Genomic DNA, 72089 nt, shown 5'->3' with positions numbered 1-72089 from the left:
GATCGACCTTCATAGCGCAAGCCACATACAATAAATCAAATATTAATGTTTGATGAAAGTGTTGTCGACACTTACGTTTCTTTCATCTTGAGGAGAAAGGTTGCGTTTAATCAAGAAAAATGTGCATATATTTACATTTTTTCTTTCAAAATAGTACATGTATAAAACATACAAATTAGCTATTGCTTAAGAGACTGTGTAATTTGATACGATGTTTATACAAGGGTCATGCGTTCGAATCCCAGCCATGACGTTATTACCTTTAGCAAGCAAATTCATCCAAATTGTGCTGTAATCAATCCATCTGAGGTGAATGGGTACCAAGCATGGCCCTGGGAAGCGGGGGTGCTAGAGCGCCCCCAAGATTTGCATGGGGGTGCTGCGTGTGCTGTAAACCATAAGCAACACCCCCTGGAAAATAATGCGATAGGTATGCTAAAAAGTAGAAATTTAAGTAAAATTCCCTTCATTTTGTATTGAAACCTCCTTTCTTTTGCTCAAATTTGTTTTTTCCTGACGAAAATCATCTTTATTTTGTATTGAAAACCTTTTTGTTTTGCCTGTCAATTTTTTTTCTTCCAAACCAGCACCCCTTGAACAAATCGATCCCAGGGCCCTGGTAACCAGCAGGATTAATTCCTTAAATGTAAAGTGATATAAACGGGAGCTTGAGCTAAAACCTGGCCAATAGTGATAGTGCACCTCGCTTTATATAAGTCTATTATCATTAATATTCAATTCAATTTTATTCAACCATAAAAATATGTATATACAAATCATACAGTGTACATAATTATGTAATAAATTTAATTTTGTTATTACTATTATTATTATTATTATTATTATTACTATTATCATTATTATTAAGATTATTATTGTTATCATTATTATTATTATTATCATCATCATCATCAAAACCACCATTTTATACTGTTATCAAAACCATGCGTTTGTACATGACATCTGATTCTGAGTAAAATCGGAAATTAGGTCATTTGTATTCAGCAAATACTTAAATGAATCTTACTTGTATTGCCTAGGAACAGAAAAATGAATGCAAACAAACCACAAGCAGGCAATTGGCGCCACCTTAGGAGTCACGTTGGTTGGTCAGTGTTCAAGCGTGGTGAGAGATTCAGCGGTCACCCGTTCGGTCGGTCAGTCAGGCAATTTAGGTATGGTGTTTGAGTACAAAAATATGAACGAGGGTGTGTTGCAGATTGAGGTCATAATATTTACCATGGCAGGTTATGAAAATGACTTTTTTTTACATATCAAAATATATGAGAAGATTTTTTTAAATATTTTTTATATGGAACAGCGATATGAACTAACGAATTGTTGCTATTCCATTGCAGGAAATAAGAGTGGCAATCAGGGTTGATTTATGCATGCATGTTAGTCCAAACAGTGCCATGCACTGTTCAACACGGTCCTAGCTGTCACACATTAATACTAGAGATTAAAAAAAACCATACAAATTAAGAATAATACATATAGTTGAAGGAACTGAATTTTTAATTAAAACTTAAGGTGGGTGTAAATTGGCCTATACATGTCATAAAATAAAACCTGGTCACACCGCCCGAACTTTGCTGGAGAGTTCCTTGAACGGTAGGGAGGGGGGGGGGGGGCAAATTTCGACAACACTCGTCACCGCGCACAAATTGGGGGGGGGGGGGGGGAGGATCGAAAAAACGGCGTTGCCTTAACGATTCACTGTTGGTTTAACGGGAGAGAGCGGTGGCAGGCGTTGGTTTAGCGGTGATGTGAGCGTTGATAGAGCGGCGCTCTGCGCATGCGGCCGTTGGTTCGGCGGGGGTTTAAAGTTGGTTTAGCGGCATACTGCTTTTGACTGCGGAGCTGAACGGATCGCTTTGATAAAAGTTTTCATAGATTTTTTGATAGAAGTCGATAGTTGAAGTTCATCAAATTCTGGTCCCGCTCCAACACCTCTATACCAATGCCAAACCAAAGTTCACCACCGCAATGGATCGGTGCTTCAACGCCCGACACCTTTCCAGCAATCCCATGTCCGCTCGTAAAACGCTTACAACCGCTTTACCAAAGTTTTTGCAACGTTTAATCACCACCCGGGTAAAGCTGGCGAAGCACCGGTGGTCCAGCGTTCACAATTTCTGCGTTGGCCTATATAGCGGACCCAAGCATCCACGAACTTGCGTCTAGCGGTGCCAAACTTTGACTGGGAGCTGTTGGAGCGGTGGTGAACTTTGCCGGAGCGGAAAATTGCCTGCTCCTCGTCGCTCGCAATATGTTGTGCAGCTCAAAACTTTCGGAGCGGTAGGATGGACCACCAGCGGTGGTCGAGCGTTTACAGCGTTGCCTTGACGGCGGCCAACTTCTGTTCACAGTGATGAACGGTAACGAGCGGTGATGATTTTTTTTCACTGCTCTAGGAAGGCCCCAGCAAAGTTCTGCCGATGTGACTAGGCCTTAAGGGTGACAGTTTGAATGTTTCTGCGTCAAATACTCTTTAAGTTCGAACATAATAAAAAATTGTTAGAGATAACAGAACGAAATGTAGAGATTACCGTAATCTTTATTTCCTGAATGAATAAGGATTGGAAAACACTCCGTTTTTTTTTCTTTAAGATGAAGGTGTGGATTCATGTCAACAAGACAGATCGAGATTTTTTTTTATGTGCCTTATTTCCCCCTACAAAACACGCATGACCGATGACAAATGGATAAAGGTAGTCTGATGGGCCTTGATAGAGGTTAAAAATTAAGGAGGAAGACATTTTGATACCTAAGTGAGTATCCTTCGTCGGAAAATATCCATGCAAAAAGATTTGAAAGTCACACGAGCATGAATCATGAATTAAATATAATCATAAAGTAAAGCTAGTGAGTATGTTATCAGACAGTGATTTATTTTACTCGATGATGGCATTATTAATATCTGCCTTTCTTTGATTCTATTTCTAATATTTTCAATAAAGGAATGGATCCTATCCAAAAGAGTGACAATTCACCTCACCCCAAAAATTATCTCCTTCAAATTTTGTGCATCCTTTCGCCTCTGTAAATGGATCGTCAAATAAGACTTAGTAAATTAGCTGTCAAGAGATGAAAATTTATCCTTGAAATTCAGATGATGCCCTCTTCAATTTTTTTCAATTCAATTCAATTCAATTCTGGTTTTATTGTGAAAATGGTACATGACAAAAGTCCGTAGACTCATATTATCATATTAACAAAGTAAAAATGTACATGTATATTATTAAAAGATTACAATATATCACAATTCTATAGTGCTAGACAAATAATCAACAAATAAAGCCATAAAAAATCATTTTGGACAATCTCAAAAAGAGATTAAAATTGATTGAAATTATAACATTGTAAAACTATCATTGTCAAAATTAAATCAGCAAAGTTGCGAGTATTAAAAACATATATAAATTAACATTTACACTTTTAAAATATCATGATTAAAAGTCATGCATATTTAAAACTAGAAAAATATGTATATAAGAAAAAAATTGTAAATAGCAAGACAAATCAAATAATATGTAAGTCCTATAAAAATATAAACCAGATCAATGTTGTGAATAATTGCGATTTCAAATTTGTTTGAGAATACATGTATGACAGTCATAAAACTAAAGAAAAATAAATATGATGTTACAATAGATAGTGATGTTACAATAGATTGGTATGAAGTCTGGAATTAACCATGTGATATACTGTAGATAGTACACCACCAGTCACAATCCCTTGACCACCCGTTCACCTGCCTAAACCAGAGAACAACAAATTAGTTTTACCCACTCAAAGGTTTCTAAATGTGTATGTCATAATCAGCATCAATTAAAATGGGAGGAGCTAAACTTTGCCCCCAAAAATCATTCGAATCATTAATTAATCGTGATTGAAACAAAATTAAAAAATAACGATACAATCTGACTATTCTGCACCTTCATAATATAAAGCTACAATTCACACACAAATGGCTCATTCAAATACCCATGGCCGTCATCGGAGGGGGAGATGCGGAGGGACCACTTTTTTTTTTGGGGGGGGGGGGGGTGGGTTGGATTGGGGGAGGATTGTTGCCGGGGGAGAGGGGAAGCTCCTGTCTATGCCACTAGCAGCACTGCCTTACATCGGAATTTATAATTTTTGTATCTTTTTCCCCAAAAGTACCCCTAAAAAAATCGGGGACGTCACTGCTATTTCAAGCTTAACGTGAGTTGGGAGGTTGTTGGTCAACCACAGTGGCGTGACATATTTGACAATACGTTTACCCACAATCCTCAGAGACCTTGAATCGATGCGATGGGGGAAAACTAACCCCTTTTTACGCGTCATGTCAACCCATTTAAAAGGAATCATTACCTGGACATTTGGCCAGTAATTTTTGTGCGTAGCACTGGCACGAAAATTGTATTTAAAATAAAGCGAGACAGCCGCGAGGAAATGAATGGTGGTTGATAAAGGTTTGGGCAGACGTAGCTTTTTAAAATCTTTTGCTTGTGTCTATAGTTTTGCTATTGTGACTCTCCGAAGTCTCAGTAAAATATGCATACACTGATGACATAGGATGTTTGTTCGCTGCCAATTAAAAAAGAAAAAAAATGTTTAGAGATTTTTGTTGAAGGGACATGGTGACAAACATTAAGTAGTTTAATTGTGAAACGTTCTTATTTTACAATACTTTGGTTATTATATTGAAAACCATTTCTTCTGTTCATTACATTAATGAATGATAAAAACCTTTCCAACTTTTTTAAAAGAAAGGCCACTGCTATTGTTTTTTCCCTACTCTCCCTTTCCCATTCTCTTCCTATTTATTCACATTAAGTATCCTCACTTTCCAATCTTCTCTCTATCTCATTTTCTCCCTTCTTTCCTCATGTTTTAATTTCCTCTTCTTTCTCTCCTCATGTGATCCTGTTTTTTTTTCTCAGTGTCCATCTCTCAATTCCTTTTCTCCATCACGGGAGGATTGTGTCTGTCCTTGTTCTGTCCCCCATCATTTCGTTTATAACTCAATTTTCAAGATGCCACCTGCTTGATGGCTCGTTGCGCTGGTGGGTGTGTTCACATAAAATTTCGGACTTTTCATATTACAGAATACCTAAATTCATGAAGCACTTAAAGGCATTGGCTATACTGTATAGAGCTATATGGAGCGTCGTGGCCCAGTGGATTAGTCTTCTGACTTTGAAACAGATGGTCGTGGGTTCGAATCCCAGCCATTGCGTTATATCCTTCAGCAAGAAATTTATCCACTCTGTGCTGCACTCAACCCAGGTGAGGTGAATGGGTACCCGGGAGGAAGAAATTCCTTGAATGCTTTGGACGCCTAGGCAGCCCAGCTAAAGCTGGGGTAATAATAATAGCAGGGCCCGCTGGGAGAACAGTTTTCAGAACTGAAGTGGCTTCCCTGGGTAAATATACATATATCATTATTATTATTATCATGATTATTATTATTTTTATTATTATTATCATTATTATTATTATTATTATCATTATTATTATCATTATTATTATTATATATTATTTCTACTGTCACGATTCGCGCCGCGATAGTTGAAGCTGTGGTCTTAATCGTGGATTGATCGTATCGGATTGTATTAGATTAGTCATTAAATCGTACCAATCGTAGAAAAAAAATCGTAGACAATTTTTGGAACGAATACTTTTTTTGTCATGATCAGTGATGGAGGTCCAATGTTATTACGTAAACGTGGTAACCAAAATGTTTGGAGTCTGTGCGCCTTCTTCGTTCTTTACCCCCCCCTTTTTTTTTATCATGAAATACTGGAAAGACATGATAGATATTTCGCCTGATCGCTCTCATGCCATTAACTTTTTACATTTAATAGTGTGGTTTTTTACCGTGATAATAATTATGATTACAATAAGCCATTTAAAAGAGCAAAATTTTCGTTTCATCTACCACATATATCATAAGAATTCTGATTATCATGGCTGGATTACTGTTGGTTTAATCTTCTCAAATCCAAGAATATTGGCATTAGTGTTTTAGTGCTTATCTACATAATTATAAAATATTATAAATATCAAGCGGATCGATCGCTACTCTCAGGTGAAAAGGTATATTGCTTTTCTTTCCATACTAGTGACAAAGACGATGAGGTTTCAATCTCATTATCACAAGGTTCATGCAGTAAGAATGATGTTGATTTAAAATGTATTAATATAAGCATAAATACCCTTGGATGTATTTTCGTCCTTTTTTATTATACGCTTCATTATTTTCTTTATCTCTTTCTGTCCATTTCTCTATCGCCTTCGATCCCCCACTCCTTTTTCTCCCCTTCCCCCTCTCTCTGTCTTTTTTCTTTTCTTCTTCTTCTTCTTCTTTTCCATCTTCTTTCTTCATCTCGCATCCTTCTCTCCCCCTATCTGTGCCTATGTCTGTCTCCCCCTCTCGCTCTACCCCACGCACCTCTCTCTCGTTCTCCCTGTCAAAATTGAAGTAAGGCTGTACATGTATCTACCTTGCAGCTGGATCACGTGCCGAACATCTTCCCAAGGTTGTTTAAGATTTGATCACAACGAAATGTGAAGCTATATTGACTAAAATGTGCGACATACAAGCATGAACGTATCAAGGCTGCTGCTGCATCTTTTCTTACATTGCTAATCTGATAATTATTATATCTTTCGTGAAAATTTACCGTTAAATTGGATTTGATTACTTCATAAGGTAAAAGTGTATAATCTTTGGCATGTCCATAATTAAATGCACCCTCCCCATCTTGTCTTTGATCGCAATTAACGGGCTTACACTTCATAAAGCTGCTATTAATTACAAATGGAATTTTCCATGAAAGTATGTTCTAATCTTCATTAGATATTAAACTATTATTTGGTTTTCTTTTCATGTAGTGTCCCCTCCCCTCTATCTACTTTATCTGTATTGGTTACATATACAACAAATCTAATCTGAAACGATAGCTTCCTATCCAATTCTGCCCTCATCAGCGGTGAATAAGTCTTAAGTGGATAGCCGAAAATATCGAGGTAAAATTTCCAGCGTGTTGTCTGTTCAAAACCACATTTTTTTAGATAGAATCTGTGTGTTACAAGGTGTGTACGAATTTGTATACAGGTATACGCTTTGCAGACTGGGATATTGAGTTTGCAACCACAAAATGGCAATTTCTAATTGATTGTTCGTAAGATGAATGAATTAACTGTCATTGTAAAGATTATTATGACCCATTTCGTTTTCCTAAAACAATATCCAATGCCCTCGACTCCGTTCCCCTCAGGATTTATATCCGCGTTTGAAGTACTTGAGTGGACGGAACAGACATGGATGGAAGATATGAAGAGGGAGAGAGAGTCAAGGAGAGACAGGGGAAGATATGGAGAGGGGTTGAATCGATTAAAGAAGAAGGAAGAGAGGGAGGAATCTGGAGGAGAGAGGGGTGATGGAGTTTTTGAGCGTGTGTGTGCGTGTGTATATGTGTGTGATGGTAGGCGGATTTGGGTGTGTGAGCGTTGTGTATGTTCGTTGGGGTTTGGGTGTGTGGGTCTGGGAGAATATGTGTGTGTGTGTGTGTGTGTGTGTAAAAGAGAATGTGAGTGAGAAATAACACACACAAAATACATAATGGGTGATGGAGAAAGGGAGAGAAAGAGGGGGAGGGGGGGAAGAAAAATTTGAAACGTAAGCGAACGTGATTCATCATTTGTGTTGTTATAAACGAAATAGAAAATAGGAGACGGACGGGGATCGGAAAAGAGTGCTGGTGGACGATTCGTTCGGGACAATTTAAGCCTTAATGACGTCATTAATGAAGTTTAAACGCGGTGTTTACGAATGACCTGTCATTCTATTCGGTGGCAGGTCCTCTTGGTTAAATCTCCCCAGTTACAGTTACCGTCCCATATCAATCTATCCAATACCATTAACCAATCTTTATTTCTTTCATGCTTCCGCTTAAATTCACCCTAAGATCTCAGTGAGGTTAGATATATATATTTTTAAAAAGAAGATATTTTACACTTGACCTGATAATAATCTAGCCTTATGGCTGGGTAAAACGGTGATACCATGTGACCTTGCAAAGAGGTACACGTATAAATAAACAAATACAAATTAAAATACATTTGGATATACCATTTATATCAGGCATGTCCATATCAGCATTGAGATTGACCTGGCATTTGACTACATCTGTTCTATTTATACAATGGCTGAACTCTATTTCAAAGCATACAAAATAATAATAAATAAAAAGTCTCATGAATTTACAGATCATTGAACAGGGGATTGGATTCGCGTCGGTTGAGGCGAAAATTGGTTTTAAAAAATGAATGCACATCCTACTAATAAACATAACAATATAATATATTAATGAGTAAATAAAACATACGTAAATTTGAGTAACACCTAATAATAAATAAAACGTGATAAATGATAAAAACCTCATGCAAAGGCAAAAAGAGCCAACGGTTCTAGATTTTGAAAGAAGGAGAGATAAGCGCATGACCTGGGTGTCTAACTTGAGTCCTTTTTGGCAAACAAGTTAGACAATATTTCTAATTCACTCTTTATATCTATTTGGAAGCTACAAAACAAATGATATCATCATATGACTCATAAATTTCTTATAGTGTATTTAGATCATTTATATATCGTTACACTGGTTTCCAGTTCTTGGTGGGGGAGGGGGGGGGGGGGTTAGGACATCCGTACTTTTTTCATGTCATCATTTTAACCTATGCCAATGAATGTATTGCTATGATGGCACTCGGGGTCTCCTTGTCAAGACCTTTCGGTCTTTTGCAGTCTCCCAAATTTCATTTTGTATTTATATATGTTTAATTGCTTTGTTACCAATTATGTATTTCTCTGATATTTTATATTGTGTTTTATTGAATTGAAATTGAATTGAAGCGATACATACAACAATATTATGAATTCCACTCAACATTATGCAACAGAAATGTGAAAATCTCGAAAATTTATCGAAAAGGGCTGTCATGGTTATTAATCAGTTTCCTAAATACACGACATGACCCATCTCTGCGCATGGTAAATGATATGAGTTTCGATTTTTTATTACATTACTTTATCTTATATCAATACATTTATCATTTGATTATTGAACAGAAGACTATAATCTGACAATTATGCGAAATTATATTTAAAGAATCTTGACTGATTGATGGTTGTGTCGTTCGGATGACCGCCATGAATTTACCATAACACCATACCATGTCCGGAATATCGACAGAGCACATTGGTCAACTAGTTATTATAGTGGTCAGTCCGGCCCCTTGGCAGGCCGGAGGGAAAATATAATTGCATTTTGATTACAAATATATGGAACAATTCATCATAGTGTAGTTTAATCCATCTATTTAATAACCTACACAAAATTAAAGGCTGGCTGGTTGTGACCTATTATGATTTATTCGCTACTATAACGATACATCTATAGCAAATAGGTGAGAAGGTTATGAATTATGGATGATGCAGGCGTGTTATAACTGCGAAGAATTTTCATGAAAGTCAATATTGGTCAACGTGTGTGATATGTGTGTATAGCTCTCGATGACTTCTAGAGGACCGCCAGCTTAAATTTGAAAACGTGTTCGTCCCTCAAAAAATGATCTTGCAAGAATGCGACGAAATAAGAAAGCTAAATAAAGCGAACATTGTGTAAATCATAAACACATTTTATTATCTTCTTCACTTCTTTACGGTGTATTCGTGGTAGGTTTACTCGTTCACATTTCATCTTACTGGTCAGGAAGCACGGATGTATGTAAGAATATGCGTTTTGCGTCCTCACAGAGGGACGTGGTAAGAATGGATGGGGGCAGATTAAGCCACAAGGTAAATAAGACCCCCGACTTGAAATCGAATAAAAAATCATCAGGAATCGAGTGATGTGACCCTCTTCATCCAGCTGCATTATACATTTACAGCTCCTGTATACATGGATGCTTCAATGAACAGAATGTAAATGAGAGTCATAAAACATTTCCTCATTTGCAATTTATCGACTCATATTTGAATCATAGCCAATGTTTTCTCATACTCATATACTACGGTAAATTTGAGAGTTTGAAACAGAACTATTAGTATTTATTTTGTGAATTAAAGTAAATAATTAATGTAAAGTTTTGTACATCATCCAGAATAGAATCCTTCAATTATGGTTAACATTGTTCTACCTCTGTACATGGTCACTATCTTACTATAGCCAACTCTTTTGGCAGACGATGTCTAAATCAAGCCAAAATAATTTGCTGGGATAAGACAGATAGGCCCTATAGGCTTATGTATCTCTGTGTTTTTCACAGTATCCGCTGTTGTCAAAAGAAGACCAACTCTCGGTGATATCTGGCATTGGTCTGGACTTAATAAGCAGTCATTAACAAGTTATTCCATTAACATTCCCCATGTAAGTGATCTGGACACGGAATGTCAAAGAACAGGGGTGCCAGGGACAGTATCACAGTCAACATAATGTACTTTTCGAACCCCCATCCCCTCTTTAGAGGATTATCAAGACCAGACGCTATTGCAACAACGATCAATTACATTTCAATTTGCAGGAATCTAATCCCAGATTCTAATATTTATCACCAAATGTCGAGATTTCTCCCGGTGCAGACCCGACGTGTATTTCCCGTGCATTCTTATCGCGTTATGGACAATAATAGTATGCATTGCAGGCCGAACTTAATCAACCTAATGAGAGGATAATAGGGAAAGAAAATTGTACCACTTGTAAACACCCTGACAGTGATAATTAAATAACCTGCAGCTTGGAATCGCTATATGGAAGCATAAATGTCTCTCATGCATGGATGCCCAATGACGCTTATGAATGTGGATGATTTTGCGAGTAAGAGCGGTGCACGATCTCAATGTCTTCGGCTAGTTTTAAACCGATTGTATGGAAACCATCAGGTGACTATTTACCACTTCCACTTCACCAAGATACTTCATGATGTTCTATCGCGATTTTACACATCTGAATTGAATTGTATAGGAAGATGCTGAGTACACGTTGGCCTCATGTGCCTAATTTGAATAATGAGGGAAGACTTGCCTGTTGCTATCGGCATACGTATCAACTTTCATTCAGAAAAGCATTTCTGTATTGATTATGATGTTCATTATTAAAACATTTCAATAATGATTATTATCATGATTATAATGATGATGATGATGATAATAATAGTAATGATGATGATGATGATAATAATAATAATAATAATAATAATAATATTAATGGTGATAATAATAATGATAATATTGTAACGAAAATGTACATCATGGTTTTAGAACGGTGAAGAGCGTAGAATAATTTTTAATCTATGTATATAGTTGCATATGGACATTCAGTAATCGTTTGTAATCGATTATGTAAGTATTTTCTTTAGAATGTATATAAGCACTATTTGCTGTGAAATAACGATGTTTACAACAGTATGATTGTGTTAGATATTTATTTTTATTTGTTCTTCACTGTTCGGGTATAATTAGTAGTGACAATTACCATTGCTGTAGTTGAATAGATTTATTTCATAACTTTAACTAGTTTTAAAAGATGATTAAATTTTACGGCCTGGCAATCTCCCTCCTGAAACGATGAGCATAATCGAGCTCCATGCTCGATTATGAGCCATGCGCTATGCTTGGCAGTAAAAGGTTTCTGGTCGAAACTCTGTTAAATTTTCTTTGAAACCTGCTGCGACAGGATGAGCATTGATTTCTTCAGTAAAGTTATAAAAACTGAATGCCTTGCTTAAGCCCCTTTCACAATTGACGTACGACCATTTGCGACCTTTTGGTCGTGCGACAGGCTGCAACAGGCATCAATCGCTAGTCATCTCATAAGATCGCACAGAGGCTTTCACAGTTGCAACAGCTGTCGTACAACAAAAACAACCAGTAAACCCCGTTGCACGAGTAAGTCGCATATGCTCTTATTGTGCTCGTGCGATCACATGCGAGTGTTGAACGAGGGATTGCGAGTGGAACGGTCGCATACATGCGAATGAAACGGTAGTGCAATGTTGTAAGCCGTTGCGATCGGTCTTGCAACAGTATTATGGCCCATATTATTATCGCAACCAGTCGCAAGACAGGTCTCTGTACATGTAGGTCGCTTGCACATGTGCAAGTGTTGTACGACCTCCAGTCAAGTAAATGCGACTACTTAGTTGTGCCACCTCTCGCACCAAGTCGTACAACGTTGAACAACACTCGCACGATGATCGCCCGAGCGATGGTACGACCCCGGGTACGGCCTGATGCGAGTGAATCGATCGTGTTTGATCGCGTTCGGATTTTGAACATGTTCAAAGTTCAGATGCGACCAGTCACGATCACCTCCGACCACCTCGAGTTTGTGCGATCGTCTACAACGACTGCGAGTGCTCGCAAGACACCAAGAGATCGATCGTGCAACAACAAGAAAAAACTGTTGCAGGCGGTCGTAAACTGGTCGGACGTCAATTGTGAAAGGGGCTGAACGGTCGCATACAAGCGAATGCAACGGTAGTGGAATGTTGTAAGCCGTAATTTCGATCGATCTTGCAACAGTCTTATATTATCGCACCCAGTCGCAAGACTGGTCTCTGTAGGTCTCCAGCACATGTGCAAGTGTTGTACGACCTCCAGTCGACTAAATGCGACTATACTTAGTTGTGTCACCTCTCGCACCAAGTTGTACAACGTTGAACAACACTAACACGATGGTCGCCCGACCGATGGTACGACCTGTTGCGAGTGAATCAATCGTATTTGATCGCGTTTGGATTTTGAACATGTTCAACGTTCAGATGGGACCAGTCACGATCACCTCCGACCACCTCGAGTTTGTGCGATCGTCTACAACGACTGCGAGTGCTCGCAAGACACCAAGGGATCGATCGTGCAACAACAAGAAAAAATTGTTGCAGGTGGTCGTAAACAGGTAGTACGTCAATTGTGAAAGGGGCTTTACTTGTCGTTATTCTGATGTACGGAGCTACAGCATACATGGTCGGAAGAGCAGAGGTGCGAAAGTGTTGGAAGTACTGACCAGAAGAAGGGAGAGCACGGAAAATACTGACTTTACCGAAATACGGAAAATACCGACTTTACCGAGAATACGGAAAATACTGACTCTACCGAAATTCTGAAAATACTGAGATGAGTGAGGATACTGAAAGTACTGAAATTACAGAGATGCTGAAATTACTGAAATACTGAAATTACGGAGATACTGATATACTGGAATAACTGAGAAAACGGAGATGTTGAAATACATGAGATATAATCTAAGTTGCTGAGAAGGAGCAAAGAGTCAGAAGTGAAAAAGACGGACTTTACACCAACTGGTTGTATATTGCAGCCGAAACGAACCAGCTCGTCAGGAGAGAAAGTTGGTTCGGCTACAATATATTATTATTATTACCATTATAACGAACATTTATATAGTGCCATCTATCTAGATTTGATCTATTTCGAGCTGCACTTATAATGAATGCAATATGGAAACATAGGCCAATAATGGACGTAATAAAAACTATTGATTTGATTTTTTTACTAGGAACAGAGCGAAGAGTTTGGAGGCGATGACATCATTTTCCACATTTCTTACTAGTCATTGGCTACAGATGCGAATAAATAGCTTGTAATTAATTTACGTCATTACCATTTAAAACAAAGCAAAACACTGATCAGAATAATAACGCCAGTTCTTAAACATATTCCTTCGTACCATTTGACAAATGTATACATCCAGAGTATTCTATTACATCAGTGTAATAACTATCAGTAAATTGTAATAAATATGTTAATGAAAGGGGCAAAATACGCAGTATTATAGATTTGGAAATTGCTCTGACTCATTAAAAACAGATACATGGATCTAAGGCATATTTCATATCTGCCATGTAAAAGATGTTGAAAAGCAATGCTTTCCCTTCAAAATGTATTATGACTTTTCAGGCCAAGAAAACTGTAAGGCTTATTGACATCTTTGTTCCCTGCAAGAAGATAGGGGAAAGTAACGGGGTAAAACGAGTAAGAGGAGAGAGAGAAAAAAAAACAGATCTAACCATAGTAAAAGGGCTTTCACATCTGAACATTTCACCCAGCATAATTATGCCGCCGTAAATATACGCATGTATGGCAAGCCATTTGATGACATCGACCCATATCATAATTATTCTTGATACCACAAAGGGACATATTTGCTAACAACTCATCAAGAATTAAAAGACAAGAAATCAGATTATAACGGCTTTCCATAATTGTACGTCAACGGAAGTTTGGCCAACATTTCCAGATCATGCAGTCCCTTCACGCACTACGATTCCATTGATATCTACAATATTCAATGTACGGTGTTGATATTAAAGAAGTGTCCGATTGCACTCGGCCCAATTGGCGCTAAAGGCTGTCAAGATATCAGGTTCCCTACCTGGGGCAGATGACAATATCGGGTTGATCAGAAAGGTCTGTGTTTAGGTCAAGAGTGGCTTTATTAATGTAGCCAAAAATAAGCTACTGGCTAGCTATTGGTGAACAGCATTGTATGAAAATGATAAGAGAAGATGTGAATCGTATTGAGAGCAAGGTGACAATATTTTTCTTTCTGTGACACGTCAATGACTACAGGCTCCCGCAATTCAGAGAAGAAATAACATTAACATGACTTATCATTAATACAATTGCAACATAATATCGTAAGTTATTTCCAAACGGGACTTAATCCATGTTCACTTTGAATTAAACACGAACTGTGTTTTTTAGTTGGTTATTGTTATAGGTGCAGGACTCAATAAAAAATGAATTCATGGATTTAAGAGTAGGCCTAATCGAATTTTTTTTCTTCTATAAGTATACGGTAGGTTGAACTTGTTTGAGAATAGAGCCTCTTTTTTCCGTATTAAAATCATTCTAAGGAGGAGATAGAAGTCCATTAACAGACGGTATGGAGAATATACAGTACTTCTTGTGAAATCATGCGTATTTTATGACGCCAAACTTCTCTGGTTTCGGTTTAATTCTGAGACTAATTTTCTGATTGCTTTGATTTTACTAGTCATCCAATACCCGAGGACGTTAATCGGTAGATTTTTTGTTTCGGATTACACATTCATTCATTTGTACTTGTACAAGCCTGCGTGAATCAACGGCTAAATTTCCAATCCTATTTTTCTTTTGCTTCTTAGATTTCCTATATATCCAATCCTTTCTTTTCCTTTTTTACAATTGCGTTTCAAAACCTATTTTTCCTTAAATCAATGTAAAACCTAATTGCAGAGAAAACATTCGTTTGTCACTGGGTCGGCGCCAAACTGCAAAATCTAAATAAGCTTTATGAAAAGCTGACAAGACTCACGCATTGAAATAATCAACGTTCCTACCATTTGGAATCATATGGAAATAAATGTTCGAAGGTCGGTATAAGAAGTACAACCCCAAGTAAAACTAGGAAAATATAGAAGCCAAAATGATATTTGCATACGGTAAGCGCGTACGTGATGCAAGTATATACGAGATGGTATATTAATTAACTGATCAAATTACAAGATGGCTGCGAGAAACGTTTCACCCACGGCTAGACATGCGTATCGACGTGTAACGTATCGGGTTCTGCTTGTATTATCATGGCGGTCCAGATTACTAAATCATTGTTCTGGGCGATTTCACATCAAGGGTAGGGCCAAGTTGATCAATAAATTAAATTGATCTCAAATTTCCTGGAAATCGGTTGTTTTATTCGGTTTTACTTTGTTAATTACTTGACACAGCGTCAATCCTAGCACATATTTTAAGCAAATTACATTTGCATTTACAATATGGATTACTTGCATTGCTTTTGGCATCTACCATGTCCACGATGATTGAATTAGCCTTATTTTTGCCCCGTACTCTAATTAATCTCCATTTTAGCAGTAAATTTATACCAAAAGGAAAATGAATTGGAAAATGCAAAATCCAAATTCTTTGTCCATCATGATGTAGCCCTGTTATTCTGATTATGACTCCAGAATAATTTAGGATGTAGAGACATCAAAATGAATAAATTCTAAAGATATTTACCCTCCCATTACTGTGTGGAAAAGTAATCGGTAAATGTATTGTTTCATATACACTTTTGTTTTTAATTACTCCGTCTACCATAAGAATCTAAAATTCCATTTCTCTATGCCAGACACATATCAAGCGAGTACAAGACTCATCGTAATGCCCAAAGTCTGGACATTGTATTACTAGTATTTGGAAATATAGATATTTCGTTGTGCTTTTTTCGATTTGGTTTTTAAAAGAATACATAGAAAATCGCCAAAAAAAGTAGATTGATTTTCAAAGCCCGTTACCCAAATTATGCAACTTTTGATCCGCCCCCATCCTAGATTTATCCGCCCCTCTAATTATGTCTTCTTTTGCATCTCTGTCAATACCCTACCCCTTCTGTCTCTCTGAATCCTTCCCTTTTCCTCCTATTTTTCTCTCTTTTACTCCCTCACACTCTTACCCCCTCTTCCTTTCCATCTTTGTTTTCTTTTATTTCTCCCATTCTCCATTCTCCTCTTTACCCCCCCCTCTCTCTCTCACTCTCTCGCATTTCTCCCCCTCTCGCATCCTCTCTCTAAAATTCCGAAGTAAGATGTATCGTATGCATCAACACCTCCTGTAATCTGGAGGAAACGATATAGTAAGAAGGAAAAGATTGATCGCTTGCTAACAGCAAATGTCAACCATTTGGAGGAACTGGCCTAAAATACATAATGTGCACCATTCTATGAAACTACGGTTTACGGCCTGTACCTCACATACAAGAAGATGTGGAGATGTGATCAATTATAAAGTGAAAAATTCAATTACATAAAAAAGTAAAGACATATATTAAACAAAAAATGTAAATGTACATGAGTAAGTCATTTTGGATTTGAACTTCGTCCAACAAAGTGTAAATTTGCCTTATCGAAGCTCTTAATATGGCATGTACAGCGCGTCCCCCAAAAAATGTCCCTCTTATATGGGGCTAAATTACTTCAAAAAATAAAAATTATTCTCCATAAAATGTATTTAACTAGGAAGCTCATCTCATGTTTTAACTTCTATAAAAATGTCATTGGTCTCGGATCAGTGGTTTTGAATACACAGTCTATTATGTAAAAGTGGTGCTTTTCAGCCCATTCCAAGTTTGCATGCATGCAGCACTACTGTGTGTTCTGCACTTTCTAGCATATCAACCCCCTTTGACCATTCTGACCAAGGAATTCCCTGATCTGACCAGGGAAATCTCAATGATCTAACCAGGCTCATCAAATCACAACTTTGAGCATGTTTAGAAGGGCAAAAACAATATTTGACAGCTCATTTCTTGTTTGAAAATGGGAGATGCACAATGATTAAGACAACGGGTCATGTCTGTTTCATGCCTAATTCATGCTTAATACTGCATTTTTTTGTTTTTATTGTTTTTTTTAGTTAATAAGCTACTGTGGTCAAGTTAATTCAATGTAACTTTTTTTTTCTGGTAAAGTTCCTTTTTCGCAAAGGGTGTTTAACTTGCGGATTCCCCTTTATTTTTGAGCTTATTTTACTCATCCATCATTCACATTTTCTTTCAAGTTGGTGCACTGATTCCCCTTATCAATCATCAAAAAACTTTATTTTTTTATATTTCTTGCCCTTCTGAACATGCCCAAGTTTATAATTTGATGAGCCTGGATATGATTAGGGAAATGGCCCTGCTCAGATCCTGGATGTAAAAATGGGGGTTAACATGCCATAGACAATGCAGATATGCATCAATGCTGCAAACTTGGAATGGGCTAAAATGCACCACTGTTATGTAACAGAGTGTGTATTCAAAACCGCTGAAGCGAGACCAATGAAATTTTCATAGAAGTTAGATCATGAAATGAGCTTTCTACTCATGAACATTTATTTGAGAATACTACCACATTTTAGAATTAATTCAGTCCTATGTCAGAGGGACATTTTTTTTTGGGACGCGCTGTACAGTATGAGGTTATTTTGACGTACATATAAAAGCATTTAACCCAACTGTTGGTCTTTATTATACAAAATACTCCTGTTCACAATTAGTTGTTGGGCCAAAAACACTTCCCTACAAATATGGCAAAATAAAAACATGTATTCTTGGCTTTTCATTAGCGTATGGCTAAGTTGAGTGAAGTGTTATACATATCTTTATCTAAACTGGATATATTCGTGTGATCGCTGGTTTGTAAGTAGCATTATTGTTAAACACGTGGAGAACAATATTGTTATGTTATATCATGAGGTCAAGGTATTCACCACTTGATATGGCAGGTATTACCAAATACTATATTATTTATTGTGGGAGGTGAAACATAATGACCCCTCCCCTAAACAAAATTGAAGGCATAGGGTTCAACAATGAATAAAACGACCAATGGGATCATACAACGTTATGTAAAGAAACTTACTTAAATATTGGGTGGATAAAGTAACCCAGTGGCGTTATTTTACTGTGTTTACAGTAACTCGGCTCGAATGTTGAATCATCAAACAGGGTCGAACGCTGCGAAGAGGGCAACTGTGATCGCGTTTATACTGAAACAAAAAAAAACGCGAGTTCGACACGGCCAGTGGATCACAAACGGAAGTAGAATAGACGTCACAAAATTAATATATGCCGTGTTTGACCTAGGTCATGCGGGTTCGACACGGCTTTCTGTTTACACACGAAAAAATAGATGAGTCTGACTCGGCTCGCGGGTTGAAACCTACGATTTTGGCGAAATAAAAAAAGCCGCGTTCGACACGGCACGCGGATCACACTGATCGCGTTTACACAGCATATATGATTGCCGTGTTGAGCACGGCTCGCGTGTCGAACCCCCGAACCGAGTCACTGTGTAAACACGGTATTTTTATGTCCACATTTTCTCAGTTAGAATTTTATAACGTTGTCAAGAAAATTAAGATTTAAATGTGAAATCACTAGGAGGGAAAGTCCGGGGAGAAAAATTTTAATTGTTTATTTTTATAGAAGTAGCAACTAATGAAAAAAAAATCAAATCTGCTTTGTCAGGGTAAAAAAAAACTGACTTAGAGATGTATCCCACAATTACATACGACCTACTTTAAATCTATGGAATTTGATTAGCATTATTCATATGTTTCGTTAACCGACATCAAGACGAATTTCCATCCATCCTTCTATAAATGGCAACAGCCAAGCTATATGGGTTGTGAAATTCATAACATTCTTCTTATTTTCATTTGATGTTAGGTCTAGTCCAATTAAATGAATAACCCTTTTCTCGGTTTGAAGGCGTGGGTATCTTCCTTTTGGTGCTTTATATCATGGCAATTATGTACCATTATTGCTTTTATGTACTACGTTCATATCTTAATTAGATATACGATGCAAGAATCGTTTCAGTTTATGCCATTGAACGATATGTCTTGTATGAATTGTATAACTTAACAAAACATTTTAAAAAATCGTTAGCGGTAGAAACCAGCACATTCTTATCTAAGAAGCCTTCGCAAGATATAGATTGCGTACGGAATGATTACGTAATAACACTGAAATGAAAACGTTAAGAATGGGAACTAGTACTTCGTGTACGATTGTCACTCGACTGCTGCTATCACTTCTTCTACTGCTCATAAGTACTTTAACTATCACTACTACTACTACTACTACTACTACTACTACTACTACTACTACTACTACTACTACTACTACTTCTACTACTACTGCTTCTTCATATTCTTCTTCTTCTACTGCTACTACTCTACAAGTACTACTACTGCTGCCGCTGCTGCTGCTACTACTAGTACTACTACTATTACTACTACTACTACTACTACTACTACTAATACTAATACTACTATTACTACTACTACTACTCCTACTACTACTACTATTACTACTACTACTACCCCTCCTATAACTACAACTACTAGTAATACTCCTGATGCTGCTGCTGCTGCTACTACGACTTCTACTACTATATTAATTCTAACACTAATCGTAATTTCAGTTCTCTTAACACTCTCATCATTCTTCGCCTTAATCACCCCTTTCTTCATCATCCTCTTCACTTGCGCCGAATCTGTCTTTGTCTGGAGCAAGACCAGCAAAAGTAAGATTAAATGTTTAGGTACTTTAATCTAGCAATGACCTTCTAAAAGCACGTTCATTTTGTCGTTTGTCTCCTTTACTGAGAGAGACGAACTTTCGTGTAACATCATGTATGTCAAGATCATGAGATATTCGGGGTTTCTTCCTCTCTTTTTCTCTCTCTCATCATTTTTTTATTTTTCCATACTTTTTTTTTTTCATATTCTCACTCTCTCTCTTGCACTCTCAGTCTGGACCCCCCTCCGATCCTCTAATTTTCTCTCCCTCACTATTTTTCTCACCTTATCCCCTCTTTCGTCTCCTTTATTTGAGACTCTGCCTTTCTCCTTCACTCCCCTTTATCTCTCCGATCCCACTCCACCCATCCCCTGTGTATTATTCTCCTGATCGTTCTATCCCCCTCTCCCCCTCTCTCTCCTCTCTCTTTCTTGTTCACTCTCTCTCTTAACATTTCTCTCTACTCCACTTTCCCTCTACGTTTCTAGACGGATCTACCTATCCCGTGGATCTGTTATAGGCAGAGTGGGGTTGTCCCGGCTGTGGAGTTTTGCCTTATTGCTCTGACAACTCCAATAAGACTCATTCCCATCTCACTGGGTTTGCAAGTCTGCAAAGACAATTTACCGAGGATAAAGGAGTCTGCTTTAAACAACGGGCGAATTATGGTTCAGAAAGTCATGGCAAGAATCGGACGTGTCCATACACCATTTTTATGGATTTTCATAATCTTTTTTTAAGGGTAATATCCCAAGGACACTTTAGTATCAGCATATTGTCTTGTCATGTACTTCCCAAACTCTCTGAGATACTGACGTCATAGCAATCGTACGATTGGCTACGATTTAAAACCAAATTTCACCTTTAGTCCGAAATAAAATAATGCTTGCAAACATCCACAATTATTTTTATTAGTATTTTTAAAGCTAATTTGAACCAGACATAAAAAGATACTTTCATTCCCATTTTCAGAAAAGAACAAATTGCGATTTGTTCCAAAATCGGATCGTGAACCAGTCGTGAGGTGTGCAGTGGCCTATACATGTATGGCATGCGAAAGTGCCCCTCCCCCTGGCCTTTATATTTTGTTTAAAACATTTAGGGATTCAGTAATCGCCATGGTTTTAGAATCTATGTAGGGGCATGTGGTATGTCCGTTGGCAGAAAAATCAAATGCTCCTTTAAGTTGATGTAACAGTTCAAAGGGATTTCCCCCCAATCAATAAATCGGGTTCTTGAAATAAGTAGAGTAGACACGGTTGCATGATAATTGCAATATCTATAAATGTACTGGCTACCGTGCATTCCAGACGCATAAGAATAAAAAATCAACAAAGGATGCATCGTTTTTGCTAAAATGCAGACGAGATGACTTTTTTTTCATTCTCATAAGCCCTCTTTTATCTACTTGCGTCTCTTTCTCCCTCTCTTCTCTCCCTCTTTCTTCTCACTCTTTATATGTATCACTGTCACTTTCTGTCTGTCTATATTCATGATATTGATGATTTCTTTCGTTCTCTCTTCTTTCTACATGCAAATGAAAATAGTCTCAATTTCCATTTCCATTCTCTTCATCTTCTGTAAGTTTGTCTGTCTGTTTGCCTGTCTCCTCACTTTGTGTCTTTGTCACTGTTTATCTGGCCATCTTTTTCCTTTTTCCGCTTTCTCTTCTCCCTCTTTTACACACCCTCTCTCATTCCCTTCTGTTTCTTTTCACTCTCTCTCTCTCGGTCTATCTGCCTTTTTATCTCTACCTCTCTTTCCTATTCGTTAATATATCTTACTCTCCCTTTCTCCAATCTACAAGCATAATACATTGATAAATTTCCTGCTCTCACACACGCGCGCGCCCACCCTCCTCCCGCACACACAGACACACCCACGCAATAAACTTGGTTTCTTGACACACACACAATCGATAGAAAAGTAGTCCACAGAGACAAGCAAGACCATGACGTCTTACATTGAAGAGGGCAGACGAGACATTACTATTTCAAAATCTAGATCTTGTCCCACTCCTAGAAAGCTAGTCCCACATCCATCTGACAGTACATATTAACCACTGACCGCGATTTCCACAGCAATCGATCGGACTGGAATGTGGCTGCGATAACAAGTTATAGACTAAATTCTGATTCCTTACATTAAAAAAAAAATCATTTTATGCTACCTGTGGATTGGGCATTCGCAATGGGTAATCGTATATTGAATTAAAAAAAGAGGTTTTATGTCGCCATTGTCCAAACAAATATCATTACTTGACAAACGTGATACAGATTTTTACTTATATTATTCCTTCTCCTAACCCATCCCACTCTGCGTACAGGGCATACGTATCAAATATTAAAGGGCAAACCACATTGTCTTCAAATGACCTTCATTTGGTGTTTATTCAAAGAATTCATATCGTATTCCTTTGTAATTTCTATGATGCAAAATATCATAACATCGCTTTATAGTCAGAAGATGATATATAACCCATTTCCTCCTAGAATTTTATCGCTTACATACGGCGCTCGGTCAGAGCTTGATTTATTGCAATACACCCTGCTTTTTGGCGGGAATATAGATATGCTGTTTTTTCAGTGTGGGAGAATTTGTTGCGTGTTATGGACATGATGTCTGCATTATTGGAAGCGATATATCATCCCCTCATGGTGTGTGTATATCATGGGATATGCAACATGGTATTGTTTATAGTCAAGAAGGAAACATGTCGAGTGTCCTTCTCTTAAAAAAAGAAAAAAGGGTCATCATTCGTATTTCGGAGGGAACAATCTGACACAAAAAATGTTTTACATGAATAATAAACATTACTGACATTTGCCCGTACCGATACCCCCACCGTATTTCTCGCAACACACTACCAAAATCACTGCAAACTTTCATGTTGATCAATTATCGATCCTATAGATTTTTAGCAAGAAGTTAAACTAATCGATTTATAATCACAATTACTTCTTTATTTCATTTACATTAAAAACAAAATACAAAGTTTCATTCAAGTTCAATTCTTTATTTCATTTTCATTCAAAACATAATACAAAGTAATACAAATCAGATTTTCCAGACGAACATTCTTACTTCGTAAACAAAACAGTATAAAATTGAGCATAAATGGAAACAAGGGGGTCCACTAAAAGCAAAGCTTGTAAAGCTTCTATTTTTTTGTTAGAATATTAAAGTGCCTATCATAACTGATTAAAGTTTGTTTATATGTCTATGTTGACAAGAAAGAACAAGGCGTTTTTATACGTGATACGTGATTACATCTTATTAATGAAGTACCTATCTTTTATTGCATGAATCAGGTTTTGTTTTACATTAGTAGTTTCTTTCCGCCCTTTCACACAGTAAAAACAAATCGTATTTGAATGATGATTCCAGTGAAAAAGAAGGCTAATGACGAATATTTAGCACGTGTTAAACCAAACTAGAACATGATTAAAATCACGAACGCTAATCACAGTCACGATTACAATAGCAATCATCATAACAATGATGATTCAAGATTCACGTGTGAAAAGGCCCTTAGGCGAATTCTAGGCTTACTTGAGGTTGTAACACAGCGATGACTCGCGTTAATTTGTCTCAATTATTATCTGAATAAGAAGTATATAGTATCAAAATCTAATTATCAATTATTTATTTGCATACTCCTCAAACTCTTTTCACTAAAACCTTTCTTCTGTATCCCTTTCCCTTCTCATTTTAACACTTTATAAATTAAAGGGAATTTTAGTGGCGGATCCGGAGAAGGAGGGGGGGGGGGCCTCCCCGAATAAGCCGATGGCATAGAGTACATCGAAGAGACGTTGGTCCCTCCCGGATTAATGAAAGCCCTTTGGGAGGCATATTATTTGTTTTTGTATTAAAACATGTTAATAATAATGATAATAATAATAATAATACTAATAATAATAATATTAATAATAATGAAAATAATAATAATAATAATAATGATAATGACAATAATACTAAAAATGATATTTGATATTAGTTCGATACGTGTTTAATTTTAATCTTTCTATTCTCAAAGAGACCCGAATTTCGATCAGTTAAAAAAAGGAACAATTGAATTGAAACAAAATGATGCCCCTATTTGCACACTTTAAATGATTTTTTTAGATCTTGTATAGAATCCTTTGCCCGATTTCTAATGTATGGTCTGTTTGTGAATGTACTTCCAAGCAGATGTTGGAATATCGGGCAAGTCATCGATTGATTCATGATAAATATGGAAAGTGGGACAACTGTCTGCAAAATCAAATACATCAAATGGAAATGTAAAAATATGAACCGAATCTCTAATACTAATCTTAAATCATTATTCATCAGCACAATTACATCATGTTTGTGCAAGTATAACGGGCCCATGAATCAATAATGACCTCCTTAACACCACGACAGTGCTAAATAATTTTTTTTTTGAATCGCGATGTTAAATAAAAAAGAAATGATTTTTTTTTATTTTTACCAGGCAATAACGGCAAATTATGCTCATGCTGTATAGATATGAAAGCTTGCGAGAGGATTGTAAGACCTAGCGAAATTAATGTATTTAAACGAGATTCTATATACATGTATTGCAGTTAATCACAGGTTAATAATAAAAATGAAATGCTTTATTTACATGTCATGGTTGGGTTGATTAAAACCCTTTTTTCAAAATAAAAAAAAGAAATAGAGGGCAGCTTAGAAAAGGCTACATTTCAAAAATATCGCAATAACAGTCTCTTGATACCTGTGAAGAACTCTTTTGAGGCAAAAAAAAGTTATTACCCAATTCTAATATCTAGCTTTTTCTGAGCTGTCATAAAAATATATAAATTTTGAGATACGAGGTTTAATCAGCCCAGTCACGATGGGCCCATATCCGACACTTTTATAAATGACTTATAACACGTTGTATGATTATAGCAACTACTAATTGCTTTAATTATACAACGTGTGTAATACGTCCTTGAATGTTTGAGGTCGAACTTAACTATGTTCTCCCCTTAAAATTACCAACTGGTTGAATTATTTCGACACCCGATCGTCTCCGAGTTAACTCTTCGTTAAACTTGGGCATTTATGCATTGATGTGATTCTAAACAACAACAGTCAGTCGTTGAAAGCGATCTTCGGGTATTGCCAGACAGCAATCTGTCACGGAGTCCTCATGGACCAGACATTGTTTTAAAGACGTGTTACTTTTAAAATTGGGCGAGGCAATTCAATGATGAAAAGCCCTTTTAACCAAGGAGTAGTACATTAATCTATTCCTTCCAGAGCCATATCCAGTCACATTTTTGCGAAATTTGATTGCTCGGTCGAGAAAAATCAGTAAAAACGACACAAAACGCTACATAATTGAAGTAAACAGTAGATCTTCATTGACTTTCGTTGAACCCTTGACGTTAAGTTGCTGAATCAAAAGCAGACAAAACAAGCTTTGGTTTCAATGTAAGCATGACTAGATAATCATCATCTACCTGGTAGTATCTCAATCGAATCCAATACCGACATTTAGTTATTCCTTTATAAAAACTCTAATCTCAGATTTCTGCCGCATCAGCGCACAATTTAAAGCCATGAGCCATCTTATAAAAAGCTTAAACTGCAACCTTCGCACCATCGTTTTATAAATCTATGTTTTGTATATATCACAATTATACTCACCATGTGCATACTCACAGTTTAAAAAAATCAATGATATCATGGCATCTTTTGGCATTTTTAATTGAAAATACAAGCATACAGCCTTTAAGAAATCCGATATAACAAATTCACATGGGAGGAATTCTCAAAGAACCTTTCTCCTTATAATTCATGTTGGATACACAATCCCGCTTCACGTAAAACGACTTTTCAATACAAACAGTCCCCATGGAAGATTAATAACATGCATTTCGCTATCAAGATTAGGAATACTCACGTGCCTAACCCCTTTGGAGATGGAACAACCCTTGGATGCAGAAGAGAAGATAAGGGGGTTGGAGAGGAAGAGACGGTGCCGACATCGGCGCAAGAATCCTGAACAGACAGAGTCCCGTCCTCGTCAAAAAATAAAACAACCACCACGAGATGAAACTAAAGAAATGCCAGTCAAACGCTCGAAGATGAGTCGAAAAAGGGCGAGTGGTCGAGTTCAAAATGTCGTTTATAGAAGGGTATAGGATTCCTTAATGCACTTAGGATGTTTCCATAAAACCTGATATGTTCTTTTTTTGCGCCCGATTGAGTCCGAGAGATGTTTGAGCGAGTGAGCTGAGAGGTAGCTACAGGAAACGGGATGGTGGTTAAAGCGCAGCTTCCTTAAACGCGTTTCAAGCTGATGGTCGTTTGTAAGAGAATCGCTGCTCATTTGAGCAGGCTCGGGAAGAGAGTTTCATGGTTTTAAGTGTACGCCAATTTACACCATCTGCGAATGTGGGTAGTGTATTTGGTGCATCATAAGAGAGCCGGGGGGGGGGGAGCAGCAGGACAGTCGGATGGTATAAGTTGTCACGCACTTTGCGAAAAGTTAATTATTTAATATAAGGAATTTAGCGCCATACACATATTTTTGTAAGATTTTGTTTTGTTTGGGATATATTTTTGTTCGTATTATCATTATTGTTTTAACTAGTTATTATTGTTATTATAATTATAATTATTATTATTATTGTTATTATATTGATCATTATTATCATTAGTAGTAGTAATAGTAAATATTGTTACTATATTCTGTTTTTTAAATCGTCATTTTCTGTAACACTTCTTATCATAAAATTCATTAGTATCATCGTTATTGCTTAAGTGTATTGATTAAATTATTGTTATTGTTATCATCGTTACCTTAATTTGCATTATTTTGCTTTTTTATTATGATTGTTATCATTGTCATTATCATTGTGCACCAAATACTGTCCAGGTAAACCGTTTTAGCGTATACACCGTAGTTGTTTTGTATTCATTTATCTGCACTTTCTTTAGGTAGACGTGGTCTACCGGGCTAGAAATAAACTTCGTTTCGAACAATGCCTTCTTTCTCTCCTTTTCTCCAAGACAATAATCACTATTTGCTAATCTTTACAAGTGTTATTTCTCACAAATGTTAGAGACGTTAAGTTGAGCATGGTTTTGTTCTCCATCAACCACAACTACGATGTTTATCGATTGATTCTTACTATAATCGGCTCTATTATTTGGCTAAGATTCCTGTGGAAGTACTTGAAAATAACAATTTTTTGCATACCTATTTTCGTCAAATCTTCTTTCCACGTGTTCCATATGACTTGCCGTGGATAGTGACTTGCTTTTAAGGGGTCTTTCTCTTCAACGATCCATCATCTGTTTTTCTGATACTCAAGGGGATTGTAAATGTGGCAACAAATTGGAATACGATTTTTTTTTTTGGAAATGAGTTGATCACGTGGTGGGTGGAGTATAGGAGCATTCTCATTTTTTTAATTTTGATATGGCTGATTATCAAAGTGTATGCATATGATTGTCTATCTAACACTGATTCAATTTTTGGTAATTACTGAACTTCCTTTCTCAAATTTGGAAGAAATTTTACCAATTTCAGAACTATATCTTGACTAGCGGAAAGATAAGGGCTATTTTTAATGTTTCAGGTGATGAATTTGATCTGTTGTTGTTGTTATTTTGAATAGGCAAACTAGTCAGTTTTTACTGTTGTTGCCTTGTTTTGTTTTTTACAAAACAGAATAATCCCCTAGGAGATTCCTTTGTAAATGCCGATTTATTTTTAAAATGAGCCGGTGGAGGGACCCTTTTCTGGTCAGACATAATTATCCTATCCACTGGTAGTAAACATCCGGCCCCGAATTTCATCCTTATTTTTTGTCATATCATTGCTAGCACTCTTTTTCGTCCAATATTCCTTTGAAGAAATTATCTTTTTTCTTAATAAAATAACTTCAATGAAGATAATAATATTCAGTATAAAATCTATAGCAATGCCATTTATTGATACTGAAGCCTTTTTAACCGTAATAAATATAGCTGTAAAGTATCATGGATTGGTAATTAATCACCAGCATGGTCATAATTCGATCACAATTCTCATTCCTTGCGATTGTAAGTATTCAGGGGCGGATCCAGCTTTTTATAAAGGGGGGGTTGGGGTGGTATGCGAGGGAGCGTAGCGACCGAGTCCAAGCGAGCGGAGCGAGCGAGGGGGGAGGGTGTGGGAGGGGGGTGTCCCCCCCGGGGGGGGGGGGGGCACTCGACCAAAAAAGTGGTAGGGGTGTGCCGCGGGCGAGACAAAAAACGGGGGCCTTGGAGCGGGCGAATTGTAAAAAGGAGGGTCCTCGGAACGGGCTTCGGAACTACCAGGGGCGTCGATCCATTTTTCAGATTGGGGGGGCAAAATCATTAACGTTTCAAAGGACATTGATCGTATAAGACACCCATCCACACCCCACACACACACACACACACGCACACACACACACACACATATATATGACTCATGAGACAAAGACACGTATCTCACCAACAAATTAATGCGAGCGCGAAGCCCGAGCTGATTTTTTTTAGCATACTGACAGGAAAAGCGTGCTTGTTTCGGGCTGTTTGTAACTCATGAGGAGGATACATATCTCACTACACAGATAGTACGAGTGCCGAGAGTGAGCTGAAATTTCTTTATATTCTGACCTGAAAGCTTGATATTCTAAGCATATTTGGTACTAATGATTAAGATTGGTATATAAAATAAGAATAGATGCGAGCGCGAAGCGCGAGCTGAAAATTTTGATATTTCGATCTGAAAAAAAATGACAGTTTAATGGAAGTTTTTGATAAAGAACAAGATATATATCCAAGAAAATATGATTGCCAATCGGAGCAGGAGTTCTTTTTAAGCTTAAAACTGAAAATGGGACATTTACATTCACCTATTTCATCATGAAAATATGGGTTTTTGCTACAGAAATGATGCGAGCGCGAAGCGCGAGCTAAAATTTTTTATATTCCAATCTGAAAAGCGGACATTTTGAGCACGATTTTAAATAAAGAACGAGTTGTGTATCTCAATCTCGCTTGCTGAACATTACAATCTTTTTTTTTTTTGGTGTATCCGGAATTATTGGGGGGGCAAAGTGGTATGTTTGCCCCCCCCCAATATTTTCATTGGTGGGGCGATCGACCCCCCTGCCCCCCCCCCCCCAGGATCGACGCCTCTGGAACTACAAATGTTTGTGAAAACGGGGGTCCTTGGAACGGGTCGCCTGCGTGCGAGTGCGTATGCATCCCTATGGAACGTGCATGCAGCTAGCCCGGCGGCACGACTGACGGGCGCGCTAGCGCAGAGGCGATGGTCGGACAGCGAGCTGCGGCCGCTTTTCACCAAAATTGCGACCGGAACGGCGTACCGGAAAATATGCGAAGCCCTGGAGCGGATTTTTTTTCTTCTTTTTTCTCGAGAAGAAGAAAATGCTATGCTTTGGAGCGGCAATCTTTGTTCTTTTTCTCAATAAGACAAAAATGCTATGCCTCGGAACGGAAATTTGAGTGTAAATGGGGGTCCCCTCCGCGGCACATACCCACTATGCATTATATACTGAGTGCCCCCCCCCCCCCGGGGTGTCCCCCCTCCCACAGTAGGGACAATTTTTGAAAATCTGTGTGTGAAAATGGCGTTTTCTTGCATCTAAAACACCACTCTTTTTGGTATAGAGGTCGTTGCCAAATTAACCCCCATGAAAATGTGTAAAATTAAGTTGCATTTTCCTGCAATGTAAGGCCAGTTAACAACACAGATACAAAGAATTGGGGACCTTGGAATAAGCACTGTTAGCCTAATACTTTTATTATGAACAGCTTGTCACTGATACTCACTGGCAAATCTCAGTCAAATATGATGGACTGGCAGAAGAGACGCCTTGGATGTTTCTGTACAAATCCCTGAACTATGACTCTGTGACATTTGTTCGCCCACCCCCCCCCCCTCCCCCAAAAAGAAATAATAATAATAATAATAATAATAATAATAATAAATGAAATAAATACATAGAAATAGAATAAAATAAAATTACAAGTTTAGAAAAAAAGATAAGATTTAAAAAAATGGTCCCCGGATTTTTTTTTTTTGGGGGGGTTGCAACCCCCCCAACCCCCCCTCTAGATCCGCTTCTGGTATTTAGTTCGAAGAAGACAATCTCAGGAGAAAAGAAATCGTAAAATGCAGCATAGAATATCTATCTGAAAAGATAATTCCCTATCAAATGCGCGCAACCTACTTTGAAGTGAACTGATAATGACGGTTTATCAATTACATTGCTCCCCATAGAGTATACCATCATGAGCCTGACTACGAAGATGAAAGATGCACCGAATTCAATTTGGTCTAAATTTAAAACAAGATCGTTATGACTAACTACTGCGTTTTTCGCTGTATGCAGAAAGGTGTAAGTTAAATTTTTGATGGGAGCTATAGAGGAATGGTTTAATGCTTTCTGTGATGATGGTAATTATGAAGATAATGGTGTGGGTGATGATGATGTTGATTACGGAAATTATAATGATGGTTTTATTGGCGGTACATGTAACATGTTTGGATAAGTATACACATATGCCCTATGATTAGTTAAAATTTACCTTCATTTTTAAAAATAATTTTTGTCATAATATTCATCATTACCATCATCATCGTCATCATCACTATCGCCATATCATTACTGACATCAGAACTATCGTCACCAACATCATCATCAACATCATCACCATTACCATCACCTTTGTCATCTCCACCATCATCACCACCACCATCATCGATCATCATCATCATCATCAACATCATCATCATCATCAACATCATTATCATCTTCATCATCATCATCAGCAGCAGCAAAATCACCATTGTCATCATCATCATCATCATCATCATTATGATCATCATCATCATCTTCATCATAATCATCATCATCAACATCATCATCACCATCTTCATCATCTTCATCATCCTCATAATCATCATCATCATCATCACCATCATCACCATCATCACCATCATCAACATCATCAACATCATCATCATCATCATTACAACCACCAATATCATCAATTAGAACGCAAACACTATCATGTTACCATCACGGTATCAACTTTCTACATTATATAACGATGACATACATTGACTGTTCTTTGTCAACAAAGAGTGCAATTAACGTGTAAATATGATTCCAAACTATACACACGAGGAAACAGGTGGGTCCACAGGTCGATACGAAGTCCATAATCTTAGTATCACTTAAGTCAGATTATTCGGTATTAGAGATGCCTCTAGGTTATTAAAAACCATAGCTTTGAAGAAATAAAACATGGAGGCTGATATCTGCGAGATCAGCACCATCATTAAGAAAACATTGAATTATTTGGTGCTTTATTTCTATTATTCTTTTGCTGTTATGATTATTTTTCATGCATTTACTAATTCATATTTTGTTCTTTTCTGTCCTGTTTAGAGTAGAGGGGGTGGGGAGGGGTGTTAAGTTTTGCTTATTATGATTAGGCCTATGTACTTCCCATTGAGCCGATTGCAATCATTGTTTGATGATTTTGACATCCCATTCCGCCTCTCCCTCCCCCCTTTCCCCCTCTCTCCCCCCTTTTTTTTCTCTCTCATACTTTCTCTGTACCTCTCGCTCCTTCGTCGTCTCTAGCACTAGAAACACACACACACACATACCTCTCTGTCCATCTTATTTCTTTATTCTCTCAATCTTCATCTCTCCCTCCCCCTCTGTATCTGTCTCCCTCTCTCCTAAATACATTTAAGATTAAGGATCGTAATTACGAAACAAATATGACAAATGAATTGAAAACATCAACACAAATCATATCGATACTGGTATTAAATAATTTTATTTCAGTTTGCAAAACTACACTTAAATTATACACCCTGCTAGGAACGCAATATACAATTGGCAAAATACATCATGCTATTTATTAAAACGCGCTTGGTATATATAATTCAAATGCATATGACAAAGTACAAAATTCTCACAGATAATACAAAGATCGCTATACCAAATACGTACTAGACATTTATGTACACATTTCATCATGATGACATACATGACAAGTTTTAAGATGCAACATGTAAACACACATAATCAATACTTAAAAAGTGATTCATATTTTTAAACATGAACGTAATATAAATATATACAAACATAGGAACATGGACCCGGTTTCATAAAACTTGTCCTCAATTATCGATGCTGATGATCAATCTAATGAAACAAACAATGGAAATCTTGAATTTCGTCAATTTACAGCATCTTATAACGTATTTGATATAACAAGTTTGATTAAACCGGGCCACGATCCCTGTGCGTTTGAGATATTTGAACAAAATTATTTAAGATGATATCATTTATACAATTTAGTGCTTTTATCATACAGCCATATATAATAACATGATATGAAATATACATTAATAATCTTTGTTTCAGAAACAAGCGTGTGTAATAAGTTTCATACAACATGCACATTTATATATACAATTTAATTGTAATCTCTAAATTCCTTAGATTGACATTGATTGCCATCAGCGACCATTTTAAAGTCGGATTTAATTTTTCAATCTAATACATTTAGCATTCATTCTTATTTGATTGAAACTTTCGATCCAATTTTGGCTTTGTCCCTGACCATAATCTATTAGATTGACTTTCAATGTACGGAATTTAGAGAGTAATTGTTTGAAACTGCCAACGCCAGTCAAGGCCCTTTTGACTGTAAGACTACAAAGTTATAAGCAAAACGTTTAAAAGTCAATACATATCTGATAAGAAATATTGAAGTTATTAAATGTTATATATAAAAACTGTTTCACGGCAATAACGTATAACTTTGAAATGAAATAATTTACTTTTCGTCTAATTTTGATGAAACTTCCACTGTTTTGTTAATCCGGTTTTGCTCTATATTTATGTCTAAACCACACAATTTCCAGCCTTAAGTACCCCCAAGGCAAGGTTTAATGCATAAATATACACTTTTCTGGACAAAATTCTGACCGGTTAAATATCACACATAGCTAGGGAGGTGTGAGTGTGAAATTGGCTAATGATTACTTTACCAGTAGACCTAAACGCTGTAAATAAGAATACAAACTAAATATAAATAAAGATTTGTATTCATATGGACAATACAAAGATAACTTCCTCCATGTACTAGCGTATGACGTAATAACATTACATTTCCTTTTGATTGAAATCTGCAGTAGTTTTTTTGTTCATACATCTGCAATAAAAATATTCATTCCCTCGTACATGTTGTATGAGGATGAGATACTTAACAGATTATTGGAGGAATTCTACCATGACTCAAACTTTGTTTTGCTTGTAAGATCTAAAGAGAACATCTGTCATTCTAGAGCAGTTTAGGCCGAGTGACCTTTTTTTCTTTCTTATTCTTGGCCACAGATTATTGCGCCCTCTAGTTTTTGTGGCGCTACCACTCATAAAGAATCGCAGTCGACCACATTTAAATATTCCTGCTACGTACCCATTGTCTCGAGCTTATGATTTTTTTTCGAAAAAAAATTACGCCATGGCTTAGATCGAACAGACATATATTAAATGCACTATAAATTAATCAATAGAATGGAATATTATAATAGGCCTACGTGTGGTACACGATATATAAAAAGTATTCCAATCAGTTAAATACAGTAACAGTTTCTATGAACAACCCGAAACGTATAATCATGTCTATACAGATTCCAAGATCTCCATCAATTAAGATACTGTAGATGATATACAATGTCCGGCTCTCACCTCGTTCAATCTAATAGATATCTTATAGTTCGTTATTAATAACTATGGCACGCATCTTTTTATCATGGTATATCAACTAGGATTTAAGCTTTTCATAAGAGAGTACGGTATGACATAGCTAATGTAAGCTATAATGCTATCGCAAGGTCTGCACTTAGACAAGAAGTCAACCAACGCGACAATGAATTTTGGACAACATTTAAACAAAAAATGAAATCAGGAACAACTATGACACCAGGCTAAAACATGTAAAGATATTGCAGGTGTTGTTTTTCAATTTGCCAACAGACGTTATTTATTTTTTTATTTATAATACATTAATTTTACTCGTTTATATAATGCCTTACATCTACTTTATCTACTTTATCAAATTGTGATGTTTAATATATTTTAGCATAGTGCTTGTTTGTTACATGTACTTTGTATTAAAAAGACTCTCGACGGCCGATGTTTCTGCGACGTTAACGACAATGAAGATTGAAACTTTACCATTTACGCATTAAACAACTTATTCTGATGAGCGTCAAAATGATTTAATAGTCACCGGTCGCGCGTAAAAATCATACTAAACGCACGAAAATCTCTCCGAAACACCATCATGTTTAATGACAATGAAATATTGAAATGCTTCTTTTAGCCCCTTTCACAATTGGTGGTGCGGCTGCTTATAACCGTTGCGATTCTGTGCAACATATATTGTGACCAAATGATCGCAAATGATCGTACGAGCTATTGTGAAAACCCCTTTACCGACACTGATAGGAATAAAGAACATAATTAGGATGAGTTACTAGAATGTTCGTACGATGCTCCTGAGCCAATGCTCAAACCACTAAATTCGTTTACGTTGCATCATAATGGTATACTATTTTGGAATTCTCCAAAATCGTCGCCAACACAAAATGGATGATTTCAAGTCCGGCGTTGGCCTTGGTGTTGGTGTTGAAATCTGGATTGCTTCTCCAATCTCCAAAACTTATTCGGAGTTTGTGAAACTGATCCAGATCACATTATTGACATCTCAACAACTAGGGAGTGACTTTTCGGGACCATCTTCATTTTGTGTTTGGTGTTATAATTGTGTAAAAACTGACCTAACACCAAGACCAAAAGGTCAACACTTAACTTGAAATCACCCAATGTGTTATTTTTGTTTTGGCACGTCTGATAGTCCGGACGAAACGATAGTAGATATACTTGACGGTGTAAAGTTGTTATTCTTCACCACATGGAACATTTCTTTTTGGGATTCATGGGAGAGCCGACGGGGCATTTGTATGCCTCGGCAAATGACGGAGAGTTGGTGATTGCTCCTCGTACCCTGGAAGAGAGAGAGGGTAAAACAAAAAGGCTACATTTATACGAGTAGGCGATGCTTCTTTAGTGTGACAGAAAGTACCCTAACAATTTCAAAGAATAATCAAACGTTGTTATAAAGAAGATTCATGCCACATTATCAATGACCATTTTGTTGGCGTAAATATAATACAAAATCATTAATATCAAGGTATTCGTACCACTCTATATTTGCGAAAATAATCATTTCATAACACATACAAAAAGTGAAATCGGTTGTTTAAATATTGAAAAATTGTCAAATGGGGTATTTGTCCAGAAGAAAATGTATGTTTAGGAGTCCGATTAGACCTTGAGATTAAGAACTACCATGGTAGTGATCATATCGAAATCAATGGGTATTTCGAGATCAGTATACCCACCCAAACCAATCCCACACAATCAGACTCTTACACCCCTCACACAACCCTGTGATGACAGAGGGCGCCCTCTTCCGCTAAAAACAATGAACTGGTAATAATTACCTAAAATACTGAGGTGGATGGATGCTAGATGCAAGGATTTGTTTGAGTGCCTCTGGCCTGTACAAGCTACACCAGATCTGACCGAAGTTGAGAAAGAAGAGCTGATCGTTGGTAAGACCTAGTCCAGGTAATTGGGGCTCTTCCTCTCCTCGTCTTCCCACCCATCTCCTGTATGCCTGCATAGGACCCATTTAATTATGGTTACAGTCCGTTATCCTGGAGTATTATCTTTATTATGAGTGTGACACTATACAAACTATTCTTTCCAATGTTATATCATCAACCAGCAATGGTCCAAACCATTCACTTCTTCGTAGAAGGATCTATGTCCACAAAGATCTGGACCTCGTTGCATAAAAGTTACTGATATGGAAACTTACTATCCAAGGGAGATATCCACATTGTCCCTGGTTTAACTGTTCACTGTAAAAACGGTGGTGTTAAAACTGACACCAGTTGGTGTTAATAGAGAACCACACCCTGAGGTGTTAAAGTACACCCTGGAGATTGAACATAACACCAAAGAGTGTAAATGTAACAACCAAAGGTGTTAAATTAACACTGTCAATTTAACACCGATGTAAAATAACTGGTATAACTGGTATGTACAAAAGTTAACACCACAGTTTTTGCTGTGTTTAATCGGCTACGGAGCACCGTTGCCCTGGCAGTTACCATTGGAAGGCAAAGCAAACATAGGAGTATTTGCAAAGGGCTTTCTTAAATATCTGACATTCTATCATAGATTATGTTAGATCCACTAGAATATCTGATATTATATTGTATTTTGGACATGAAAAGGAGGAAGGGTAATTGCTCGAAAATATTTTCAATTATAGCTTCTTTATGACAACGAATTGCTCCGGACCTGCTGGAAACAGAAAATTTATTTACACACAAAGTCTATAGGAATCGGATATGTCAGTAGATAATGGATTCAATCTCACCTCGTAGGATTGTTTTAGACCTCCATTATCAGCGATGATCTCACCCTGCGTCAATGAGCCATCAAGCTACAAGCCAAAAGATAATGATTATGGCGTAAGAACTATGGGAGCTGTTTTGAGTGATTTCATTCGATGTAGATGTTAGATGGTGTAGACCACCTTATTCTGTTTCATCAAGGTTGTCAGAACTGGCTAAAAACCATTCTGCCACTTTAAATGTTAAGAGACCAGTGTTTCTATCAAAACCGAGTAAGCTGACTAAAAATTGATTGAAATTGACAATGACTTAGTCAGTACTGACAATTTTCATGAAACACCCCTACATGTGGACTATAATTTATTGCCTAATTTATTCATTAATGCTAATTCCTAAGACAATACATGTTTCCTGTGATAATTTACATGTGAATGTAAACATTTTTGAAAGAAGCGTTATGATTACACGTCAGGAAATGTTACGTTTGACACTTAGTACTCCTAGTCTTCTTAAAGCCACACACAGGCCTACCTTTAAAAAAACATTCATGTATCTTAATCAAATTAAAACCAAAGTTTGAAAAACAACACAATATGCAGGAAAAAAATCAAATCTTTTCGTCTTCAATCAATCTTGGTGCGCTTTTAAAAGTGATGCCTGAGAATCATGAATTTTTCAAAAGTCCCCGAAACAGAAATAACCTTCCTTAAAGATGTTTGGTAACCTAATATCAAATTTAAATTTCAAAGGTTCTGGATAAGCTGGAAAAGATCGGAGTTAAACGAGACCTTCTCTCCCTATAAACACTTTGACAATATCTGTATTTTTAGGTGTTCCTTTTTATAGTAAGGGTTTTGCTTACATGTATCCTCTTGCCATCGACTTCCGTGCTGAAGTTTGAGTATTGGTCGATCAAACACTGTTTCTTTTCATTAAATGCTTCAATCGATCCAGATGAGAACCAAGTACGTAAGGTACCTTCCCTGTCAAATAATCGACCTACAAAAGTAAGAAAGAAATAATAATAACGATAACGGATAGTGTATTTGGAAATGCTATATGTACCTATACAGTACTAAACAGAAAGGTGTTTGATTTACGTACAGTACGTGCTATGACCAAGTTAAACCCGCAGTGAAATCAAGAGATCTACGGAAAAAACGTACACGCATTTTAAGAATTTAGACATTTTTATTTTGGATATAGACGGCAATAACTTAAGATGCACCAAAATTACCAAAAATGTGTAAATTACAGACTTTATTAGGAAATTATAGCTATGTTTTTTTATAATTTGACCTGCCCCCTCCCCGATACTATGAATAAATGTATAAAACAGCTGTTCTATTCTAACTATTTGGTATATTCATTGTACCACTATGTTATCGTTTATTTCTTATGGACTATTCTTAGTTGTTTAATCCTCATAGTTTACCATGTATACTGTTCGTTGCTTATGCGAATTTCAGGATATAAATAGATTGAACTGAATTTAAATTTTCACACGACAAATGTTAACAATAAAATAAACATAAACACTTTACCTGTATTATCAAAACCATGTGTCATTTCATGTCCGATCACCATACCGATACCACCATAATTCATAGCTCTGTAAAAAAACAGTTTTACAAAAATGGGAAATCACGATCACAAATGTATAAGATTGATAAATTATGTATATGTTTTTTAGGTTCACGGAGCTGTTCATTGTTCTATAATGGAGAAGAAAACTGATCCAATCATTTTCTTCCCGTATACAGTTACGAATGATTTAAGTAACAGATCATCTGATTAATCGAACCTTTACTGTTAAAGATTCCGGTTATCCGTAGTTAATCCCCTATTTTGACCGAGATTATGTTAAACCTAAGTTCAGAATACAGGCCTTTATAAGTCTAAAATTTACCACTAGAGATAATTAGAAAAATCTTCTGTCGATGACATCGCTGAAGAAATTAAAGGGTCGTTTTTAAACCTTTGGTTAGTAATGGCAATACAATCAGCTTTTACAATTTGAATACTAAATTTTGTTTTTCTAAATTCACATACTATATTCTATATACATAATATATATATACTACGAACAATATTTGAGAAAATTCGAATATTACACAAGAAAATGAGACATTGCTTTGATCTGCACAAAGTTTTAATGACAAATAATTTATGAAAGCGAAAACTCACTTCAAATTGTGTCTAAAGTAGAATGGAGGTTGTAATATTCCAGCAGGAAAATCTGAAAAAAGATTAATATTTAATTGTAGATTAAAAATATTAATTTTCTATTGAAACAATATAGCCCCCCCCCCCCCACCTTAGTGGGAAATACACATAAAAGATATACAACTAGTGTAATGATTTTTACCAAGTGAACGTAAACCGAAATACTATCCGACAAATAGGCCTTTCACCGTACTGTTATCTTGATCACTAAGCTCAATTATTTTGACTCTAAACTGGGTTCCAAAAGAGACTGATCAAACTTTAAAGGGCCACTGCACAAATCTCAATCAGTCAAAATGAACAATATTTTTACACAGGCTAGCTTCAATAACTTTTACTAAGCACATGGCAATGATTAAGAGTTTGGTTCAATCACCGAGAGACTATAGCCCCTCTCATCAATTGGTTTCAGAATCCAAAATCAAAAAATGGCAAGAGAAAGACCAATGAAAATGAGATAAAATTAAACAAAACTTCCCAGTTTATCGCACGTATTGTTCAGTCATGTTTAAGTGATTGGCTAAATCACAAAGAAGGTATAGGAAGTTTAAATCAAAATTTCAAAGGAGTGGAACAATCACACATCCACAACCAGATCCCGGGTTATGTCCAGGTAAGCGAGGGATAATCAAAACACAGTGTTTGTCTGTGTGCGGCTTAGTGAGGTACACATTGATACACATCGTGTTCAGAATATTCTCCGTTTGCTAGGATGTCTCCAGGGGGGGGGGGGGGAGTTGTGCAGGCTGTGTAATTGTTCCAGTCACTTAAAATTTTGAAGTTAGTTTTCAGTAGCTTCTTTGAGCTTGAGCCATCACTGAAACATGTCCAGTTAGGACATGTGTAATAAACTGGGAATTTCGTTTAATCCCATCTTATTTCCATCTTTCTTTTGCTACTTTGTGAATTTGGATTCTGAAATCAATTGATGTGAGGGGCTATAGCCTCTTTGTGATTGAACCAGTCTCTTAATTATTGACATGTTCTTGAATTGAAGCGAGCCTGTGTTAAAATACTGTTCATTTGGACATAGTGGAATTTGTGCAGTGCCTTTGTAAAGTTTGATCAGTTTTTTTTGGAACCCAGTTTCCTTCAAGCAAACATGCATTTCTTATATTCATATCATTATCCGAATCAGATTATTACTTGTATGGTCAATGTCATTATCGTTGCTACTAATATTTCAAACACCACAATCGTTGTTATTATCATTGCTACTATTATAACCTATTTTATCATCATTGTTATTTGTTATTATTATCGAAATGACTATTATCAATATTGTTATTCTATTTATCAATTTAATTACATACATCATTACGATCATATTTCTTATTATCATAGCAATTACTACTTACACATTCTATTGTAGTTATTTAGGTAGTACGCGTTAACCGTTACCGGTGACTCCAAATCTCTGTAGTAATGAGGGGGCAAGAGAATATAATTCAAGTTCATTGAAATCACATTATTTCGAGGTTCGTTTATCACATTGAAATTCCAATCGCGCTTCGCGCTCGCTTTGTCATTTTAACAAAATACAATACGAATGAAAGGTGCTTGAAATTATATATTTTACTAAAACCTATTTCTGCTCGCACTTCATGCTTTCTTTATGTTCTTTTACATATCCTGGCACATGGTAACAAAATATATGTTCAAAATATTAAATTTTCTTTGGAAAATTAAATGGAACATATCGGACGTTACAATAAAGATCTTGATTACTGGCAAGGAAATATAAACTTTGAAAGCAAATGCAGAGATTGTTATTATATTGTCTTCATTAAAATATCATTATATATTTCTATCATCATTTTATCTAACAATAGCAATCAGTTTTATATTACCACTTTAATTTACTTTTTGTATTGTTATTATAATCATACACTTATCATTTTAGGCATATTTTTTATTTACTTATTCATTTATTTCACTATTTTATTATAATCATTGTCGTGTACTGTATTAAGTTTTTATAGTTCCATCATATGTTGTCATTATTATTTTTGTTGTATATTGTAAAATGACGTCAGAACCGGCGATCGTTGAGAAAGATTTGAATTTAACATTTGAGGGCGTCTTGCTTGTTTGCATCGTCGTCATGGGAATGTGATATTTGCTCAAAATTGCAGTGTAACTTCATTTGATTTCGTGACACAAGCCCAATGACGTAAGTAAAGTTACTTTTTATCTTAAAGTTTATTAATTATATTATCGTTTAAGCTGAGTGGCATGATGAAATATGGTTTGTAAGTACTGCAATTAATGTGTCAAAGTTATGTCGTGAATTAGTTGTTCACATGGAACATTACATACAGGTACACATGAATGTAATGACGCAGTGTACAGTTGTATGTGGTTAGTCGCGTGAAGCAACGTGAATGAGGCGCCTTCGAGCTCGCGATGAATGCATTGTCATTTACATAAGAATATAAGACATATGTCCTAGAAGTAGAAGGATGTCAAGGTCATTTAGGGTTGTTGATTTGTTTTTATTTTGAAATCGGGTACTACAGGAATAACATTGATATCTGATATATTTTTGCTCAAGTCAGTTCACGCAACCATTGCTTAATAATTGGTTATACTGTATCAAATTGCCAATTGAACGGCATTGTATTCATGTACACCAACCTAACTAATACTGTCATTCTTCGGTAATGTGTAAAGTTCACCGTATCAGACGACACAATTATTATTCATTTATCTATTCATTCTATTTTCTTTATTTTATTCATTCATTCCGTATGTTCTATTATTTTCATTTCTATTTCATTTCATTGCATTTTATCTTGATTATTTTTTATTATCATACTTAGCCTAGAGGACTCTGTGATCATATTTTTTAATGATTTTGATATTGTCATTTGCTCATGGAGCCTAGACAAGGTAGCCTATGCCACTGTGGAAAAGATAATAGTCCAGAAGGGAATTCCCTTCATATTTGACATTAGAACTAGTGGTCAATATATAGACCAAAATATTATTAAATTGCATACATTTATACACCTAATGCGTATAAAGGTATGACAGTTTCACCCCCATAGTAAGAAAAATTAGTTTTCTTACCAGACCGATGTCATGTATTATCCATATTGTAAATACTGCAATACAATAGGCCCGACCCTTGCACCCGCTTCGATATGACGTACACGTACGTAGCGGCATTACGAAGTGCCGTTTTGAAGAAAAATACATAGACTAAAATATTTTTTATCAAATAATAAAATTCAAATATTGATTGTAAATAACTATTATTATAACAATTATTTACAATCAATATTTACATTTTATCATTTAATACAAAAAAATTTAATCTATGAATTTTTCTTCAAAACGGCAATAGGGTCAGGTCTATTGTATTGCAGTGTTTACAATATGGATACATGACATCGGTTTGGTAAGAAAACTCGAATTTTTCTTGTTTTCTTGTTTTTTTTTTTTTGTTTTTTTTTTTTGGGGGGGGGGGGTAGGAACTATCATACCTTTATACGCATTAGGTGTATAAAGGTATGCAATTTAATAAAATTTGGCCTATGTATGGACCACTAGTTCTAATGTCAAATATGAAGGGAATTCCCTTCTGGACTATTATCTTCTCCACAGTGGCATAGGCTGCCTTGTCTAGGCTCCGTGAGCAAATGACAATATCAAAATCATAAAAAAAAATTGATCACTGAGTCCTCTAGGCTATATCATATTTATAATTATCATTATTATTACTAATATCATCATTTTTTTAATTCTTTTTTTTTTTTTGGGGGGGGGGGAGAATACTTACTCTCGTCCATCAAATTTTGTTTTACGTTGGGCCACCATTTGTCTGGCTCCATTTTTCCATAGCTCCACAATATTCTCAAAGTGATTGTGTCTGGTAATGTTCACCTGCGAAAATGGGGAAGAAAAAGGCTGTGTAAATGAAGTCATATTTTATTGAAATTAAAATATCACCGAAACGCATATTATGTTTGTCTTGGTAACTAGTATCAAGTAGCAACGGATGATAATTAAAAATGTCCGTTCACCTCTGATTTAGATTGTCATTATAATTGATTTTTTAAATATATTTGAAAGAAAACAAAACATTTGTTTTTCTCTTGGAGGGGGAGGGTGGTGAAGGGGGGGGGGCGATATAGAAATATAAAAAAATCAATAAATATGATAATAATCGAAATCACTACATGGATCACTACACCGAGCGTGATACCATAGTACGTCCCGTTTAGGACGGGCGTATAAAAATAGAAGATCGTTTACACCTTTATAGTTACTATACAAGGCAAACACGAATCTGGATGATTCATTAACTTTATTTTATATCTATCTTTCAGGAAGGTCCAAGCATGGCGATCTAAGCAAATTGTATGCTGGATAATGGATCCAAAAGTTTTCAGGTAGGGCCCCACTTACGCAGCTTTTTATTGCCCTTAGTAGGCCTACCAGCTATTTTGCAACGTACTCATCAGTGTTATTATCGCTTTTCAAATTTTATGTCATTTATTTACAATAATAACAGAGTAATTCAGTTTACCATCCCAGCTTGAATAGCATGGGCTCTTACCATGAACGACTCTCATCTGACCAGCTTGTTTACCCAGAATGCAATATCGTGAATACGAGGTCATGTAATATACCAAATGAGTGCGCAAAAATACAAATGAGAAATCACGAGTTAATTAAGAAAAACATAATGAAGACATGACGACTGGTATTGTCGTACAAAGAGTATTTTCGCTCAATCGCTGATATGTTTGCGAGTGGACAATTGGGAGATATTCTAAAAATATGTAGATTGACGTCAAAGTAAGGCATGACTGCATTGCATGCATGATGTCTATTAAGTCATAATTTTGCAGCGAACTTCACCCTGTTCATTGCAAAACACCTTTTCAATTAAATTGATAAGAGAAGTGATAACTAATGAATGTTTATTAAACATGTTTCATGAAGTCAACTAAATAATCAAATTACTACACGTAGGCCGCTTTTCGAAAAAGATAGTTTAATAGCGCTACTCACATCTTTAAATTCTTTATTCACGGATTCGTTGTTTTTAAGGGTTTCATCATATCCAATAAGATCGTAGGTTGCGGTTGCCTGCAAAATACAAAATGATGAGAAAGGCATCGGCTAAATACATAAAGTAATACTCATTGTCAATCTTTGATTGTATTGTACGACCCCATTTCAAAAGCTTATGGAATGTAATATTTAGAAACACAGCCGCAGTCTACGTTCTGCGGAGCTTTCGTTTTTGACGACGGGATGCTTACAACAGGTGACATCACTATCTGTTTGTACAGTCGGGAGTTATGTTTTTCGTCCAGCGAATCTATTTTTTTTTTGTAATTTATGATTTTAAGGTTGAGGACGAATCCGCGTTGACGTGTAAATAAAGTAACACGATTTGCTTCTTTTTGTTGATTTTTGCACAACGTCAATTCAAACAATTTTTTTGGGTAAAAACTGGATGACTACGGAAAGTCCAGGGGTAAAGCATGCACAGACGGTCACACAAAGTCTTAAGGAGAGTATTTGGATAACATTTAAAGGGGAATCCAGCCTTGGTCATACAATGTTGCTTTAAAGGAGAAAAATGAATAACACAAAACAGTGAAAATTGAAAGAAATCGAACAACCAATAAGTAAGTTATGGCTGCTTCAGAATTGAGATCTTTAAGACTATAATTATGTACATTTCAAATTGGCAACGGGGTAAGTAATTATGACAAGGGGCAAGGGAAACTTTCCCATAGGCCATGTACCTAATTATCAGGGATGTATGGGTTTTTCTCTAGTACTCATTCCTCTAGGATGGTAATCTAAATATAACCCAGGTCGTATATTGTTTTATGTCCTCATGCTTGAAAGAAAAAAATATAATTTGACGTAAAACTTTTGAAAAAAATGTCACTTTATGTATTAGAGCCGTTTTATGTATTAGAGTACATGGAAGACTAGTCATCGCCTTACATGATTATGAAATTACATATGCCACCGGTTTGAAGTATCCATGGATTTAGTGATTACCAATTTTACATTTTTTTTAAATTAATAACTTTCTTATTGCTTGTCCGATATTGTTCAAACTTTCACCTTTCAACTTGTCTGATTTTTCATTTCCTTTAAAAACAAGTTTTTGGGTCGGATTCCTTTTTAACTTGTGTCTTATTGACAGCACGCCCATGTACCGTAATGCGAAAGTGAATTGACTGTTTACACGAAGTGTCGTTTTTATCCTGTTTATATTTCGTCCCGTTGAATATTTCCGTGCCGAGTCTAAAGAATGACGTCAGTATGAAGGATTATGCCATGCTATCGTAAAAACATAATTAACAAGTTCACACCTATTTACCAATAATGCATATAGCATTTCCATTTATTTGAAAGCAGGATAAAAGAGTATTGTAGATTAAATGCCTTGCTCACGGGCATAGCTGCCGCGGCCGGGAATCGAACCCCGGACTTTTGCATGTATAGCCAGGGGCCTGAGACCAAATGAAATTATCGAACCTTTGCAACAGCTTCTTGTTTGGTGTCGTCATCCATCCAATCAGTGTCTTCTAAAGTATCTAATAAAACTCCCCGGATGTCGTGAACCATCATCTTGGCCTGTATTGTGCAACATAAAATAACATTGTTAATGGGTATGCACTTTCAAAAATGTTTTGACAAACCTATCTCGTTGGTTAACATACGAATCTACTAAATGTTGGTTAAAAGAAAACTGCATGTCAAACGAATGGAGATTTTTCTTAACCAAAAATAATGTACGTCGGGTAGGTTCATAAGTAAACCAACATGTTAGGTTGGTCGAAACATTTCTGAGAATGTCTGGAAAGGAGAGCACAAAGAAATAAAATAGATATTACCAGATACCTCTCATTGGACATTGCAATAAACTTTAAATCACTTCCAAAATCAAGGGTATGTCTCAAAATCGAGCGCGGGTCCTTTGGATAAATTCAAATCTGTCATTAAGTTACGTTCAATTACGACTTAATCTTCTTGTAACTCCTAATCACACTTAATTCTGAGACATGCTATTGACTTGCAGACCAAAGTTCTTGAAACACCCCTTTATGCAATATCAATCAGTTTCTATTTTTCATCAGTCGATACCGCTGCATACTACATATAAATAAATATACGTAAATATATATATTTTTTTTAATTAAAATTTTTAGAGTAATTGTATGACAAAATAGGAATATAGAATTAATACAGGAAATGGTGTCCACTGACTGACAAAACTGAGATTTGTGGCAAAATTGGGTCCCCAAAATGGTTTCTTCTGACCTCACTTTCCCCAAAAGAAGAATGCCCCTAATTGAACAAAGACAAAATGTCTTACATGCTTCAAGGAATGAGTGTTATGGAGGAAATCCTTGTTATCATCAGGTTTTGTGAAAACCTTGAATAAATATTCATAATTTCCATGTAGGATCTATGTTGTAAGTTTGATGAAAAGAAATGAAAAGAGAGGAAATAGAAAGGAGGAATAGCAAAGACCTAGACATGCTGAGAACGGGAGATGTTTCATGAAGAATTCTAGGAGTATTTTTCATCAACATATCTTAAAAGCTACTGACCATCCTTGCATCTGATGGGCCAAGAACGAATTAAATCACAAGCAATACTCTTTGTGAAAAGATCCCCATTGTGAAAAGTTCCCCAGATCATATGACAGCATAGTAAAAGAATGAAAAATGAAATTAAGTTTTGAAAGACACATTCAGGATGAGTCTTCGAAAGTCTGAACCGGTCAAAATGCGTCTTTTATACAATTGCTAAAACTTTTTCCTATCTTCGTTTTTTGAGGAAATATCTTATAGTTCATATATTATTATTACTTATAGAAGCTCCTCCAAGGTTCAGAATGTCAATGTTAAAGGGTGATACCTCTATCTTGCTTTGTTCATCAAAGTGTCTCCGGATGAACATGGCCCCGACCGCGCTACTCATCAGTCCTTTACAGCGTTTAACACAGGTCTTCCACCGAGGTTCAGCAGCCCTGTCGCCGTCCACCACTTTCCGGTACTCCAGCCGATGATAGAGTAACCTTGGGCATAAATAATCCATGCTTCTCATGGTTACCCTCCACATTAAGAAGTTTGCCACCACCCTTCAAGAAGAAGAAAAAAATACAAGTTATGATAACCAACCATGGCTATGTCTGTTGCCATGCGAGGCAAGGTACACTCATCTCTTCGGGTCGCCTTTTGCAGAACAGCCAGTAATCCTGAATCAACCTTTCACAATACAATTTCTCGTGAGATTAAGTGTCATTAAATTTCGTTTGGATCTGACTCTGAAGTCCTGACTCTCTTTCTTTGCTTTGCATTGTGCAAAGCTAAGATGTTTGTCGTTGGTAATCATATTGTCAACATGTTGACACATTCATCTAATTAAGGCTAATTGAATATTAGAATATATAAGAGAAAGCCAAGCTAACAAAGAATTGATTTATTACAGTCACTGGTGGTACCAACTTTTCAGATTAAGGCCCCGCCCCATATTGTCCCTCACTTTGCCTTAAAGCTCTTGAATCGGGAGTTCAAGTTGTTCTTGTCCTGTCCTATACCACACATTCTTTCGCCATCCATTTGCTCCCTCCTAAAAAAAACACAGTACAGCTAGTTTATAGGTTTTTATATTATTCCTACCTTTTCGGAGTTCTTGAAACTACATCGGCGATCTGTATTAGATAAGGCAGATTTAATGTGTTGAACTGTTCTGACTCGGTGAGAGTACCGTCGTTGAATACTAAGGAGAGATACCTAAACCAATTGATCTAAGCAGAAACAAATGGAAAAAATGATACAATGAAGCGAAAAATAAGCTAAAACCTTAAGGCCTGGTCCCACTGGCTGACGGACACAAAACGTCTTCATAACGGATACAGCGGGCAAGCAAAATTTTGGGGTGGCTCCATCCGTTTTTATCCGCTCCAGACAATGGACAAAATGGGCGAAAATGAACAGACCGTGGACGGATGCTCGATGGATATATCATATAGAGCGTATGAAAGACCTATGTGAGGAGTACACGACGGATGCATTACGTTTTCAAACGGATGGCAAGATTATTTTCCGCTTTACATCTTCTCTGCATCCGTAAGTGCAGTGGGACCGGGCCTTTTCAAATTGATTTGTCATCTTTCACCATCTTGAAGTAAAATGGTACCTAATAAGAGGAAACATTTTCTTGTTGTTCATTGATCTTGTTATTGCTTTCATTCAGCAGTGAGAATAAAGACGAACATCATGGCTATTGTTTATATTATTATTATTAGTAGTAGTAGTAGTAGTAGGAGAAGTAGTAGTAAAAGTATGATTATTTTTATTGTCACTATTATCACTATTTTTCAATATTATCATTACCATTATTATTATTCCTATATATAACACTGTAAAAAAATATTGGGGTAAAATGGTTACCACCATAAGGGTAATTATGTGTCCAACAAATTTTGGGTAGTATTTTACCCACTGCGGGAAGCATATTGTTCAGTAAGGTTAACAACTAAGCAGCAATTACCTTAGAATGGACAAAAATTCATCACACTGGATGAATAAAAATGCCCAGAAGAAATGCCCAATGCTGGTTGGACACATAATTACCATCATGGAGCAATTTTACCCAATATGTTTTTAGAGTGTCTTATTATCGTCATCATTATTTCAATGTTTATTATTCATTTAATAATGAAGAAAAGAACGCTACTCACTTGCGGAGCCATTCGCCCTAGGTTCTGTATCGTTGTTTTGTTGTATATCTCCAGGTAATTCCTTCTCTGTGCTTTTGGTAACGAGGCCTAAATGACCCCCACAAATGAAAACATGCTGCATTAATTAGCCCCAGAAATACAAAGGAATAATGCATGCGAACTATAACGTTCAGGTTTAATAAAATTTGGTTGTATTCCACAAACCGATATAGACGAGGATTTTTGTTTTAAATATTGGATACAGAATATAATCAATCAATCCAGCATTTTCATTTAATAGATGCAATGCAAAATATCAAAGTAAATATAATTCCTTGCTCAACGCCAGCGGTCGTGCCGGGAATCGAACTTGGGTCTACATTGTTGTCAGGCGAGTAAGGCCATTCGGCCACGACACCTTTCTTTTTGTTATGTTATTACATGAAATCATAATTGTTTCATTTTTTCATACATGTCTAAATGATGTATCTCCATTGTGATGAAATAAGTTGCGGCAATAAATAACTAATGCACTTAATCAGTTGTCAATCCGATTGTTTTAGTTCTTGGTAGAAAGATTTTGAATAAACCTAATTTTATATAATAAAATACAAAAGAACAAGTGGTGATATGACATCATCAGCCCACCTAACTGCCTAATGAATATTCATGAAGACATGCCTCGAACTGTTTCACCAGAATAATGCAAATCTTTAAAATTCAATAACTTCTTTATTTGTTTTCCGATTTTGATCACATTTTCAGCATTTTGCTCTGTGAACTTTACTCTATTTATTAAGCTATAAAATATCTCCAGCCTGGACCATCCCTTTAAAGGTTTATTCAATAATCAAGTATTCTGCATAGCATTGCTAAAGTGTTAAATCACAGTGATACACCGTAATCTGGGTCATTGATGAAAACCAGCGTTTTGCTGATCTTTTGTACGTGAACAAATATATGATTTAGAATAAATAAATAATGATAATGTTTCTAGATTATGATAATTTAGTTATCTAACACTACTACACATCAAAGTTTATATGAAATCAACAATTTCTGGCTCACATTGGCAATTTCTCTCTCGAAGTCGTAAGCTGCATTCATCTCTTGTGCGATGTAGGAGTCATTCAGCTTCGGTCTTAGTTCCTTCACGATTGATATCATGTAGGCTATGTAGGCAGTCACCGGCTATACCACCAAAAAGAAAAAAGAAGGTAAAAAGAGAAAGAGATATATATATATAAATTATGAAAATGGCTTGTACGTGTATGTTTACTACAATACCCGATATTACACCGTAATACAACAAACAAATGGTACTGTAATGATTGTCGAATATTTAACAATTACATATAAAATAAACTGAAATGATGCATACTATATGAATGCAGCTTTTATTGTAGATGTATTTTCATGATTCGCAATATTTCCAAAATACATAATGAAAGTCCCTTCATATACTTTCTAATAATGTCTAAAGAGATATTTTTTTCTGTTCAAAGTATTTTTTCTTATCTTGACCATTTTCTGGTGGGTGTTTCAAAAGCTGTTCGTCAGTTAAGAGTGCCTTTAAGAACGACCAGTGATCCTTTCTTACGCGCTAAATAATCACCAATGAACATTTAATGGTGGATATCATTTACCAAAAAGAAAGAATCAACAGTCGTTCTTAAAGTCACTCTTAAATTACGAACAGCTTTATGAAACGGTCCTCCGTTCTTTATAAGCGAACAATTGGGATGCCGGAAATGAAGAATGCACACGCTCGCATAATTTGCCTTGAATTTAGCGAAGCTGAAATTTATTGGTTTTCTTTTTTGTGTGGTTCTTACGAACTGGCTATACACACTTCCGGAATAAGTGCGAGCTTATCAAATTATAAATATACAAATGTAGGAATTCGTTATTTTATTTATTTATTTGTTTTGCATCGTTTGGAAACATGTTCATGTTTTTGTAAAAACACATTTGTATCACATAAAGACACGCTGATAAACATGCCTCATTTTATTACAGGTACTATTTCAGAATGCATATAGAAAAAATATATAAAAAGAGACAGAGGGGGGGGGGGGAGAGACAGCACAAGATATTGTACGATGTGACCAGAGGATTGGACACTACATACAGATGCATCAGTCACCGATATTTGGCGGGAATAAGGTTGTTTTATGAGAATGATAGAATAAGAAAGAGCGCGTGCGCGAGGAGAGAGAGAGACAAAAAGTGGAAGACAGAAATGATTAGAAAAGGGTGGGGACTAGCATGTTCTGTGATTAACCATTAAAAAATGAAATGTTTGATATGGAGTAGGTAAGGGAGATGTTTTGCTCTGCGACGAGCGGAGTGATTAAGAACAAAGAAAATGTATTGTCAAATGCACTTCATGACAAAGGAAAAGCAAAACGTCTTTATCGAAAATTGGTAAATCAAAACAGCAGTTTCGTCCTTAACTCTGGACAAATGACGTATTTGGAATTTCTCGTTAGCTCCGAAACTTAAAGGAGAATGAAACCCTTGAAACCAGCTGAATCCATATCAAAGAGACAAATCAAAGAAACATATTGTTGAAAGTTTGAGGAAGATTGAATGAATAATAAGAAAGTTATTAGCATTTGAATATTGAGGTCACTAATGCCATGTAGATCCTCCCATTGGCAATGCGACCAAGATCTGTGATGTCACACACGTACAACTCCCTCATTACTTTAGTACTTATTTCACTTATATTCTCACTTTTATAGAGTCTATCACAAAGTGAGGTGTTCTCTTTATGAAAGGACAAGTACAGAGTTTTCACAACATTATATCATTGATGAATCGTTTGTCATATGATTAGAATGAGCAAAAAGAGATGTTTTGGGGTATATTTTCAGTGTCCAAAAGGGGAGAGTTGTTCATCTGTGACATCATAGATCTTGGTCGCATTGACAATTGGAGGATCTCCATAGCATTAGTGATCTTGACATTCAAATGCTCATAACTCTTCTATTGCTAGTCCTATTTTACTCAAACTTTTGTTGATCTTATTCTTTGATTTTTCTGCTTTCACAAAAGCTAACTTGCTCCAAGAGTTTCATTCTCCTTTAAGACAAAACTGCTGTTCCAGTTCACCAATTATCGACAAAGCCCTCCTCAGTACAATTGTTCTGTTCTTGACCTCTCCGTAGGTCATGGAGCAAAAACTCGTCATCGCACCTTCGCAATAGATTCCCTACACCTAATCATTATAACATTATATACATGGCAAACCTGGCAAATTAAGCAAGACATAAAATATTGGGAAAGTATCACACTTACCCTATCAGATTTATCTCTGAGGAAGTCTTCCCTTGATTTCATTCCAAGATCAGGCTGATCTAGCTGTCATAAAGCAATATTTAATATCATTTGTTATACCACAGGTTTTCGACAAATTGCTCCTGTTAGATACGTCAAAATCCGAGAATAGAAATTTGAAAACTTTCGAGTGGACAAGAAACATGATTATTGACATTTACCATTCCATTTCTCTTCTATACAGATGGTTTAAAGGATGGACACACGCGCACCATATTGGACTGTCTACCAAAGATGCCATCTTGTCAATGGCAACATCAGCAGCATCCAACAGAACAACGGAGCACAAACCCCTACAGGATAAGGGTTACGCTTTGAGGAGAGTGACCCTTGAGGTTCAACAATCAAGGTAATGAGCTTTAAAAGATCTAGTTTTGACATTTCATTATCATACCTTTTAACTGACTGAAATTAGGTGACACTGTGGTGATAATTATGACATTTAATAATGAGACCCATGGTTAGTGTTGTATTACATTTTTTAATAGTTTGGCATGATTAACAAAATTTATCTAACGTTTCGCTTTAACAATGCAAAGTAGCATATAAAATGAATGTCATCCAAATTGGGGAAAAAAAATAATTGTGACGGTTATTTACTTACGAAAATTAGCGTCTGGCTCGACTCTGTGACATCCTTCATTAATTGATGTTTAAACAGGTAATTTGTGTTGTGGAATTGCCGAATTCGGGCAAGAACTTCTTCAAGAATCCAGTTTTCCTCGTCGAAAGTGTCACTGACAATTGGCCATCCTCCAAGATCATCAACAAACTGTATGAGCGGCTCCACGTCCCTCCTGATAACAGCAGCTGTAAGACGGTATGATTGACATGAAAAAAAAAATGAAATGAAAATCCATAATTTATTGTTCGAAATAGACATGAAATGAAATGAACATGTAAGATATATTGTTAAAGATCATAAACCATTGGAGTTATTTCGCATTTTACTTTTTTAAACTTTAAGGGGCCAAATTTTACTCAAGTCCCTCTCCCACCATACTCGCGAGATCACCTGTCGTGTCTTCTCCGCGTGTGATGTTACAAGGAAATAGGTATGCTTAAGGGTCAAAGTCGGGGAATACTCCTTAACAAATATTGAAATATGGGGTGTTTTAGCATTATATTTAAGAAATATTTTGCTTGAGAGGAGTCTTCTTCGACCAATCCTTACGGGGGAATTTCTAAAATCTGTCTTTCTATTACTTTTGATTAGATTATGATTTTACTGGCATTTACTGTAGGAGGTAAAAAAACGTCACCGATTACCAACCAAGATATACAGGGTATTTGTAATGATCCTTAACAGCAAAGGCGTACGTTGACCACCCGTGTGTTATAGAGGGATGCTATTTCACTATGATATGAAGGGCAAACAACAATATTGATCACTGAACCGATTGGTGAACTTGGTCCCAGTTATAATAGTGATTGTGCTAACTTACCTTCGTCTATGCAGGCTTCATATAAATGTTTTACTTTAGACTCTGCTTCGTTTTCTGTTGCTACAGAGGGTTCTTCCAATATACCTGATTGGTGAGAGTTTAGTCGAGAAAAAATATATCGAGTCATTTAATACTTCTAGTAGAAACAAATTAATGAAGAGTCATGAATACCAAATAATTGTTTTATCTGAAGATTTTGCGTTCAAGTAGAGCAATACAATGTTAGTCAGTATTTTTGCTAACACACATTTGGGTTCATCCGATAATTTTATTTTCTACAAATAGCACAATTTTCTGGTAATTACATTATGTACCACATCATGAAAACAGGTAGATTATTGCTGGAACGAACGTGTTTAGATGAGATTGCAGACATGTATATATATATGTTTTTAATTTCAGATCAAGTGTGTGTGTGGGGGGGGGGGTTCAGGCGCGTATCCAGGAATTCGCACCCCTGGGGGCCCGACCTGATTTTGGCGCCCCTGTGTACTTTTCAAAAATGGCGCCCGCCCTCCCCGCCAGACAAACATAGGTGCCTTTTCTTTCATAAATTTAGGAAATTCAGACCTGAAAAGGGTCATTCTAAGGCTTGTTTTGAGGAATTCACTAAGACCATACGTATTTCACTAACCAAATGATGCGAGCGAGAAGCGCGAGCTGAAATTTTTTGATATTCAGATCAGAAAAAAACATTTTAAGGACTGATTCTAGGAATTCATGGAGAGCAGACATATCTCACAAATCCACTAATGCGAACGTAACCACGGAAAGGAAATGTTCTATATTATTAAGACCTTAAAATGGGGCAATCATTTTAAGTAGTCATGAAAAAGAAGCATACTATTGTAAAAGCAATAAAGCAATAATAACTCGAAGTGCGAGGAAATATATTTGGTGTATATTGACTTGAAAACGGGAGGTTTTAGTACAACATGATTATATATCTCGTTAAACAGACAATGCGAGCACCAGGAACGATGAAGACATAGGCCCTGAGCAAATTAAGTTTCATAAAGTTATGAAAAAAATGTTTCTTATGTAATATTATAATTATAATATAACATTATAATGAACAATAATTTCTTCTTTCCCACTACGTTTCTCTTCCTTTTCTGCGTTTTTTTTTTGGTCAGCCGAGGGGGGGGGGCACGTGCCTCCATGTCCCCCAGTAGTTACGCCACTGTTCAGGAATATTATTGATAACCTCTCGGAAATGATGCAATCTCGAAGGTAATTGACCCAATCTCATCAGTGGCGTAGCTAGGGCTTATTCAGCAGCAGTGGGGGGGGGGGGGGGGGGGAGGGGGCTAGTAAACTTTTGTAGGGGTACCAAGATAACTTTGTTTTGGGGATAATCTTGCAGACTGAAGTTAATAAAATATTACTTTTATTCTAAAAACATGATGAGGTATCTCACAAGGCCTACATCAAATAATACAAGCATGGGCGTCGCTAGGCCTTTTCCACGGGTGGGGGGGGGGGGGATGGAGGCCCTTGACTGCCGACAGATTTCGGTACCGATTACCGACGACCATAAATTTGGAAGTGTTCCACGTTCTCATCAGTCACATTTTCTTTCGCCATATATGTAGGAGACAGCTTTAGCTTTCGTCAAATGGAGGGGGCGGAAAAAATAGTTCCATTCACATTTTCCCCGATCGGCCGCCAAAATAAAATTTTTATGTATTTTGTCTCGCCTACATTGAGCGAGACTGAACATCCTGCCTTGGTTTTAGGTCACATGACCAAGGTCAAAGGTCATTTAGGGTCAATGAACTTAGAGCATGATGGGGGAATCAATATCGAAATCTTAACCAAGGTTAAGTTTTTGAAATGCCATAACTTAATAAAGTATATGAATCTAGTTCATGAGACTTACACGTACATGTAAGGGTAATTTAGTATTACTAGACATCCTGCCTGAGTGTCAGGTCACATGACTAAGGTAAAATGAGCTTTGGGCATGTTGGGGGTATCTGTTGAATTTCCATCCTAACTTTGAATGTTTATGGAACTAGTTCATAAAACTTGGATATAAAATTATTCAAGTATCACTGAACATCCTGTGTAAGTTTCAGATCACATGACATAGATCAACGGTCATTTAGGGTCAATGAACTTTGGCCATGTTAGGGGTATATGTTGAATTACCATCATAACTTTGGAAGTTTATGGATTTAGTTAATAAAACTTGGACATAAGGGTATTCAGGTATCACTGAACATCATGCGCGAGTTTTAGTCACATGAGCAAGGTCGAAAGTTACAGTGACTCATGAATAGAATATATATTTTTCCAATCAAATAATGCGAGCGCGAAGCGCGAGCTGAAAAAGTTGACATTCTCATTGAAAATTGGACAGATTAACCACATATTGCAATCATAAATAGGATGGGTATCTCAAATTGTTAATACGAGTGCGAAGCGAAAGATGAAATATATGATATATTTTTATATTCATACCTACAAACTAGACAGTTCAAGCAGTTTTTTTTTTAATAAGAACATGTTTTAAGAGCGCTAAGTGCGAGCTGATTTTTAAACTAAGATTTAAACCTAAAACAGGACATTAAAAACAATGTAGCCATGAACAGGATGGGTGTAATATGTCTAAACAATTGATGCGACTGCGAACTGAAAATTTTGGAGTTTTAGACATAAAATCTAGATATTTTATTAAGCATGTTTTTTAATTCTGAACATATCGTAGATACGGGGATATTTTCAGCAGCATTTAATCCTCTTGGGCAGGACATGTATTTTAGTAAAACCAGGCAATATTTTTGGCGCCCCAAAGATCGAACATCAATTCGCTCTCGAGGTCGAACGTCAATTCGGTGCCCAATAATGTCAAACATCAATTCGGCGCCCCTAAGTAGAACATCAAGTTGGCGCCCCTAGGTCAAATATCAATTCAACGCCCCCTAAGTTAAACATCAATTTAGCGCCACCATGTCGAACATCAATTTGACACCCCCGATATCAGACATCAATTTGGTGCCCCTGGGTAAAACATCAATTCGGTGCCCTCCTAAGTTGAACATCATTTTGGCGCCCCCCTATGCCGAACATCGATTCAGTGCCCCAAGGTCGCACATCGATTCGGCGCCTCCGAGGTTGAACATAACTCGGCGCCCCCTGCTATATCAAATATCGATTCGGCGCCCCCCTCCCCTATGTCAAATATCAATTCGGCGCCCCTAGGTCGAAATTCATTTCGACACCCCTAGGTAAAACATCAATTCGGTGCCCTAGGTAAAACATTAATTAGGGGCCCTCCTAGGTTGATCATCAATCCAGCGCCCCTAGGTTGAATATCAATTCGGCGCCCCCTAGCTCGAACATTAATTCGGCGCCCCCTACATCGGACATCAATTCAGCGCCCCTCATGTCGAACATCAATTCGGCGCTCCTAGGTCGAACATGAGTTTGGCGCCCCCTGTGTCGAACATCATTTCGGAACCCCTAGGTAAAACATCAGTTAAGCGCCCATACATGTAGGTCAAACATCAATATTGCGCCCCTTTGTCAAACATCAATTCAGCGTTCCTATGTCGAACATCATTTCTGCACCCCTAGGTAAAACATCAATTTGGTGCCCTCCTAAGTTGAACATCGATCCGGCGCCCCTAGATTGAACATTAATTATGCGCCCCTATTTTGAACAACACTTCGGCCCCCCTATGCCGACCATTAATTTGGCGCCCCTATGTCAAACATCTATTCGGTATCCTCCTAGCTCGAACATTAATTAACCGCCCCCACCCCTATGTCGAACATCAATTCAGCATCCCCCCATGTCGAACATCAATTCGGCGCCCCTAGGTAAAACATCGATTTGGCGCCCCGGGTCACAATCAATTTGGCGCCCATATCGAACATCAATTCACCTACGTCGAACATCAATTCGATGCCGCCCCCTCTATGTCGAATATCCATTCAGCGCGCCCCCCCATGTCAAACATCTATTCAGCGCCCCTTCCCCTCGTTGAACGTCTACTCAGCGCCACTAGGTCTAACATCAATTTGGCGCCCCGGGTCACCATCAAATTAGTGCCCCTATTTCAAACTCCAATTCGGCACCCCTATGTATAACATCAACTCGCCCCCTAGGTTTAACAGCAATGTGGGGCCCCTGGGTAAAACAACTATTCGGTGCCCTCCTAGGTTGAACATCAATTCGGCGCCCCCCTATGCCGAACATCAATTCGGCGCCCCTAGCTCAAACATTGATTCGGCACCCCCAAGGTCGGGCATAAATTAGGTGCCCCCCTCCTAGGTCGAACATCAATTTGGCGCCTCCCCCCATGTCGAAAATCAATTCGACAACTCTGGGTCGAACATTAATTTAGCGCCCCGGGTCACCATCGAAATGGCACCCTTATGTCGAATATTAAATTGGCGCCCATAGGTCGAACATCAATTAAGCATTCCTTTGTCGAACATCAATTCGGCGCCACTAGGTCAAACTTTAATTATGCGCCCCTATGTCGAACTTCAATTCGGCACCCCTATGTATACCATTAATTTGGCCCCCCTAGATCGAACATCAAATAAACGCCCCCTAGGTTTAACATCAATTCAGCGCCATTATGTCGAATATCAATTCGGCTCCCCCTAGGTCGAACATTAATTTGACATCCCCTATGTCAAACATCAATTCGGCGCCCCTGGGTTAAGCATCAATGCGGGTCCTCTTAGTTTAAACATCAATTCGGGGCCCCCTATGTCGAATATCAATTTGACGCCCCTAGGTTGAACATTAAATTGGTGCCTCTATGTCGAATATCAATTTGGGACCCCTAGATTGAACATTAATTCGGCGCCGCCTATGCCGAACATCAATTCGGCGTCCTAGGTCGAAAGCGATTTGGCGCCACCTACGTCGAACATGAATTTGGTGCCCCCCCCCCCCCTGCTCCTATGTCGAACATGAATCCTTCCCCCACATCTATGTTGAATGTCAATTTGACTCCCATAGGTCGATGTTCGATTCGGCGCTTTCTAGGTCGAACATCAATTCGGCGCCCCGGGTCACCATCAAATTGGCGCCCCTAGGTCCAACATCAATTCACCACCCCATAGGTCGAACATCTATTCGATGCCCCCTATGTCCAAAACCAATTTGGTACCCCAAAGTTTAACATCAATCATCCGGTGCCCCTATGTCGAACATCGATTCAGCGTCCCCTAGCTCGAACATAAATTTGGCACCCATTATGTCGTACATCGATTCAGCAACCCCCTATGTCGAACATGAATTCGTCAACTCTGGGTTGAACATCAATTTGGCGCCCCTGGTCACAATCGAAATGTTACCCCTATGTTGAACATTAATGTGGCGCCCCTCTTCCCCGAGGTCCAACGTCAATTTGGTGCCAACCTATGTCGAACATTACTTCGGTGCCCCTATGTCAAACTTCAATTTAGTGTCCCTGGGTTAAGCATCAATGCGGGCCCTCATAGGTTAAACATCTATTCGGGCCCCTAGATCGAACTTTAATTCGACCTTAGGTCGAACATCGATTATGCGCCCCCTAGGTCGAACATGAATTTGTCAACCTGGGAAACAATCAAATCGGCGCCCCTATGTGAAACATCAATTCAGCACCACCCTAGCCTGAACATCAATCCAGCACCCCCCCCCCCCTCTATGTCGAACATTAATTCAGCGCCCCCCTATGATGAACATCAATTCGGACCCCACTATGTTGAACGTCAATTCGACGCCCATTTGTCGAACATATATTCGGCCCTCTAAGTCGAACAAAAATTCAACGCCCCCTAGGTTAAACATTGATTCGCCCCCCCAGGTCGGACATTGATTGACACCCCCTATGTCAAACATCAATTTGGGGCCCCTGAGTTAAGCATCAATGCAGGCCCTCTTAGGTTGAACATCAATTCGGGGCCCTCTATGTCGAATATCAATTTGACGCCCCTAGGTTGAACATTAAATTGGTGCCTCTATGTCGAATATCAATTTGGGATCCCTAGATTAAACATTAATTCGGCGCTGCCTATGCCGAACATCATTTCGGCGTCCTAGGTCGAAAGCGATTTGGCGCCACTTACGTCGAACATGAATTTGGTGCCCCCCCCCCCTGCTCCTATGTCGAACATCAATTTGGGGCCTTCCCCCACATCTATGTTGAATGTCAATTTGACTCCGAAAGGTCGATGTTCAATTCGGCGCTTTCTAGGTCGAACATCAATTTGGCCCCCTGGTCACCATCAAATTGGCGCCCCTAGGTCCAACATCAATTCACCACCTTATAGGTCGAACATCTATTCGATGCCCCCTATGTCCAACACCAATTTGGTACCCCAAAGTTTAACATCAATCATCCGGTGCCCCTATGTCGAACATCGATTCAGCGTCCCCTAGTTCGAACATAAATTTGGCACCCCTTATGTCGTACATCGATTCAGCAACCCCCCATGTCGAACATGAATTCGTCAACTCTGGGTTGAACATCAATTTGGCGCCCCTGGTCACAATCGAAATGTTACCCATATAATTAACATTAATTTGGCGCCCCTCTTCCCCTAGGTCCAACATCAATTCGGTGCCAACCTAAGTCGAACATTACTTCGGTGCCCCTATGTCAAACTTCAATTTAGTGTCCCTGGGTTAAGCATCAATGCGGGCCCTCCTAGGTTGAACATCGATTCGGGGCCCCTAGATCGAACTTCAATTCGACCTTAGGTCGAACATCGATTCGGCTCCCCCTAGGTTGAACATAAATTTGGCATACCCCCTTCCTATGTCGAACAACAATTCGGCGCCCCCTATGTCGAATATCAATTCGACACCCCTAGGTTGAACTTCAATTCGGCGCCCTCTAGGTCGAACATGAATTTGGCAACCTGGGACACCATCGAATCGGCGCCCCTATGTGAAACATCATTCAGCACCATCCTAGCCTGAACATCAATCCAGCCCCCCCCCCCTATGTCGAACATTAATTCAGCGCCTCCCCCTAGGATGAACATCAAATCGGTCCCCACTATGTTGAACATCAATTCGACGCCCCTTTGTCGAACATCTATTCGGCCCTCTAAGTCGAGCAAAAATTCAGCGCCTCCTAGGTTTTGCATTAATTCGCCCCCCCCCCCCTAGGTCGGACATTAATTGACACCCCCAATGTCAAACTTCAATTTGGTGCCCCTGAGTTAAGCATCAATGCGGGCCCTCCTAGGTTGAACATCAATTCGGGGCCCCCTATGTCGAATATCAATTCGACGCCCCTAGGTTGAACTTCAACTCGGCGTCCTAGAGGCCGAACATGAATTTGGCAACCTGGGACACCATCAAATCGGCGCCCCTATGTCAAACATCAATTCAGCACCATCCTAGCCTGAACATCAATCCAGCCCCCCCCCCTATGTCGAACATTAATTCAGCGCCTCCCCCTAGGATGAACATCAATTCGGTCCCCACTATGTTGAACATCAATTCGACGCCCCTTTGTCGAACATCTATTCGGCCCTCTAAGTCGAACAAAAATTCAACGCCTCCTCGGTTTAATATTAATTTGGTGCCCTCCTAGGATGAACATCAAATCGGCGCCTCTATGTCGAACAACAATTTGGGACCTGTAGATCGAAGATTAATTCGACGCCCCTGATGCCAAATATCAATTTGGCGCCCCTAGGTCGAACGTCGACTCGGTGTCTCCTAGGTCGAACATAAATTCGGCTGCCCCCTTCCTATGTCGAACATCAACTCGGCGCCACCCCTCCCCCATGTATGAATATCAATTCGATGCCCCTAGGTTGAACTTCAATTCGGCGCCCTCTAGGTCGAACATGAATTTTGCAACCTGGGTCAACATCAAATCGGCGCCCCTATGTCAAACATCGATTCAGCACCACCATAGCTTGAACATCAATTCAGCCCCCTCCCCCTATGTCGAACATTAATTCAGCACCCCCCTAGGATGAACATCAATTCGGTCCCCACTATGTTGAACATCAATTCGACGCCCCTTTGTCGAACATCAATTCGGCTCCCCCTAGGTCGAACATTTATACGGCGCCACCCCCCCCCCCCCCCCATTATGCTGAACTTCAATTCGGCGCAATCCCAATGTCGAATATCAGTTCGACGCCCCTTTGTCGAACATCAATTCGGCCCCCTAGGTCAAACAATTCAACGCCCCCTAGGTTTAACATAGAATTGGTGCCTCTATGTCGAACATCGATTCGGAGCAACCTAGGTCGAACATTAATTCGGCGCGCCACCTTCCTTTGTCGAACATCAATTCGGCCCCCAAGGTCGAACAATTCAACGCCCCCTAGGTTTAACATTAGATTGGTGCCTCTATGTCGAACATCAATTAGGGACCCCTAGATTGAACATTAATTCGGCGCCGCCTATGCCGAACATCAATTCGGCACCCTAGGTCGAACGTCGATTCAGCAACCCCCCATGTCGAACATGAATTCGTCAACTCTGGGTTGAACATCAATTTGTGGCCCCTGGTCACAATCGAAATGTTACCCCTATGTTGAACATTAACTTTGCGCCCCTCTTCCCCTAGGTCCAACATTAATTCGGTGCCAACCTGTGTCGAACATTACTTCGGTGCCCATAGGTCGAACATCAAATTAGCGTACCTTTGTTGAACACCAATCCGGCGCCACTATGTCAAACTTCAATTGTGCGCCCCTATGTCGAACTGCAATTCGGCACCCTTATGTATACCATAAATTTGTCCCCCATAGATCGAACATCAATTAAACGCCCCCAAGGTTTAACATCAATTCAGCGCCAACATGTCGAACATCAATTCGGCTCCCCCTAGGTCGGACAATACACCCCCTATGTCAAACATCAATTTGGTGCCCCTGAGTTAAGCATCAATGCGGGCCCCCTAGGTTGAACATCAATTCGGGGCCCCCTATGTCGAATATCAATTCGACACCCCTAGGTTGAACTTCAACTCGGCGTCCTAGAGGCCGAACATGAATTTGGCAACCTGGGACACCATCAAATCGGCGCCCCTATGTCAAACATCAATTCAGCACCACCATAGCTTGAACACCAATTCAGCCCCCTCCCCCTATGTCGAATATTAATTCAGCGCCCACCTAGGATGAACATCAATTCGGTCCCCCACTATGTTGAACATCAACTCGACGCCCCTTTGTCGAACATCAATTCGGCTCCCCCTAGGTCGAACATTTATACGGCGCCCCCCCCCCTATGCTGAACTTCAAGTCGCCCCTAGGCCAAACATCGATTCGGAGCCCCCTAGATCGAACTTCAATTCGGCCTTAGGTCGAACATCGATTCGGCGCCCCCTAGGTTGAACATACATTCGGCATACCCCCTTCCTATGTCGAACAACAATTCGGCGCCCCCTATGTCGAATATCAATTCGACGCCCATAGGTTAAACTTCAATTAGGGCCTTCTAGGTCGAACATGAGTTTGGCAACCCTGGGACACCATCAAATCGGCGCCCCTATGTGAAACATCAATTCAGCACCACCCTAGCCTGAACATCAATCCAGCCCCCCCCCCCCTATGTCGAACATTAATTCAGCGCCCCCCCCCCCACCTAGGATGAACATCAATTCGGTCCCCCACTATGTTAAACATCAATTCGACACCCCTTTGTCGAACATCTATTCGGCCCTCTAAGTCGAACAAAAATTCAACGCCTCCTAGGTTTTACATTAATTCGCCCCCCCCCCTAGGTCGGACATTAATTGACACCCCCTATGTCAAACATCAATTTGGTGCCCCTGAGTTAAGCATCAATGCGGGCCCCCTAGGTTGAACATCAATTCGGGGCCCCCTATGTCGAATATCAATTCGACGCCCCTAGGTTGAACTTCAACTCGGCGTCCTAGAGGCCGAACATGAATTTGGCAACCTGGGACACCATCAAATCGGCGCCCCTATGTCAAACATCAATTCAGCACCACCATAGCTTGAACACCAATTCAACCCCCTCCCCCTATGTCGAACATTAATTCAGCGCCCACCTAGGATGAACATCAATTCGGTCCCCCACTATGTTGAACATTTATACGGCGCCCCCCCCCCCCCATGCTGAACTTCAAGTCGCCCCTAGGCCAAACATCGATTCGGAGCCCCCTAGGTCGAACATTAATTCGGCACGCCCCCTTCCTATGTCGAACATCAATTCGGCGCCACCCCCATGTCGAATATCAGTTCGACGCCCCTAGGTTGTACTTCAATTCGGCGCCCTCTAGGTTGAACAGCAATTTGGCAACCTGGGTCACCATCAAATCGGCGCTCCTATGTGAAACATCAATTCAGTACCACCCTAGCTTGAACATCAATTCAGCCCCCCCCCCATGTCGAAAATTAATTCAGCGCCCCCCCCCCCCCCAGGATGAACATCAATTCGGTCCCCACTATGTTGAACATCGATTCGACGCCCCTTTGTCGAAAATCAATTCGGCCCCCTAGGTCGAACAATTCAACGTCCCCTAGGTTTAACATTAAATTGGTGCCTCTATGTCGAACATAAATTTGGGACCCCTAGATTGTTCATTAATTCGGCGCCGCCTATGCCGAACATCAATTCGGCGTCCTAGGTCGAACATCAATTCGACGCCCATTGGTCGAACATCTATTCGGCCCTCTAAGTCGAACAAAAATTCAACGCCCCCTAGGTTTAACATTAATTCGCCCCCCCCCCTAGGTTGGATATTGGATGACACCCCCTATGTCAAACATCAATTTGGTACCCCTGAGTTAAGCATCAATGCGGGCCCTCTTAGGTTGAACATCAATTCGGGGCCCCCTATGTCGAATATCAATTTGACGCCCCTAGGTTGAACATTAAATTGGTGCCTCTATGTCGAATATCAATTTGGGACCCCTAGATTGAACATTAATTCGGCGCCGCCTATGCCGAACATCATTTCGGCGTCCTAGGTCGAACGTCGATTTGGCGCCACCTACGTCGAACATGAATTTGGTGCCCCCCTCCTGCTACAATGTCGAACATCAATTTGGGGCCTTCCCCAACATCTATGTTGAATGTCAATTTGACTCCCATAGGTCGATGTTCAATTCGGCGATTTCTAGGTCGAACATTAATTTGGCCCCCCTGGTCACCATCAAATTGGCGCCCCTAGGTCCAACATCAATTCACCACCCCATAGGTCGAACATCTATTCGATGCCCCCTATGTCCAACACCAATTTGGTACCCCAAAGTTTAACATCAATCATCCGGTGCCCCTATGTCGAACATCGATTCAGCGTCCCCTAGTTCGAACATAAATTTGGCACCCCTTATGTCGTACATCGATTCAGCAACCCCCCATGTCGAACATGAATTCGTCAACTCTGGGTTGAAAATCGATTCGGGGCCCCTAGATCGAACTTCAATTCGCTTTTAGGTCGAACATCGATTCGGCGCCCCCTATGTTGAACATACATTCGGCATAACCCCTTCCTATGTCGAACAACACTTCAGCGCCCCCTATGTCGAATATCAATTCGACGCCCCTAGGTTGAACTTCAATTCGGCGCCTTCTAGGTCGAACATGAATTTGGCAACCTGGGACACCATCGAATCGGCGCCCCTATGTGAAACATCAATTCAGCACCACCCTAACCTAAACATCAATCCAGCCCTCCCCCCCCCTATGTCGAACATTAATTCAGCCCCCCCCCCCCGGATGAACATCAATTCGGTCCCCACTATGTTGAACATCGATTCGACGCCCCTTTGTCGAACATCGATTCGGCCCTCTAAGTCGAACAAAAATTCACCAACCCATAGGTCGAACATTTATTCGATGCCCCCTATGTCCAACACCAATTTGGTACCCAAAAGTTTAACATCAATCATCCGGTGCCCCTATGTCGAACATCAATTCAGCGTCCTCTAATTCAAACATAAATTTGGCACCCCTTATGTCGTACATCGATTCAGCAACCCCCCATGTCGAACATGAATTCGTCAACTCTGGGTTGAAAATCGATTCGGGGCCCCTAGATCGAACTTCAATTCGCCCTTAGGTCGAACATCGATTCGGCGCCCCCTAGGTTGAATATAAATTCGGCATACCCCCTTCCTATGTCGAACAACTATTTGGGACCTGTAGATCGAATATTAATTCGACGCCTCCTATGCCAAATATCAATTTGGCGCCTCAAGGTCGAACGTCGATTCGGTGCCCCCTAGGTCGAACATAAATTCGGCGTGCCCCTTCCTATGTCGAACATCAACTCGGCGCCACCCCCTCCCCCATGTATGAATATCAATTCGATGCCCCTAGGTTGAACATGAATTTTGCAACCTGGGTCAACATCAAATCGGCGCCTCTAGGTTAAACATCAATTCGGTCCCCACTATGTTGAACATCAATTCGACGCCCCTTTGTCGAACATCAATTCGGATCCCCCTAGGTCGAACATCGATTCGGAGCACCCTAGGTCGAACATTAATTCGGCGCGCCCCCTTCCTATGTCAAACATCAATTCAGCGCCACTCCCATGTCGAATATCAGTTCGACGCCCCTTTGTCGAACATCAATTCGGCCCCCTAGGTCGAACAATTCAACGCCCCCTAAGTTTCACATTAACTTGGTGCCTCTATGTCGAACATCAATTAGGGACCCCTAGATTGAACATTAATTCGCCGCCGCCTATGCCGAACATCAATTCGGCGCCCTAGGTCGATGTTCCTTTCGGCGCTTTTTAGGTCGAACATCAATTTGGCGCCCCGGGTCACCATCAAATTGGCGCCCCTAGGTCCAACATCAATTCACCACCCCATAGGTCGAACATCTATTCGATGCCCCCTATGTCCAACACCAATTTGGCACCCCAAAGTTTAACATCAATCATCCGGTGCTCCTATGTCGAACATCGATTCAGCGTCCCCTAGCTCGAATTTGGCACCCCCTATGTCATACATCGATTCAGCAAACCCCCATGTCGAACATGAATTCGTCAACTCTGGGTTGAACATCAATCTGGCGCCCCTGGTCACAATCGAAATGTTACCCCTATGTTGAACATTAATTTGGCGCCCCTCTTCCCCTAGGTCCAACATCAATTCGGTGCCAACCTAGGTCAAACATTACTTCGGTGCCCGTAGGTCGAACATCAATTTAGCGTCCCTTTGTTGAACACCAATCCGGCGCTACTATGTCAAACTTCAATTGTGCGCCCCGATGTCGAACTGCAATTCGGCACCCTCATGTATACCATAAATTTGGCCCCCGTAGATCGAACATCAATTAAACGCCCCCAAGGTTTAACATCAATTCAGCGCAACCATGTTGAACATCAATTCGGCTCCCCCCTAGGTCGGACATTAATTGACACCCCCTATGTCAAACATCAATTCAGTGTCCCTTGGTTAAGCATGAATGCGGGCCCTCCTAGGTTGAACATCGATTCAGAGCCCCTAGATCGAACATCGATTCGGTGCCCCCTAAGTCGAGCATCATTTCGGCGACCCTAGGTCGAATATCAATTGAGCGCCCCCCCCCCCCATGTTGAACATCAATTCAGTGCTCTCTAGGTCTCACATCGATTTACCACCCTGGGCTACAATCAAATTGACTTGTCTAACATCAAGTCGGCGTCCCCGTAGGTCCAACATCAATTCGGTGCCACCCTTATGTTGAACATCAATTTGACGCCCCCTAAGTCGAACATCTATTCGGCGCCACTAGGTTGATCATCGTTTCAGCTTCAGCGCCCCTTAGTCGAACATCAACTCGGCACCCTCCTTTGTCGAACATCAATTCGATGCCCCTTGGTCGAACATTAATTCGGCGCTCTCTAGGTCGAACATCAATTCGAAGCCCCCCCCCCCCACCTCCTGTGTCAAACATCGATTCGGCGCCCCTATGTTGAACATCAAAATGGGTCCCCTATGTTGAACATCAACTTAGCGCCCCAGTTTCGAACATCAATTCGGCCCCCCCTTGGTTGAACATTAATTCAGCGCCCCCTATGTTGAAACATCAATTCGGCGCCCCTAGGTCGAACATCTATTCCGCGCCCCCTATGTCGAACATCAATTCGGTGCGCCTTGGTAAAACATCAATTTGGCACCCTCCTAGGTTGAACATTAATTCAGCGCCACTATGTCGAAAATCAATTCGGCACCCTAAGTAAAACATCAATAGGTGCCCTCCTAAGTTTGACATCAATTCGGCGCCCCTAGGTTGAACATTACTTCGGCGCTCCTGGGTTGAACGTCGATTCGGCGACCCTATGTTGAACATCAATTCGGTGCCCCTAGGTAAAAAATTAATTCGGCGCCCACCTAGGTTGAACATAAATTCGGCACCCTTATGTCCATCATCAATTCAGCGCTCTTATGTCTACTATTAATCCCCCCCCCCCCGAGGTAAAACATCAATTCGGCGCCCCCTACATGTAGCTCGAACACCGATTCGGCGCCCCTAGGTAAAATGTCACTTTCGCGCCCTGCTAGGTTAAACATCAATTCGGCGCGCCAATGTCGGACATTAATTCGGCGCCCCTAGGTCGAACATCGATTCGGTGCCCCCTTTGTCGAATATGGATTCGGCGCCCCCCCCCCCCTACATGTAGGTCGAACATCAATTCGGCATCCCCCCTACGTTGAACATCAATACGGCACCCCTAAGTCGAACATTGATTCGGCGCTACTAACTCGGAACATCAAGTCGGTGACCCCCTGGGTCGAATATCAATTTAGCGCCCCCCTTCCCTCTTTCTTTCCCCCTTTTTTTCTATCCATTTTCCTTTTTTTCTCCCCCTTTTTGCCCTCTTTCCTTCTTTTTTTGGCGCCCCCATTTTGGCTACCCAGGGGACCCGGGCCCCGAGCCCCCCCCCCCCCCGAATACGTGCATGAGGATGGCAAGGTGCGGGGTATCAAGTGAGGGACATAGGAGAAAGGTGCCTCTTTCGCTATTCTCAGAGAGCGTGGAAAATCGAAAGTGAGAAGAGACAAAACCGGGAAAAATATAAATGGGAATAAAAGAACTCTCTTAAACGGTGAAAGAATCCCCGCAAAAGCTGAAATTAATGCAATTCAAAGTTATTCCCATCGTCATTTCTTGGAAAAAGCCGCAATTGAATCACTTCCGCCGTCATTTTTACGTTCAAAGGGGCACGATTTTACGTGTGACACTGGGCCTGATTTTACTTCATACCTCCTCAGCAATCTCTATTAGGATGGTAATGGAATACATTGTCCGTGTGGATTTGAATACGGTTTTCTTGAAATTTACAAGAAATAATAAGGAAGAACAAACAAAAATATATTTAACAAAATCTTTCTCCACATATTCCATCTTTCATGTATGTCACATGCACAGCAAATTTTGAAAAGAAGATAATGTTAAATCTAAGATTGAAATAAAACCCATTTCAAAAAATTATTTAAACAAGTGCAATTCGCGGAACTCACGCGGAATGTTCACTGATACATGCTTACTCTTTATTTCTAAGTTTCATGAACTCGATCCATATACTGTCAAACTTAGAACAATACAAAACTGTACCTTGTGAAGATGTCGTTTGGATTCCCCCAACTAATTATGTTTATTGACCCTAAATAACCTTTGACCTTGCTCATGTGATCTGAAACTCAGGCATGGTCAATACTTGCTTACCCTTAAGTCGAAATTTCATAAACTATATCCATATACTTTCTAAGTTATGATGACATTTCAAAAACTTAACCTCAGGCTAAGATTTCAATGTTGACGACACTGCCGCCGTCGGAAAAAGCGACGCCTGTAATCTTGCTCTGCTATGCAGGCGAGACAAAAAAAAAGACGCCACCATAAAAAATTCTTGCCACCTATACCCCCCCCCCCCCCGTTGGTATAACGTTTATATACTGCCCTTGTCTGTGTTCGTGATAATCAGGGTACTCGCGTTTCAGACGCGTTTCAGGCAGGACTTTCAGTGTTCTTTTACATATTTTTTTCACTACTTTTAGTATACATATATATACAGTGCGTATCAAAAAAATGTTTACACTTTGAAAAAGCTCTGGGAATTAAAAAATATACAACATGTGGGTATTTTTTTCACATATAATCTTGGGTTTGGGTCTCATCTTTCCAATGAAAGTAAAAGTTTTGACAGAATGTCACACTTGAGTGAGCACTGTTCATTTTTGTAAAGCTCGCAGAAATCTGTTTGCGCAGAAATGCTCGTTTTCACGCTGTGTTAAGGGGAAAGGGCGAAATCAAACTTACCCTGCGAAATATTTCTCATACATTACCCTTGCACTTTTATTCAATAGAAATAAAACGGATACATTCAAGCATTTTGTAACAATTTTGCCACCCAAATTGAAATTTCAACACTTAGTAAGCACAACCTTTACCTTTTTGTGCCAGCTGGATCTCAGGACATAACTGAATCTGAACAGAAGTTTTTATCATTTAAAGTAGGTTTACATTTTATTTTTCATTTAATACTTGTTTCTCCACACTTTTCCCAAGCTTGACAATGATTAACAAAATGAAAATCAAGCCTAAGCCACTTCATGTAAATCACAGCTCAGTGTAAAGCAAATATCGTAACGATGGCCTCGGTGTGTGGGGGAGTGTGGTAGGGCGCAATGCACTCTTCGAAGTGTTTTGGGCAAGGAAACAAGTTAAAAAAGGTAAAAGATATCTTCAAATCAATTTTACTAGCTAAATTCCACGTGTTCTTCATGATTAAGGTCTACTTTTATTCGCATAAATATTTCAAAGCTCTGCGCAAATCATTTTTCACTAACTTTTCAAAAGTAAGTGGTGCTCACTCAAGCGGAAATATTTTTCGACAGTTATATCGTCATGGATCTTTACCCATGTTAAAGAGTTGAAAAATTATCAGGATATTACAAATATAAAATTTTACAGGATTTTTTCTAAGTGTAAACTTTTTTTTGATACGCACTGTATAATCAACCACGCGCTTAAAGCAATACTAATTGAATACCTAGAGATAAACTCGAAACGTTTAAATGCATTTCGAATCGGCCGTGAGTGACCAGACCTTCAGACCAATATCGGATTTGGAATGAAACTTTACGAATTATTTACAGCTGGAATATTTGAATTCATATTTTGAAGTAATTAACAAAAAGAAAATATTAAAGGAAATATTTTCGTTCAAAATCAAATCTGGCGGTCGACTGCTCACTAACTACATTTCATCTGCATTCATTTCGGGCATTATGCCTGTAAATTTAATATAGAGTGTAGGTTTGAACAGACATGATGAAAAAGAAGAGTTTTCAAACCTCTTGTTAAGACTAGCAGTTTATCTTGCTGTTGTCCGAGTACTGTCACCTGGTTCTCCTCCTCAGGTATAGTTGTTTTCTTCATCCATCCCCCGCATGAGTACTGGTAAAAATCTTGACAAGGATCTGCCTCGAAATCCATATTTTCTATCAGCGCTCCCGCTAAAAAAGTAAAATTTAAATACATATGAAAGTTTTATACTGTCCTACACACTCCCTAAAATTGAATATATATTTGAGAAATGATTAAATCGATGAATACTATTCATTTTTATTGTTCCTCCCCGTCTACAAAAATGGAATCTGTAGAAAATGCATAGTTGGTCTACTTTTTGTCGCAGTCGCGACCTTCCAATAAAGTGTCCAATTGCCCGCCAACTAGCCAGTTTAATTTGAAATCTTTCTTACCATGTATCTACTGTGTAATTTTTTCATCTAACTCTTTATGAAACAGTGTCTGGATGTGGGAAAGCGACCCTGGGAGAGATTACACGAGGATGTTAGCTTTCTCTCTCATCGGACCTTTTATACATCAAACTCTCATTTTTCATACATATCCAGTGGCGACACGAAGAATTGCTCTTTTAGTAACTGATACGGTAGAGTTGCAACTTCCTCATTTCGCCGCAAAATACAAATGCAATTTGCTGAACAAAAAATAAAGAAAAACATGAAGTGGAAAGGGGAAACTCAATAGAAAATGATGACAATGTCCTTTTCACGCCAGGGGTCTAACTATGATCGTTCTACTTTCCCAGGTCACCCTTCTTCCACCCATCCTTGATTCTCTACCAGAAAGGACACACGGTATTCCACAGTGGGCCACATAATGATAAAATCATCTCATAGTTATATTTTAACCTCCAAACTGTGGGATTCACATTCTCGCACAGTCTAATGTATGAACACACTAAATGCACTCACACATTGTAGATATATCCACAGTGTGAAGCTATATCCACACTGTTAAATTTGAGCATTGTAACAATGTTACCCAGATAACATACCATACAACGTGAGTATACTACGAACACCAACCACACAAATTGCGGAGGTGTGCGTAATACGGTATTAACTATTTTCACACTGTTATTTGAGCCCTGTGAATCACATGTTTACACACTCCTCTGTGTGAACACACTATGCACACTCTACGTATGCGTAAGAGTGCGGAATTATCCTTATATTCTTAAATTTGAACCTTTTAACATAGTGAATCACATTCTTAAATATTATATGTGGAAACTTTGTAAACACTCATGTGGAATTATCTTCACATTGTCGAATATATGAACATTTTAACGCGGTGAATCACATTTTTACATAGTCTACAAATATGTGAACACTAAAATTGTAAAGGTGTCCAGTGTGTTAAATTTGAGAATTTCAATTCAGAGAATCACAACTTTACTAATTTCCAGTTTTTAAACACGTCTTCCTCCTAGCGGGTCATCTGATGAACTTAA

General features: G+C 38.6%; 1 protein-coding gene across 1 annotated transcript; it reads right to left on the bottom strand.

Moving 5' to 3' along the window:
• Positions 1–31959: 31959 nt before the first annotated feature.
• LOC135156711 (neprilysin-1-like) lies at positions 31960–55291 on the bottom strand. The gene is made up of 18 exons (XM_064109717.1): positions 55285–55291; positions 53374–53457; positions 52533–52738; positions 51890–51952; positions 49655–49777; positions 48608–48694; positions 47544–47671; positions 46780–47002; positions 45391–45489; positions 43897–43974; positions 42659–42762; positions 40233–40291; positions 38836–38887; positions 38193–38260; positions 37511–37647; positions 36672–36737; positions 35725–35900; positions 31960–35225 (listed from the first exon to the last, which is right to left on the bottom strand). The coding sequence occupies exons 1-18, from the start codon at positions 55289–55291 to the stop codon at positions 35126–35128; spliced, it is 1860 nt and encodes a 619-aa protein (XP_063965787.1). The 3' UTR covers positions 31960–35125.
• Positions 55292–72089: the final 16798 nt, after the last annotated feature.

Source organism: Lytechinus pictus, chromosome 14, assembly GCF_037042905.1.
Source record: "Lytechinus pictus isolate F3 Inbred chromosome 14, Lp3.0, whole genome shotgun sequence".
NCBI lineage: Eukaryota > Metazoa > Echinodermata > Echinoidea > Temnopleuroida > Toxopneustidae > Lytechinus > Lytechinus pictus.
This window is presented reverse-complemented; position numbering and strand designations above follow the sequence as displayed.

Excerpts from the sequence above, each read along its gene's own strand:
- LOC135156711 (XM_064109717.1), bottom strand. Across the intron at positions 49,778-51,889 it reads TCAGAGATAAATCTGATAGG|CCGGTGACTGCCTACATAGC; the intron begins GTAAGTGTGATA and ends TTGGTGGTATAG. Across the intron at positions 35,226-35,724 it reads CATCCACCTCAGTATTTTAG|GGTACGAGGAGCAATCACCA; the intron begins GTAATTATTACC and ends TCTCTCTTCCAG.